The sequence below is a fragment of the Dipodomys merriami genome, unplaced genomic scaffold (assembly GCF_024711535.1).
Source record: "Dipodomys merriami isolate MVZ:Mamm:240054 unplaced genomic scaffold, mDipMer1.0.p SCAF_86, whole genome shotgun sequence".
NCBI classification, from domain to species: domain Eukaryota; kingdom Metazoa; phylum Chordata; class Mammalia; order Rodentia; family Heteromyidae; genus Dipodomys; species Dipodomys merriami.
In genome coordinates this window covers 378,875-450,963 of record NW_027206468.1, presented here as the reverse complement: position 1 = coordinate 450,963, position 72,089 = coordinate 378,875, and the positions used below count along the sequence as shown (strand labels likewise).

The 72,089-nt window shown below is 36.0% G+C and overlaps 1 long non-coding RNA gene across 1 annotated transcript; it reads right to left on the bottom strand.

The window, feature by feature from the left end:
• Window positions 1-16,696: 16,696 nt before the first annotated feature.
• On the bottom strand, window positions 16,697-68,152 carry LOC138820315 (uncharacterized). Its single transcript, XR_011369830.1, has 3 exons — window positions 68,078-68,152; window positions 54,120-54,170; window positions 16,697-16,868 (listed from the first exon to the last, which is right to left on the bottom strand). It is a non-coding gene; the product is annotated as an uncharacterized lncRNA (long non-coding RNA).
• Window positions 68,153-72,089: the final 3,937 nt, after the last annotated feature.

Genomic DNA, 72,089 nt, shown 5'->3' with positions numbered 1-72,089 from the left:
TTGCAGAGCTTCTGCATGGCAAAGGACATAGCTAGCAAGATCAATAGAAAGCCCACAGATTAGGAAAAGATCTTCACTAGCCATACAGTGGACAAGGGTCTCATATCTAAAATATACTTAGAGCTCAAAAAATTAAATCCCCCAACAACAAATCCTCAAAGAATCAACTGCCCAATAAATAAGTCGGCTAAAGAGTTGAAGAGAAACTTCTCTGAAAAAGAAAGAATGATGGCCAACATACACATGAAGAAATGCTCAACCTTCCTAGCCATAAAATAAATGCAAATCAAAACAACATTGAATTACTACCTCACCTCAGCTAGAATGTCTATAATCAAGAACTCTAACAACAACAGATGCTGGAGGAGATGTGGACAGAAGGGAACCTTACTTCATTGTTGGTGGGAGTGTAAACTTGTTCAACCAATTTGGAAAGCAGTATGGAGGTTCCTCAAAAGACTTCACATAGAGCTCCCCTATGTCCCAGCAATCCCACTTTTGGGCATTTACCCAAATGTTTACAAACAAGACCACACTAAATCTAATAGCACAACTATGTTTATTCCCGCATAATTTACCATAGCTAAGATATGGAACCAACCCAGATGCCCCTCAGTAGATGAATGGATCAAGAAAATGTGATATATATACACAATGGAATTCTATGCCTCCATCAGAAAGAATGACATTGCCCCATTTGTTAGGAAATGGAAAGGCTTCGAAAAAAATATATCAAGTGAAGTAAGCCAGGCCCAAAGAAACATAGGTCCCACAGTTTCCCTTATTTGCCATATCTAGTATATGTCTGAGTCAAGCAGAAAAGTTCAGATCAGGTTATGTTAGGGAAATGAACCCTAAAATATGTATTCAAATTTTTTTTTTCATGTGACTGTTTCTAACATATATATAAGATTATTTCTTTGTTGCTTTGCATGTCCCTCCCCCACAGTACAACCCCTGCTTTCACTATATTTGATGTCTGTATAATTTGTGGAGGAGATGGGGAAAAACAAGTCGTTTAAGGATACAGGTGGACCCCATGCAACTATGAGAAGTACAAGTCGTCATGTCAAAAACTAACTTTACAACTTTGGGGGGTGTGGGTTTGGGTGGGGGGCGAGGTGAGGCTGGGAAGGGATGTGAAGGGTAAACAAAGGAGCAGGCTGCAATTCTTGATAAGAAATGTACTCATTATCTTGCCCATGTACTTGTAACCCCTCTGTACATTATGTTCACAAAAAATAAAAATTTAAATTAAAAAAAAAAAAAAGTCGTTTAAGGATACAGGTGGACCGGATCTAACTATGAGAAGTACAAGTTGTCATGTCAAAAACGGACTTTACAACTTTGGTCCGGGAGGGGGGGGAGGAATTGCTGGGGTGGGGGTGGGAGGCTGGGAAGGGATGTGAAGGGTAAACAAAGGAGGAGGCTGCAATGATTGATAAGAAATATATTCTTTGTCTTGCCCATGTAATTTTAACCCCTCTGTCCAGTATGTTCACAAAAAATAAAATTAAAATTAGAAAAAGAGAAAATGTTGATGGAGTGTTTATATGCAGAAAACCTGGGAAGGATAAATTTTTCCAATTAGCATAGTCAGTATTCTATGATCCCCCAGAGAGAAAACTGGGTAAGCATCCATTTACAACCGTCTGAATAATTCTGATTCTGCCCATATTAGTTATCTATCCATACCTGTGCCCGAGTGAGAGGATTTTAAATGACTTTAGTGCTTTAAAATTTAAATTTAAATTTGGAATGAAATTAGTTCCAGTGCATTACCTTAAGATATTTAAAAACAAGTAAAGGTCTATAAGATTTTTTTATTTGAAGTGAAGGGATATTGGAATTTGGTTCTCTATAGTTTAAGCAATTTGCAAAAAGAATTGGCAAAGTAAAATTTACATTTGCAGCAGACTTGACACTTATCAAATTTTGTATATTGAAAAGAGCATAAGCCTCAACAATATGTCAATGCTATTCTGTTATTTATCTCTAAAGGTTTATGCTTCTGGTCTCTTAATATTAAAACCAATTTTTTTTCATCTTTAACTAGTTGTGCAAAGGGGTTTCACTCCATCATGTCAGTGTGGAATAGAGTGTATGTACATTTCATTGTACAACACATCTGGATCATTGTAAATCTTTCCACTTTTCTTCCTTCCCTTTCCCCAACCCCACCTATCCCTTCAAGTTTCCTACTTATATTCTCACATATGTACGTTGAGTGATATGACTGTATTAGTCCAACATTTCCCCCTCCATTCTTCTGTCCTACTCCCTTTAAGCCCAGCTCCTTATTTAAGACTTATTTCAACTTCATGGTATTTTGTAAAATATCTCTTACTTTGGCATTTGGCTTTGGGCTTGCCACATCCTCACTTCCATATTTGACCTACATAAATGAGGCTATTTCTCCACATTTTCAATCTGTGAATGCCTGAGATAGGTCTCCTTTATTATTCACCTTCTGTCCTAAATTTAGAATTGGACCTTCAGGGCCATCAAATAGAGCTTTCTCACTTTCTACACACTGAATTTGGAAGGAAAATAATTTCCATGCTCTCAATATTATGCTATCCATAATGAATGTCCATCACTTATCACTTCAACAGTCTAAATTTAAAGTTATGTTTTCTGCATTATATTCACACATTTTAAGAGAATATTCAGGACAATTTACCTAGTATTGGAAGTTTAGGGACGATTTTCAATTTCTGATGGTAGAAACAGGGGTCAGTTTTAATTATGCAGAATCCACTATGTAGTGAGTGCTGTAGTCTTCTAAATTTTCAATAAATTTCGAGTTACTTTTTATTAATAATTGAAAAAGTTTTATTTCAATATTTGAAATGCTGTCCCAATTATTTTAAAACTTTCACATTAAGTTAGAATGAAATCCCACCCCCCCATTTTCCCTACTAATTCAGGTTAAGTCTCCTTTGGCTTTATTGTTTGAGGGGATGAGGGTAAACAGATGAGGGTAAACAGAAAGATGATCATTGCTCAGATATCTACTTCCTCTTCTGTTTCTGCTATTCTTTTTTTAATTTTTATTTATTTTTATTGTGAAAATACTATACAGAGGGGTTACAATTACATGGGCAAGATAATGAGTACATTTCTTATCAAGCATTGTAGCCTCCTTCTTTGTTTCCCCTTCAGATCCCTTCCCAGCCTCCCTGTTTCTGCTATCCTTGTAGAAAGGAAGACTGGAGCAGGGAACAAGAGAAATACTTGGGCAAGGGAGCATTCCTGGCATATCAATTATTGTTTCTCAGAATCACTTAAACTGCTTACTCTTTCCTTGTCTCTAACAGTAACCTAACTGTGGCTTCCTTCCTGCAGGAATAAGCACACTAACAGGTTTTACACGTAAATTTGTATTTTATATCTCAGCTTACTACTACCCAAAATAGAAAGCTTTGGTTACATAAATGCAAGGGCACTATTGTTCAACAATACCTTGGTGAGGAATAGACAATTATACTCAGCTCCCCCCTCCTCTTCCATCCTTCCTTCCCCTTCCCTCCTATCACTTACCCTCGCTTCCCTTCTTCTTTCTTTATGTCTCTCTCCTCCATATTCATTTCTATCTTCTCTCTTTTTCTCTTCTAGTAGCAAGTGATTTGGTTTATCTGGCAATACATACGTAATTGAACAAATATGTTTTCTCCTCTTTTTGTGAATATTTATTATTAAGAAGTGAGTTCTAGCAGAGCACCAGTGGCTTACAGCTCCATACTAGGTGGGTTCAAGTTTGACAATTGTAATTCAAAGCTATTCCAAGTAGATAACCTAAGAGATTCTTTTATCCACTTGTGGTAAAAGGAAGAAGTGAAAGTGGGTTTCAGGAGGTATAGAGTAACATTGAGAATTGCAGCCCAGATTGTTAGGTTTTTAAAGAGTGGTCTAGTAAGAACCACACAAACATGAGGTATTCAGGAAACGGATAAGTTTATTCATCATTCCCGCTGGCACCAGGCCATGTTGGCCTTCCATGTGGCTGGGAAAGTCCTGGGAAAGACCTGGAAAAGACCTGAGAAAGAGAGCAGCTAGGCCTTATCTAGGGTATGTGTGGGGAAAGGTGTGGCCACATCACTTTCAGATATAACCTCATCAGATGCAGTTGTGATATCTTCCAGGAGTGCCAGTTGCCTAGGTAACGCAGGTACTCGGAGGAGACTTTGCTTGGAGGAGGGTGGAATCTGCTCGCTATCCTGAAGCAGACCTTATATTCCAGCCTTTTAATAATCATGAAATAGGGTGTTGATCCTCTCTGGCTAATTCCTGCTGACAAGGTGTGTCGAAATTAGGGGTAAAAGTCTGGAATTTGGTCCCATCCCAGAGAAGGCAGTGAGCTGCAGCTGTCCCTTGGTGAGTGTGAGTCCTTTGATAAAGTCTGGCGGAGGCAAGTCTCTTGGATGAAGTCTAGAGAAAGTCTCATGAGGCATTGAGGGCCTGGAAAAAATTATTAGAGAGCAAATAAATGGCAAGTGGAAGGATTTGGGGCTGAAAAATGTTGGTAGAAATGTCCCTATCTGGTGATTAGGTAGAGGAGAATTCAGGTAACAAAGACAAGAATGTGAATTCCCATCCAGCTAAAAGGTAGACAGGTATGAACATTAGATGGTAGGCTTCTTACTTATATTCCGCGTGGCTCTGGTTAATTTTGAAAGGGCAGGCACAAAATGGCTGATATGACATCATCTCTTCTTACTCCTCTCCATGGTCCCTTGTTCCCCAGAATGGCTGAGTCTAGGTGCTCGTTTCTGAGATGACTTGTCTCAGTGAGTATTCATGGAGATTTGAACTCAAGGCCTGGGCACTGTGCCTGTGCACTTCTACTCAAGGCTAGTGCTCTACCATTTTGAGTTATAGTACCACTTCCAGTGTTTGGCTGGTTAGAGTTAAGAATCTTAAGCCATACTTCCAGCCTGGCTCTTTGCAGGTTAGTTGGGAGATGGAGTCTTAGGGATTTTTTTAGCCCCTGTTGGCTTTGAATTGCAATCTTTGTCACGAAAACTCTATTATTTCCAATTAAATAACATGGAGATCAAATAGAATAAGTAGAGTTTACCTGGTCCTTACCAAGAATTGACCAAGTAATATCCTGAAATGAAATGACAAAACTCGTTAGATGTGAGAATCTTAGCACAGATATGCCCAATATTTTCGAATCACGTAGTCAGTACTAGAATACATAACACAACACCAAAAGGCAAAACTCAAAATCTAAATTTTTTTACATTAATATTTAGACATCTTTGCTAACAAATCACATCAGATAGTTGGGCCTCAGTTACCAGGGTCTGAGAAAAGAGCAAGTTGTTAGCAAGATACAATAGAATTGATGGATGGAGGAGTAGTATACTTGGTGGAAAGGTATGGGTCAGATAGGACCAAACCCTGAACCTACCATGTGGCCAAGATGGCAAACTCACGATGGTGAATTTCTGAAAGTATGCAAAGAAAGCCTGAACAAATAGATGAAGCCTAGATTGGCTAGTCTTTGATAGGGAAGCTAGAGGAGGTCCCTGGGACCCAACTCTCATTACACTCTTCAGGGCACAATCCAAAACGTTGTAGAAAAGAAAGGGAGAGATACACGAAGTTGGACATGATTAGCAGAGAGCAAAGAGATCCTGAAAATGAACAGACTTCTGACCGTTTAACATTGCAGAGGCAAAAATTGTCTAAATCTGAGAAGAGACTAAAAAATTAGGTGCTCTGGCTATCCAGGGAGTACAGGAGGCATTTCAGAGGGGTTTCAAGGCACTGGAGTTACACACAGCTCCCCATTAAGGGTGTAGGAGAGAAAAATAATCAGTGAGTGAAGGTGGGCTTATTGGAGGGAAGTGGTCCCACAACTTAACACTGAGCCCTCTAGGAGGGAGTGGCCAACCAACCAGAATCAAGTGTGCTCAGCTCCAGACTTGACTGGGTTTCAGTTAAAGGCCTAGCAGGTTCTTCAGCGGAACCACATTTGGAGAGAGACTGAGGGACCGAGAAACCTTAGAGAGTAATTCACTCACCAAAATGTACAAGCATGGGGGTAGATGCAGAGTCCAGCAAGGAATTGATTCACTTTGTCCACAGCAGACAGACTGGTTCCCAAAAGGCCTTCAGAACTGTAGTATTCCTCAGAGCAAAAAAGGGAAAAACAAACAAAAGAAAGAAAAAAAAAAAAGGAGAGGAATCCCACCTCCTATCCTGACTTTAAGCCTTTCCCGGGTTCAAATGGCACCATTTATGTTAGGTTTTAAAAAGAGGTTGCTGAGTAAGAACCACAGCACACATGTGGTATTAAGGTAAGCAGTAGGTTTATTCATCAATCCGGCTGGCACCAGGCCATGTTGGTCCACCACGCGGCTGGGAAAGGCCTGGGAAAAACTTGGGAAAGACCTGGGAAAGAGAACGTCTGGGCATGGGCTAGGCCTTGTCTAGGGGATGGGTGAAGATAGGTGTGGCCACATCAAATTCAGATGTGACCTCAGCAGATGCAGATGTGACATCTTCCAGGTGTGCCAGTTGCCTAGGTAACACAGTTATTGGGCGGAGACTTTACTGCAAGGAGGATAGAGTCTGCTCTCCATCCAGAAGCAGACCTTACACAGGTAGAGCGCAAGGCCAGGAGTTCAAACCCGAGTACCAGCACAATATAAAAAAATGAGTCCTTTAATTTTGAAAAGAGATTTTTCTTCAAAAATTCATACCCAGGAAAATTTTCAAGGTCAAAGATTGTTTGAAAGGCTCTTTCACATCTTAAAATGATTTCTCTGTTTGATTCACATTATGGAAAATAGGAATCACACTTCACATTAAAAAGTGTGCACATTGTTGAACATTTTTAATGTTCAACAAAATGTAAAAATTGTTTGTATTTTTAATGTAAAGGAAGCATGGGAAAGGAATTCACCTCATTGGGTGAATTAGGTTTGACTCACTGACAGACTTTTGCAAGTAAATGAGGGTCTGTTTACATGTAAAGAAGTCTACACAGATGGATTTCTAGGAGGGAGAACAAGCTAGCTGCTGTCCAGGTTTGAATCAAAGTAATTTTATTCCTATGAAATGACAAAGAGTAGCTCATCTCATAGAATTCTATGCGAGCAGCAATTTCAAAAGGTTTAAAAGACTCATGTCTATGTTGTGAACAACCAAGTTTTCACAAACAAAAGTGTTTCCTGAGCCAAAAAAATATGTTAGAGCAAAAGAAACTATGTTAAATATAGTTAATGGCTGAGGGATATTTGTAAAAGAGTTCTGTAATAACAAATAAACTATAAATTTTCATCAAGTCCCTAACAAGAATCTCCAAGATAGGCCTTGCTAAATCTGTCATAGAGGACTGGGTTTATGCAATTGTCAGTTTTGTTTAGGGTCCAACATCTACAGTCGCTTTCTTTGCAAATCACTCACACCACATGCAGTGTCTGGAAAAACGTGCTGTCTTGCTAGGCACCTAAGGGATTTTTGTCCCACTGTGAATATTTATCGTTTTACTTCTTGTAATTATACCTGTCAATGTGAAGTCCTTTCGTGGAAAGAATAATAGCTTCTGGAAGTGGTACCGTGGCTCAAGTGGTAGAGCACTAGCCTTGAGCTGTGGAGCTGAGGTACAGTGCCCAGGCCCAGAGTTCAAGCCCCATGACCGACACACACACACACACACACACACACACACACACACACACACACACACACACACATACACACACACACACACACACACACACACACACACACACACACACACACACACACACATACATATTTACCACTTTGACTCATGTTAGGTTCCTGACATTGGATATCGCACAATGATCTAATAATCAAACTTTCCTCCACAGATATAAAATACATTCATACTTCCACACAAACAAAAACACCAGATCATTCAAAATAATTACAATAATGAGCCATCTACTCCGTGATTTCATTCATTCATGACGATGCATTTTTCATATCATAATTAAAAATCTTTTTGAGTCTCTCTGATTAGTAGACAAAAGTATGTTATCATATAATAGAAACTGTAGGTAAAATTACATTTCCCAAGTTAATCTTTAATATATCATATCAAAGACTTCTCTTTCTTTCTTGCAGAGTCTGTTTCTGGCATTTTGCCCTAATGTCTAATATTAAATTACAAAGGATATGCCATATTCCTTAATTCATTTTTCCTAAAGGTTATGCTATAGAGTTGAATCTGATTTGTTTACTAATTCTAAATTAACTTTTCTCAGCAACTTGTATTATTGTTTATATTGCTCCTAAACCATTTGAAATGTCAAAAAGAACTGGATATTCACCTTAACAATGATTGTGAATGGCAGCAATGTTTGTGGGGAGATGAAGGACTTGAATTATCTGGAGTGCCTAAAAGATGGCAATGCTATCTAAAGGGCTGATCGTTTAGTTATCTTTTAAAGTGTGGTCTTCTTATTTCATCTAAAAAGATAAAAGTATGCTTTTCATCACATTCTGGCCTGTAAAACAGTGGAATCATTTCCTTCGTAAATCATATGCCCTGCTACTACTGTAGTGAAACCCACAAACAACTGCTCAGCTTTGTTAGCTGCTCTAGATTTTGAAATTTTCTTCCAGTAGCCCTCCCTAGTGATTCAAGCCCAGACTCATGAGATAGTCACATAATCCACAATTACAAAGCACCACAATATAAAAGACCACGTGCAAAATGAGGTTCATTTTTTTCTTTGTTTTTTCCTTTTTTTTAATTTACTGTCTTTTAAGGAGCGTGGGGCTGTTTATTTCTCATTATTGTTGGTATGACTTAAATAAATTTACCAGATTTTTGAAATAAAATACATATAAAAAGGCATATTTAGTCACAAAATAAAAGTAAACATTTGAGTGATTCTTTTCATTCTACTCCTGTTCACAGTTATTTTAAAATAACTTTGAGATGAGACAAGCATATATGTAAATTGCCACGCATCAAGCATACAGGACTCTGTAATCTTTGGGTTTTGATTTCTATATCAACTTCACCTAGAAAAGAAAATTATCACTTGCTTCATGTCTTAAATAATCTATTTAAAACAAGTTTTATTAATTTTATCAATACATCTCATAATCTATGGAATTGAGGCATTGCATAAGTATTTGATTTCTTATTTCCACTACATTAATATTACACTTATTGTAGTTTTTTGCAAAGAAATAATGACATTCTTGAGGATAAAACATTCCTGTTTTTCATTTTGGTTGCCTAAATGCAAGTATTAGAATTTTTGAGAATATAACTTTAAATCAAAACCTTCAAATTTCATAGGACTTCAATTGTGTTACTTACATCTTTAATGTTAGAATAAAAAGCATTATTAAATAGAAAGCAAAATTATGTTATCACTCCTCAATCTCTGAATTAATTTTATGATAAAAATAATTATATTTATATAATATATATACTGAAACAAAGTATGTGATATGGAAACAAAAAACTCCTTTTTTGTTTTGTGTTCATTGTTGTTGTTTATAGTTTGTGATGATTCTATAGTCTTTACCTCATGCCTGGTATATTCATTGTATGTCTTCAGGAAAGTATGGGTGGGCACAGAGCTTTAGTGAAAAATTGCAGCAGTGGAGTTCATTGAACATTGATAAAAGTGAACTATTTAACAAACGGGTAGGGACAGGAGGGTAGGACTGGGAACTAGTGAGGGAACTGAAGACATTTTATGAAAGGAAATGTACTCATTACCTGACTCATGTAATTGTAATCCCTCTATAAATCACCTTAATAATAACAGACTAAATTTATTTAAAGGCAAACAAAATATTGTTTCTTAGAATCCTAATAGTTTGCTTTGTTCAGTGGTTTGGGCTGGTTGAGTCTATCTCTGAAAATAGATACATTGACATTCATTGGGAGAAGTTGTGAGCTCATTGGGAGAAGTTGTCAGCTACTAGAAGATAAGTCAATTATGATTGTCTGTATGGTTTTTGAGACTCTGATTCATTTATTTCTTTATTCTAATTTGTGTTATTTCTGTCTACTGGTTTTTGGTTTGGCTTGTTCCTGTTTTTCAAGTACCTAATGCTGATTCAAGATTGTTCTAATTTGTTGATATACACACTCAAAGATATAAATTTTCCTTGAGTATTGCCTTTGCTGTTGTATCCCAGAGGAGGTAGCATTTTGTCTGTTTCACTTCCACTGAATTCTATAAACGTTGGAACTTCCCTCCATATCTCATCAGTAACTCACTGATGATTTAGCAATGTGTTATTCAGTCTCTGTGTTTCAGAATTTTCTGTGATGCCTTTTGATGTCGAGATCTCATTTGGTCCCATCATGGGCTGACAGATTACAAGGAGTAATTTCATTTATTTTGAATTTTCACAGATTTTCCTTGTGATCTGAGATATGATCTATTTTGGAGAACGTTCTGTGGGCTGCTGAGAGGAATATATATTGTGACACTGCTAGATGAAATATTCTGTAGATATCTATTAGGTATGGTTTGTCAATACAGTTATTTAGCACTGAAGTTATTTTGCTAAGTTTTTACCTGGCTGGCCTGTCCAGAGGTAAGAATGATTTGTTCAAGCAACCAACAATGTGTTTGGATGTATACATGTTTTTAGGGTAAGTAGTATTTGTCTGATAAATTTGGGAGCTCTAGGATTCAGGGCATTGATAGTTAGAATTGTTATATCCTCCTAATGGATAGTTTTCTTTACCAATATGTAATGTCTTTCTTTGTCTCGTTTTACCTTCATACCACTTTTAATTTAAAGCCTATTTTATACCTTCATACCACTTTTAATTTAAAGCCTATTTTATCTAATATTAGTATAGCTACTCTGGCCTGTTTATGAGGTCTATTTTTAATTTTTAAAGATGATGTACCGAAGGGTTACAATTACATTCGTCAGATAATGAGCACATTTCTTTTTGAAGTGTCATCTCTTCCTTAATGTTCTCCCAGTTTTTCCCTTCCAACCTCCTTCCCCTATAAGTTGTATAGTTCATTTTTAATGTAGTGTCTATTGAGTAGCACTGCTGCATTTGTTCACCCTTTGTCCCACCATTTCTGCTCCCCCTTGCCCTTTGAAAACTTACATATAAGACCAAAGGTGCAGAAAAAAAAACCCAGCATCAGAAGAAAGAAGGAAAAAGCAAACCAATAAAAAATCTTTCATTATCATTTATTGGAGATCATTTTGATGAACATTATTTTATATGATAATATTCATATAACTATTGAGCTTTTGTGATCCTCTCCAAAGGGCATCCTGCTTTGATCTCAGTGTATACATGTTTAAAATCCCATATAATTTATCATGTCCAAGTGTAATGTTTTCTCTTTTACCATCCAAGTGTGTTTACTTGTAGAATTAGGGGCACATTCTAATAAAACAAATGAGGGAAATCAGGCAACCTATATTTCTTTGAGTGTGTCTTTCTTCACTTAATATGTTTGTTCAAAGTCTTTCCATTTCCTTATTAATGGTGTAATAGTATTCTATCTGGATCAATAGAATTGCATCCAACTGAAGTGTTTCTTCATATCAAAGGAAAAGTTAGCAGGATATATAGAAAGAGAACAGAATGGAAGAAGAATTTTACTAGCTAATCATCAGACAAGGATTTTCATAACTAACCCATATTTAGAAATGAAAAAGTTAAACCCAACAACAATAAACCCTCAAATAAAGAAGAACGCAATTAATATATGGTTAAATACTTAAAGATAACTTCTAAGAAGAAGTAAGAATAACAAATAGACACATCTCTCTCCATAAAAGAAATGCAAATCCAAATAACACTGAGACTCATCTCAACCGTGTTACAATTTCATTATGAAAAAATGAACCATCACAGATACTGATATGGCGGTGGCCCAAAGGAAACTCTATTTTTCATTGTTGGTGAGACTGTAATCTTGTTCAATCACTTTGGAAAAAACTATGGAAGTTGCTTACAAAACTGAATAGAGAGCTACCTATTATCCAGCAATCCCACTTACGGGATGCAAGGAGGTACAAATGAATTATCTGAAATGTCATAGTCCATGGAGAGTGAAAATACTATAATTCTCTTAAAAGACTGTCAAAGCCCAGCAAAATAAATAGCAGTAAATGCGTACTGCAAGAGACGACAGTGGGGGGCAATGTGAGAGGGGTAGGAAATTGAAGGGGAAAAGGATAGAATACAGACAACAATCCATTGTATAATTCCTAGAATTGAAATATACAAAAGAAGGGGTAGTGTGAAATGGGAGTGGAGATGTTGATGTGGTAACACAATTACAGGTGAATTGTACATATAAACTGCTTTGTTAAATGGCAAGTAATTCCATAACAAAATATTTAGATACTTAAGGATTGGGCTTGATTGGGAGGGGTGGATGAGAATGTTGAAAGGGGTGATATTGATCAAGATGCACTGTATCCCATATACTGTTTCAGTGAATGACAACTCCTTTGTACAACTACTTAAAGATAAAAACTTTTTGAACTTAATTATGATAGTTGAATATAGTTGAACTTCAATTCAATTCCAATTTAAAAATATTTCTAACCTGGAGACTTGGAGAATAAAATTCAAATAATAAAATAGTATAAATATTTTTATCAAAATTTGTGATATTTAACTCCAAACTACTTTGCTTTTTGTTAGCCATTGGGCTTTTATGAGAGAATACTTCAAAGTAAGTGGCATAAAATCAAAAGCACTATATTACCCATACTCTAGAAGCTTGAACATTGATTATAAAAATGGTTGTTCCAAGCAATTCTTTTTCTCATGGGGGTCCACTTTCTGGTTCATTATAATTATTTGCTGGACATTCATAAGGCAGAGTAATCATATTGGGCTTCCTTAATCAGGATCATTATTGCAGGGTCATCTCTAAATGGTTGATTCTAATGTCACCCGACAGGGGAATCAAATTTCAACATGTGTATCTGAAAGGAGTTACATCGTCCAATACACTTTGCAACATTTGCTTTAACTTAGGGTAGTATATCATTTGGATATTATTTTATGGAAGATAATAACTTAAGGACAAGCTTATATCATTTGATTTATGTGGATGATTCTTCTTAAAATGGGAATAATTATAGTGATGGCAAAGTGAAGTATGATAGTTTAATGACTTTTGAATCACATCATAGGTAACCATGTAAACATTGTACAGCCTTTCTAAGGCCCTTCTGATGTATTTGAAGAATCTCTGATGAGTTAATTGCTTTCAGAAATATTCGTTTAAGCCAACAAATACAAATATGGTTTCATTTTAATTACTTTCTGCTATTAGGACTTTCACAGACACCAAAATCAGAGGATATTAATTTCTCTGATAAAATACATAATAAATTTTTTGTAATTAATATAACATGAAGACTGTAACGTTAATAGCACTAAAATACTAATATGCACATTATATAATACATTGACATTCATTGGTTACATCATTTTTAGATTATTTATAATTTTTAGAATATTTATAAGTGTAAATTGTTTGCAATGTATAGACAATGAGAGAAAGATTTGCATGCATATTACTACAGATGCAAACAGATTCACCTGGTTATTCATGATCCTCAATTCGTTAGTTTCATTCATGCATGGAGAACATGCAAAGAAGTGAAAATTGCAAACTTGAATTTACTAAAGGGTTAATTATATCGAGTTTCTGTTGGACTAATAGATTTTAGAAATTAGTTTTGTCTCTTCCTTTCACCCTCCTTTCCTTCCTTTGTTCATTCATTTCTTCCTTCCTTCCTTTTTTCATCCTTCCTTCTTTATTTCTTTCCTTTCTCCCTCCTTCCTTCCATCCCTACTCTCTCTTTTTCTTTCTTTCCTTCCTTCTTTTCTTCTTTTCTTCCTTCCTTCCTTTCTTTCTTTCTTTCTTTCTTTCTTTCTTTCTTTCTTTCTTTCTTTCTTTCTTTCTTTCTTTCTTTCTTTCTTTCCTTCTTTCTTTCTATCTTCCTTTCTTTCTTTTACTGAGAATATTTCTAATGGCTATAGAAAATATACCAACTGTTGTACTCCAAGGTATTATGATTAATTATAAATATAACTAGTTTAATATTAATTTAAATATCCTGTTATATTTTGACAAATTATACTAAAAACAATTTCACAAGCGTTGCAAGATATGTAACAAATATTACTTTTCATGATATTGTTTATTTCTTCAAACTAAAATAAGAATTTAGACATAATATTGTGTATGTGTGTGTTGTTCTTGTGATTTTAACTCAAGACCTAAAACTTAGTTTCATTTTTCCCTCAAAGATATTTCTCTATCATTTTAGCCAGAATTCCGTTTTTGGCTTTGTGTGTGTGTGTGTGTGTGTGTGTGTGTGTGTGTGTGTGTGTGTGTGTGTGTGTATGTGTGTTTTATGATTTGTGTGTGATATGTGTGTGGGTTGTGATGTGTTTGGGCTTTGAACCGCAGCTTCCTGAGTAGCGAGGATTACAAGCTTGAGACATCTACGCTTAGCACAGATTTAATATGTGTAAGAATAAATTAAATTTCATATTATTTGAATTTTAGAGGCTCCATTTAACAAATTAACGTTTAGATTATTATTATTTATTAAACTTGAACTTGCAATGTGAAAACTAGTTTTCATTTTTATGAAAAAATATACACTCAAAGGTTTAGATGACAGAATTTTTGGACAAATTGAAATATTCTATTATTCAAAAGAGATAAAGAATAATTAATCAAATTTCTCATGTAAACTAAAAGCATCAGGCTCTGTCAGGCTGAATGAAGCAATTTTACATTACATTAAATATTATATACTTTGAACATTTAATTTTCTCTTCCTTTAAACATAAGCTATATTTGACAGAAAAAAGTAGATTCATAAATTTTGGGGTATATAAAAATCTCAGTTATTTGTCATGTATTTCTAAGGTTTGAATAACAAGTCATTTCAGAGAAACACTGAATTTCATGTATTATATGTCAATAGTGATTTTAGAAATGAATCAATCTCAATATGAGATAACTAAAGCACGATATTCCATCAGTTATCCAATTATTCCAACAGACTTTAATAGAACTTATTTTTGAATAGCTACTCTCTATAGAATAACTAAAAAATAAATGATCATGATAGTATTTATTTTTCCTTCAACTAGAAAGAAAGAACCTCACTATAGATGACACATACCTGAATGGAAATGCCATAAAATTATGAAAAATTCAAGTCATTATGAGTTAGATGAAATAGTCATTTTTGAAAGTCAAAAATGAAATCTCTTGAAGCTTCCTTATCTGTCAAATAAAAAGTATTTGTACTTCTAAATATTTCATTCATTTCTCCAGCAATGGTATAACCAAACCACCTTTATGCCAAATAGCTTCTCTGATTAAGTCATGTAAATATTTAGGAACAGAAGTTATCACAATTGTATAGATGTATCTATCCACCACGCAATAAATTAAATCTGAAATCAAAAAGGATTGGGATTAATAATTAGCTTTCACTATGTTGCAATAAAGAGATGAACCCTTTCAAGTGGGCATAGTCATAAAGATTTGGTCACTGAGAACTTGTGATCAAAGAGGATGTTAAGATCAAAGTCCTTTCTTCCTCTTCCTTCTTTTAATTCTCTTTCTCCTTCTCCTTTTCCTTCTCCCTCTCCCTCTTCCCCTGCTCCTCTTTCTCCCTTCCCCCACTCCTATTCCACCTCTTCTTTACTTCCTTGCTTCCATGAATACAAATAATCCATCACTTATTCCTGACATGGGGTACTGTGCCACCAGCAATCCAAAGCAATGAGGATAAGAAACATACAATGAAATGTATACAATCAGAAGTCAAGATTTATCTTTCCTCCTTTTAAGTTAATTTTATAATGCATTTTGTTATATTAATAGGATACTGAAACACATGTTCTCATTTATGGTAAGCGATAAGATTTACTGGAGAAAAATCAGACCAACATCGCCATAATGAAATGATTGATTAAATTAATATTATATTAGGACAAATCTACTTTAAAATATTAGATATAATTGAATAAGAGGCAAAACATCACCTCTATGATTTCTCATGAAAAGACAGCAAAATACGATCTGTTAACAAAAATGGGTCCCATGGAACAATGGGAAACAAAATCTACACCTACAGATTGTGATATAGCTAGAAATTAGTTTTCACCATCCTAAGTCTTTGACATTTTAGGTTTGTTTACACAGCTACTGTCATCTCTTAGGAAATGACTTTATTAATACTCAAATGTTCGCAGCTTATAACCCAGCAACAAATAATTCTTCTAAATGTAAAAAGGCAGGGAGGTCTAGTTCAAAGCCTTGGCTTGGTGCCAGCTTAGTAAGGTATAGCTGCACCAGGGAAGATGGGTAAATCAGGGGTGGTTATAAAAAAAAAAGCACTGGTCTGAAGCCTCAAAATAAGGACCCCATTCTGTGTGGACCAAACAGTCTCTAACATGAGGTTCTTTTTAAATTAACAAGCACGATTTTAGATTTTTGCAGAGTGAGATGATGCATAGTTACAGACGAAGTCTGATATGTCAGGTAATGCAGTCTGCTCTTTCACATGTTACCCAATAGCCATGTTTCAACACATATGACTACAATGAGATTGTCCAAATTATACTGTGACTTTTACCTCTCATGAATCAAAATTCTAATAATGTCTGTCTTCCAGATGTTTTCACAACATTTCTCATGATCTTTTCTACTATGTTGTCTTCATTATTGATGCTCATACTACTTTTTTGTTGTTGTCTTTTGTGTATATGCCATTTTTAGTTCTTGAACACAATGTTTAATGGTCTCCCTTGTATTTTTTGCTCATGGCTGATGACACGCTATTCCTTGAGCCACATCTTCACCTTCTGCCTCCTGCTGGATAATTGGAGAAAACTTTTCACATTTTTGTCTGTTTGGACTGATATTGAGCTAAAATATTCAGGTGTTAGCTTCCTGAGTTTCTATGATTCTACACAAGAACAACTAACACCAAGCTTTGCTATACTATTATTTTAATTATGTCTTAGAAGAAAGTGAAGTCTATTTGTATTAAGTGTGCAATTTTCAAATACAAGTTTGAATCTACTTGATATAATGTAACTGTTATCAATTTTAACAGTTAAATCAATGAATGCTACATATTCCCAAAGAAATATAATTGAAAAAATGCATAATTATTTTCTTTAAACAAGTAAAGGAACTATGAATTTCTTTCACTTTACAATTCATGTTTTATATAACTTTAATTAGCAAACTTCCATGACTAAAAGTAAATATATTAATTTTATACTACAAGAAGCAAAGTGATTATACTTAAGAATACATATTTCATCACAGTCAGAAGATAAGTTTTTGAGCATTCTCCCCATAAAGAAAAGTTACATGCAGAAATTAATGGATATGATGTGGCTTGATCATTAAACAACATATAAATGAATGGGAATATCACTCCATATTTCATAAATGTGTAAAAAATAATTCTGTGGCTAGGCTCCAATGGCTCATCCTTGTAACGCTATTTACTAAGGAGGCTGAGAGGTGAGAATCATGGTTCAAAGTTAGCCTAGGCAGGAAAGACCATAAGACTCTTATCTCCAATGACCCACCAGAAAACTGGCTATGGCTCAAGTGGTAGATCACTAGTCTTGAGCTGAAGACCTTACCGACATCGTCCAGGTCAGGATTTCAATCTCCATGACTGACAAAAATTAAAAATAAAGTTACAAATAAACTAATATTTTGGTATAAATGTTAAAATATGTATTATAAAAAATCTTTAAATTCTCACTAGATATACTAGTTTATATAAACGTAGAGAAGTGAACTCTGGTTTTAAATGTCATTGAATCAATTGTGTAAATCACACATTTCTCACTCAATTCATATTTGTATGTTTATATACTTATATGCCATAAGTATATTTAACTGATATGTGATAGGCAGTGTGTTTTTAGGAATCTCCCTTGGCTTTCTAACATTAAACCTTCTACCGTAAAATAAATAGTCTCTCCAACCTTGTAAGAGGTTTCATCTCAATGAAGCAGAAAAATATAAACCATAATCATTTTTTGGAAGACCTGTAACATTTTACATGCATTTCACTTAGTTTAAGAACCAAAACATTCAAGTCATCTTAACTGTACAAGTAATAACACAATGTCTTCTGAGCTTTTCAGTCTCTTAAGAGATGAAAACCTTTAATTATATATCTATTTTTTTCTGCCTAACATCCTATTCCTTAGGAAGATCTTTTGTGTAACCTTGTGTTCCTGATTAGAAGACAGGAACAAAGGCAATAATGAAAATAGCTAAGGAAAATATTTGAAACAATTATAAAACAATCGCCTACACTCCTGTATTCACTGGTTTCAATGAGAATATACGTTAAAGTATCACGTTTTTGTTATCATTTAAAGAGGAATAAATGAACTTCAATTAACAGTGAAGAAGGAAAAAGAAAACTGAAGACAGCTAGACTTTGAACAATCCAACATAAGTAAAATGGATTTATCTTTTTTTTCTATGTAGTTGCCAAAATAATAGAGAGCAGCACCCAAAGGCAAGAAAACAACTAAGCCAAAGCAGTAAACGTTTGTCTATAAAATATGGTGAGGGTCTGACTCTTTCAAAGTCAGGCTTGCAAAGAGGAAAAGTGTATTTGCTTTAATGTGAACGATAAAAAATATAAAAATCCTTTATTGAAAATTTACATATCTAGACTAGGACTTCTTGTGTTGGAGAAGAGGAAAGATATGAAAAAGTTCAAGATTGTTTGACTATTCCCCAAGATCATTCTACCTTATCAGCTATAGCAATGCAAGTAGCCTTGGTTACTCTTAGTATCATGCTTGTTTACATTTAGAAGCATTATTTGTTGCTGGGTTATAAGCTGCAAACCCTTGAGTATTAATGTAGTCATTTCCTAAGAGATGAAAGTAGCTAAAATGTCAAAGACTTAGTATAGGGCAAACTATTTTCTAGCTATATCACAATCTGTAGGTGTAGTTTTTTTTTTTTTTTTTTTACCATTGTTCCATGGGACCCATTTTTGTTAACTTCTTTTTCAACATCTGGTGATCCTATAACATCCTATACCATCCTGGGATTGCTTATCTTTACTGGATTCTCTAATTTCTGTTGGAAAGTTAAGAAGGAGAAAAGATTGAGTTACTGTTTCGGTTTTACCTTAATTTTATTACCTTAGAAACTGTAAATCAAAATAACATAAATTATCTTTATAATAACAGGAGACAGATTTCATTTCTATATTCTTAACCTAACCTTCTACATAACTTTGGTACTTAGTGATCCCCAAATATGAAAATGAAGATAGGGAGCTTCTTGTTTAAATATTATTTAGGAATTCAAGACTTCATTAATTCCAAGCCCTTAGTAGTATGTACATCATACATGTGTAAAAAGCTGGTGGCAACTTTTTCTTATTCTCAGAAACTAGGATTCGTGGTATCCTTGTAGTTGCATCAAGAAAAGGCTTGGTTGATATAGCTTACTACACCAAATCTGCTGTAAAATATTTTTACAAGATAAATGTATTGAATAATCCGTATTTACCATTTACATTTCTAAAGGACAGAAATCTAAAATAAGTCTCACTAGATTAAAATAGAGCCTCCTACAGAGCTAAAATATTTTTCAGGTGAATCTAGTGGAAAAGGCATTTACTTCCTGTTCTGATTTCCAGAAACTTCAGTATGTTTGTTCTTGTCTTTTCCTTAATCTTCTAATGTAGCATCTTTACATCTTTCTGATGATTCTTACCTAATGATGTCCCGTTCGAACTACAGCTGGGACTTTTGAGTATTTTTGCCCATCTGATAATTATTCAAATTAGTGTTCCTTGGGTAATGAAAGGTGATTATTTTACAAACATATATAAAATATAAATCTACATTTGATTGATTAGATATTTCGGGACTATAGGTATTTTGGGAAGGTATTTTACTGCCTACCACAATGAGTGTGTAAGCATTCTTTCTACCTGTTACCCTTTCATTAATTTTGAACAACATATTTCTTCAATAAAATATAACTAGAAAAAATTTGGTTCCTGAAAGCATTTAATCCTGATTAAAAATTGTCATTTACTAGAAATCTTAAATATCAGACAGCAGCTGCAGAAGCAGTTCTGGCACTTTCACTTTTTGTATATTCTGCTTACAATCTTCTCTTTTCAAGAGCATTTGATTATTATTTTGGAATTATGGTTAATAGTTATTTGACTGCTATTTTTAAAGAATGCACCACCAATATTAGTTCTCATCTTTTAACTTGTTTATGTATAATATATTTCTGAAAGAAACACAGCTATTTGAATTACATGAACTGCTTATTGAAGTGTGGAGAGGAAAAGAAGAAAAAAGACGTCCCTGTGTTTCATGTTGAAAATTTACCTAAAAGCTATTTTCTTAACATCATATATTTTTCATTTTGTTTGGATTCTGATAAAATTTAGCCTCTCAACTCACACAATGTTAATGCAGTCTTATTTCATGCCTACTAAAAGCAAACATCAAATTACTACATATTTTAAATTTTTTAATTGTCAAAATTATTATTTATTAAAAAAGAATATTTTTTAAAAATTAGCCAAGGAATATTGTTTATTAGATGTTTAGAGTAGTGTTCAGTCTCTATTGTTGAAGCCAGAAAGGGAAAAACCATGCTTTTCTTCTTCCTTGAGCCACTCTGATTTATTTCATCTATTTCTGAAAGAATAAAATTCTGGCTTTGAAGCCTTTTGCTTGATATCCACAATGTGTTATTCTTTCTTTATTAATAGGAGAATTTGGAGAAAGGCTGAGAATTCTCACTAGAAAAAGGAGAAGAGGAAAAGAGAAGCGAGAAATCTAGGTATTTCTTTCTCATCTCAATCAGAAGTTCTTGATAATGATTGTGGATGTTAGATACAGTACTCTAGAGTGATTAAACACATTTATAGAAAGAGTTAACCCCACGTGATCACATAGAGAATGATTATTTATTTAAAAAATGTAATAGCATCAAACAGGAAGTGTTATCTATTTGTTTAGTGCTTGTTTAGTATTTGTTAAATTCTGATGTGCTGTATTCATACAAGAATGGTAAGAAACTAACATATTAATATCACATACTAATATTCGCTTAATTCTTGCTGTGTTTGAGTTTTGCTTCAATTTTACATGCCATATTCTTCCAGTATATAAGTTGAAAAAAGTTTCCCTCTAGAAATATGCTATTTTTATCGGTAAGGGTAAAGAAGTTAGCTCTTAGACACAGACAATGGGATAGAAATCTTCCTCTAGAAATAGCCTTTGACCACTTCTGGTTCATTTTTGTAAGCCGAAGTAAGTCACATGACCCATCTTGACATTGCAGAGTAGAGGTAAATCTCACCTACAGTAAGCTGATACAGGACAGACTAATATGCCAAGATATGCAATACTTGAGATAAAGAGGAAAAAGAAGAGAACTATAATACAATCAGTCATACTTGCCATCACATATCTCTGCAGGAAGGAAACTATTATGTACTTTTGTTTCTAAAACTACTGAGATCTTCAAATCATGTCTTTTATGCTTCCATGTTACTGGAATTAGAGAACATCTTAATACTCTGAGAGCATAAAATCTCAAAGAAAGCTGCACTAATTATTTCAATGATACATTTTGTTCTGCTAGGACATGAAACGATTTTATAGACAATACTTTATACTGGTAACTTCTTTTTCCAGAACTGTATTTTGTTAATATATGTGACTATCCACCAGAATAAATGTCTTCATTTTCTGCATTTTGTGCAGACAGTATATTAAAGTAGATGTGGAGTTCGTCAGTAGCACTTTGTAAAAGTGCAAAAAATGTGGACTAAGAGCCAATATACATATTTTTCCAACTTCACCTTCTACATTCTCCTTCTTCCTTCCCAGGAAATACACCCAATCAATAAAAAGGTTTAGATTTTTGGCTCTTGAACTTAAAAGTGTAAGTATAATGTTGTGTATGTCAGGGATGAATTTTTGTTTTTTTATATAATAATGTAACATGCAACATCCCTATGAGTCCTGCAGGTCTTAACACTGTACTTCTTTAGGGTGATAGGAATGTTAGCCTTACTGGACTTAGTATTGTTTTCCACTTCCTTTTCTACCACCTAGCCTAAATTATAATACATAGTAATGGAATGAAAAAGTAATGCCATATTAAGAAAGTCATTTAGGGCTCTGGGAATGTGGCTTCATGGTACAGTGATTGCTTAGAATGCAAGAAATCCTGGGTTCAATTCCTCAGTACCACATAAACAGAAAAGGAAGTGGTGCTGTGCCTCAAGTGGTAGAGTGCAAGCCTTAAGCAAAAAAGAAAAGAAAAGAAAAGAAACATCTCAGGAAGTGTTCCCTGGACCTGAGTTCAAGCCCCAGGACTGGCAAAAAATCTTTAGCTAGTAAATGCCAAATAAAGAACCTATATTTGAATATATAATTGCTCTTTCCAATAATGACTTAATCATAGTTCTTAATTCATGTACTTTACCTATATTAGAAGGCTGTGTTGAGAAAAAAAAAAACATTTTGTTAGTAAGTCACGGCAATTAATGTCCGGAATGTGCTTAGATATCAAGTGAAGATTAATCCTGGAAATTCAAAGATTCCAAGATTTTGAGTGGTCACTGCTAATCACAATGAGAAGGGTCGTCTAAGTGAGAATTGGAAATCTTTTTGGTCAGAATGGCACCAAAAAGGCACCAGCTAATTAATAGTTGTGATAGAAGTGAAGGAATAAATCCAGATGGATGAAATAAATGAGAATTGTTAGTTTTTTTTAAAAAAAGAGATAGCCGAGCAAGAACAGCACCATGCACGTGGTATTCAGACAAGTAGTAGGTGAATTCTTCGTTCCAGCTGGCACCAGGCCATCTTGGTCCTCCACGTGGTGGGGAAAGGCCTGGGAAAGATTGCTGGGAGATCTGGGAAAGAGAAACAGCTGGGAAAGAGAGAGCTGGGAAAGAGAAAAGAGCTAGAAAAGAGAGAAAAGAGCTAGAAAAGAGAGTATCTGGGAAAGAGGTGGGAAAGGGAGAGCTAGGAAAAAGAGAAGAGAGCTGGGAAAGAGAAGAGAAGGAAAGAGCTGAGAAAGATCTAGAAAAGAGCAGAGAGAGGGCATCTGGGCCTGGGGTAGGCCTTATTTAGGGTATGGTTGCAGAAAGGTGTGGCCACATCAAATTCAGATTGACCTCAGCAGATGCAGATGTGACCTCTTCCAGGTTTCCTAGATGCCTAGTTAACACAGGTACTGGGTGGAGACTTTGCTGAGAGGAGGGTAGAGTCTGCTAGCCATCCAGGAGCAGACCTCACAATAATAATAACTAAATTATACCAGAAATTCTTCTAGGGAACCATATTTGATTATTGAAGAACTAGCTATGAACCAAGCTTACTCCTCATTACCTTTAGCATTCTATATCACTTAGGCTAGTTCTTAATCTCTGTGTGATAAATTGAATGCCATTCTTTGTTATTCTTTCCTATCTGATTTCCATTGCTTTCTAAAAATCTCAGTCTTTCTATATTTCTCTACTAACAGTTATTTATACTAAGTCCACCGCCACAGACATCAGAAGATGCTAAAGTAAGAGTCCAATAGCTCATGAGTCTTTAATGTAACAACATGGAAAAGGAGGACATATTTATTGCTACCTCAAATTTTCTGAAAAGCTGAAATGTCATCATTTGATTCAAATTTCCATTATTTGTCTACAGTGTCATTAAGTGCACATAAATACAAATATGAGCCGGGTGCTCGTGGCTCACAACTGTCATCTTGGCTACTCAAGAGGTTGAGACCAGAGGATTGTGGTTCAAAGCTAGCATGGTCAGGAAGGTACATGGGACGCTTATCTTCAATTAGCCATCAGAAATCAGGAAGTGGTGCTGTATCTAAACTGGTAGAGCACTCAATTTGAGCTCAAGAGCTGAGGAACAATGCCCAGGATCAGAGTTCAAGCCCCACAACCAACAAAATAGTCAAATATACTTTAAGCTTTCCCAAAAGGAACTACGAAGTGAATAGAAATCTTCCCAAGCAGAAAATTTTTTCCAATATGATTCAGTACACCTACTTTTGCTGAATTATTTAAGTTATGGCTTCTTTGCTGGATGTATTCTCTTCTTTTAAAAATGGTCAAATATTACCTTTATAATAATCTTAATCTAATATTTCTTGGTTCCAAAGAGAAGTCCATACAGTTGATGTCACTTAGCTTTCTTACTATCTCAGTTCAAAGCCAACCCAGGCAGGAGAATCTGTCAAATTCTTATCTCTAATTAAACACCAAAAAATCCGGAAGTGGACTTTTGGCTCAAGCAGTAGTGTACTAGCTTTGGGGGCAGGTGGGCAGGAAAGACAATTGTTCAGGGACAGGGTCCAGGCTCTGAGTTCAAGCCCCAGAAGCAGCACAAAGTAAAGAAACAAAAAAAGCAAACAAAGAACCCCACATATTTCTTTGGAACCATCCTTAAAGCACTGGTTTGAAAAGATGCTCCTTTTGCTGATCATACTCACTGTATCCTGCTTTATGGAATCCTTATGGATATGGCGAACTCAGGACCAGAAGAAAGGAATGATATCTGACTTTTACAACAAGAGAATCATCTCAGGACTTAAACATCCATGCATAAGTCATTTTAAAACCTCCGTGTCTTTGTTTCTTGGCAGTAGAACATTGTACAGCAATGTTATTTCCATTTTTTCTATGCTGGCCTTCAAATGGCATATTGTTTCCTTTTGTAATACTCTCAACTAGAAGTCTACAGAAAGTTTTATGAATAAAGAGCAAACTCGAAAAAGTCAGGGACAGAGTTTCCTTCAAGCCTTGGATTATTTTCTTGTACAGTAAAAGGACAACACAAATTAACTTGAAATTTGTCATTTCTCTATGTTCAATTTCTCTCCTGGATTCAGTTTCTACTTCCTGTAAAAGTTCCTTCCAATTACTTCAGTAACAATCTACGGTGCTTCTCCAGGCAAAGTGAATGTTTTCTGGCTTCATTGAAATAGCACAAAGACATCTTTGGGCATGAGGTAACACGTGTTTCAGAGACAACTTAGTAACAAGAAAATATGGAATTTACATGGCTTATAAAACATTATCCATGTACATATGGCCATGTAATAATATGTTAAGTGAAATGAGCCCCAAAATAGGGACACAACTTGTGTTTTTTTTCTTTTTTAATATTGTTTTTAATGTATCTAACATATATTATGTGGCTTTTTTTGTTTCTCTTCTATTTTCTTCCTCCATGATATAACCCATTTCCACTGTTTGATGTTGGTGACCTTGCACATACGTTTTTCTAATGTAGGGAGGGGAAGGGAAATAAAATAGTGAAACAAGGATACAGTATGACCTGTTGTAACAATGAGACGAACAAAACACTACGTTGAAAACGAACTTTACAACTTGGGGATAGGAGGGGAAAGTTGGGGTGGTGGGGAGAAAAGGCATGGCAGGGGGCTGGGAAGGTGGCCCAGTGGTAGAGTGCTTGCCTTGCATGCATGAGGCCCTGGGTTCGATTCCTCAGCACCACATAAGCAAAAAGCCAGAAGTGGCACTGTGGCTCAAGTGGTAGAGCGCTAGCCTTGACCTTAAGAGCTGAGGGACAGCGCCCAGGCCCAGAGTTCAGGCCCCACAACCGGACCCCCCCCCAAAAAAAAAAAAGAAAAAAAAAGAAAAGGCATGGCAGGGGAAAGACAAAAGTGGAGGTAACAATGCTCGTTAGATAATGTAGTCATTAACTTACTTATGTAACTCTAACCCTTCTGTCCACCATTTTCACAATAAAAAACATGAAAAAGTAAAACATTATCCTGGAGTACATTAAGTTCAAATTTCCTAAGTGCTCTGTAAATTAAGACCTATTTTAAGTGGGAAGAAGGTTCTCAGAAACATTTTTTGTCAGTGTGTTGTGCATTATTATCCAAGTGTACATAAGTTAACAGAAGGAGAAAAAATAGGAATAGGAGAAAGAGAAGTTCTGTATTTAAGTATAATGGTTCAATACTCTATAGAAGACTCTGAAAATAAGACAACTTTCAAATAATAAAGCCAACGCCAGTATGTAGATCTATGGGAGTGACATAGACAAAGCATTACTACTAAGTGGAACACGAAGGATGAGACCAGTCTCCTTCTTCTACTAGCTCTAAATCATGATAGCTAATCATTCAAATTTGTGAAAAATAGAATGAAAGAATAATTTTGGTTCTAAGCAATTCAGATATAAGACCATGGACTTAACTGGAAAAAAGGCCATGTCAAGAGCAGGAATTATACTAGCAATGAACTAGTGGCTAAGATTACATTTCTTTTTCTTTTTCTTTTCTTTCTTTCTTTCTTTCTTGTTTTTTGATGGTAGTGGGGCCTGAATTCCGGGCCTGGGCACTGTCCCTCTATTCTTCAGCTCAAAACTTTTTCTCTACCTTTGAACCCCACACCACTTCCAGTTTTCTGGTGGTTAATTAGAGATAAATGCCTCAGAAACTTTCCTACTCATGCTGGATTTGAACTGCAATCCTCAGATCTCAGCCTCCTAATTACCTAGGATTACAGTTATGAACCACTTGAACCCTGCTTAGGATCACATTTCTATCAGTGTATACTCAGCATATGTAATGTGTAGGTTCATCTATCTTTATATGAACTCGATTTAAAAATATGGGAAACAGCTTAGATTTTACACTCACAAAAATGGTTGCAGTTCAAAAGTTGATACCCCTGGAGAAATAAAATTTAAGAATGTAAAGGAGTCTGGGAAGTTCAGTTTGCAACAAGCTTGGGCAAAACACTATAATTAACCAGCCAAAAGATGCATTAGAATAATGTCTCAAGTGATGGAATGCTAGTTATGAGCAAGATTGCTGAAGAAGAGCTTGAGGTTTCTTTTTTTTTTGGGGGGGGGGTTCCCGTAGTGGGTCCTGAACTCTGGGCCTGGGCGCTGTCCCTCAGCTCTTCAGCTCAAGGCTAGCGCTCTACCACTTGAGCCACAGCGCCACTTCCAGCTTTTTTTTTTTGCTTATGTGGTGCTGAGGAATTGAACCCAGGGCCTCATGCATGCAAGGCAAGCACTCTATCACTGAGCCACCTTCCCAGCCAGAGGTTGAGGTTTTTGCATACATATATACATACAAATGCGCACATACACACAGATGCACTTATATGTTCAAACACACGTATGGAACAACTCTCAGATTCTGTAGAAAAGTTAGAAAATATGTCCTGAATAAAAAGAAAATCAAGTGATAATTTTTAATATTTGAAAGTCCTCAAGTGAAATTTCCCCAAAAAGCTTGAGAATATTACATAGGTGGGAACGGAGATAGTAAGAAAGTTAAGTCATCATTAATAAAGGGATTGGATCCAGAGTGGAATGAATCAGAGACCCCTTCAGTGCACCTGAAAATATTCATATCCTGTGCCAAATGTTAGAACATCTTTGAAAATAGTACATAAACAGCCTCAGCCATCATTCTAGTGGAAAATATTATTGGAGAAGTTCAGAATTGCTAGTCTGTATCTAGATTAAATAAATCAAAAAACTATGGTAGGACAATGTGATATAAGCCAGGAATTCTAGCACTCAGACTAAGACAGGTGATTAGAGAGTGGAATGACATAGTGATACTTTCAGTGGAATAGGTAGTATAATTTTGTCTCAATAAAACAAACCAAGAAAGGAATAAAAAATAAGCCAGAAAGGAATAGACAGTTGGAAGTATGGGCTAATTTTGTCAATATGTTTTGAGAAGTCAAGTTTCCTATTGAAATGCAACTCATATATAATCCTCAGTTGTGTTTAAATGTCGTCTTCATTACAGAACATTACTAGATGCAAAAGACCTCATGATTCCCTACCAAGAATTTGAAAAAGCAACCATCATTCTGTTAGATTCCAAAGAAATGATGAAGGATTTCAAAAGCTTAAGTCTAGAGAAATAGGAAAGTTCATTTAAAGTAGGACTTTGTAGACCTGGCTAAATAATAATTTAGATTTAAAATAAATATTTTTGTTTGTAATTTAATATTCTATAGGTTACTATAAAATTGTTTTTAAGTAGAAGATTTAATTTACAAATTCACAAATGATTCTGGCATTCTATTTGCCTAAAATATTCTTTCATGTAAGCTATAATTAGAACTTAGTTAACAGTTAATTTCAACAGTTCATAAGTAACATGATAATGTGAATAATCTAGATAAAGTTGACAACAAATTGATGCTATTAATTTATAAATTTACCAAAAGAGCAACTTTTTGAGACTTTGGTGTAACATGGTATGAAGAGAGTAATTGTGTGACATCTTAACTTCTAGGCCTGGGCACTGTCCCTGAGCCTGTTTTTGCTCATGGTTACTGCTCTACCACTTGAACCTCAGTGCCACTTGTGTCAGGCTTTTCGTGAGCAGTTTATTGGAGGTAAGAATCTAAGGAACCGTCCTCCCAGAGTCTTCAGATCTTAATATTCAGACATTCAGATCTCCTGAATATCTATGATAGATAAAAAATATAACTGTAAATAATATTTGCAAGTGTTCTGATCTCAAGGATAACACTGGGTGGAAAATGATGCAGCAAGTTTAGTGTAGTGTTCTTTCAAGAATACGAAGGGCATCACATTAGCAGAAATGTAGTATTTTTTTACAATAGTTATATGCTTGTCATGTTGTGAATTTAAGGAATTTTAAGGTGCACATTACAAGTTGGAAATTTTGGGGCTAGGATGACTTTATGGCATAAAAACTTGGGATTGATGGTTATAGAAATGATGGCTTACTTTGATGGACAAATTTTTACTCTTGAGGAATTAATATAGATACTTCATAGTTTTACCTTCTACCAGACTGTGGCTATTTTTTCTGTTGAATTTAAATATGTAAGGCTCCATTGAAAACTGCACTTATTGCAGAATTAAATAAAATGCAAACAGGTACTGTTTTGAATGTCTCTAGTGTGGCATGTTCAGAATTTGAAAATGAGTAGTTAGTAGTCATAGGAATGTTGAAAAACATATATACTCTGTCCTCTTAACAATTATTCCGTTTTAAAAGTTAGGAGTTTCAACAGAATTGAACTTTTTTTGTTTTAGTATGAGACAATACTAAAACAATCTTTTTTTCAAAATACTGAAAATATTGTATAGTTTGATAATATTCAAGTTGATGACCCTCTGATAAAGGGGTAATTAATTCAAATTAGCAGCCAAAAATGTTCATTTCTTTAAAAGGTAATACACATAGAATAATATTTACTATACCAATAGAGTAATATTATATTTTATACAGCTAATTTTTAATTTAATTATATCGTCAAGGTGATATATAGAAGGGGTTGCAGTAATTATAAGGTAGTGAATACATAACATGTGTAACTTTTTACCCCCTCCCTCATTTTTCTCACAGTTTTCCTTCAGCCCAATACCCCTCATAGTTGTAATGTAAATTTCCAACATGTTCTTTTGTGAGTATTGCTATTGCATTGGTTTGCCCTTTGTTCTTAGTCTTGCCATTTCGTTGTTCCTCTTCCCTTGCCAAATTAAGATAAATGTATATACAATACACAGGATATTGAAATCAAATATAACAGGGATAAACCAAAGGAAAAACACAAAAGAAAAAAGAAATCACATAGTACATTAAAAACAACCACAAACAGAAAATTCTGTTCCCATATCCAGGATTCCATTTTTCTCATCATCATCTTATATGGTCATACATATATAGTTATTGAGCAATTCTGCTCAACTGCTATTACTATCCTAGACATTTCCTACTTATTAAAAATGAGCAAACCACGGAATCTGTTTCTTTGTGTCTTGGTTATTTTACTTCGTGGGATTTTTCCAAGACTTTCCAGCTCCGTATGAATTTGAAGTATAGAATTCCACCGAGCATACATAAATCCATTTTGTAAATTCTTTCATCTACTGAGTGGCATATTGGTTCAAAACATGACTGCATGTAAGTATCACTTAGGGTCATTCAAAAATGAGAGATGCCACTTCCCCAGACATTCTAAAAGCATGATTTCTAAGTAAGATAAGATTTTATGGTGGTACGATTTTTGAGAAATCTGGATGAGTCTTATGTATATCTTGCACTGAATTAGGCAGGAAGCTATCCAATATCATAGAGGATAAAATGGTAGTGTCAAAAATATTTCCCTTGAGAAAGATATAGGAGGCTGCCAGAAGTATAAAGTAGTTCAGATAATTTTGAAGAATTTAGAAATGCAGGCTTAAGTATGTCTCTTTAAATAATAATTATGTAAGTAGAAGGACAAAAGAAGGGGACAGGAAGAAAATAACTGACAGCAGATCATTGTCCCAAGATAGAGTAAAAAAGACATAGTCTATAACTATCAAAGAGAGACCAGTAGAATACATGCCATTTAATTTAGGTACATGCAAAATAATTACTTGGCTTTTTCCTACTTTAATGCTCCAAAACAATTGAAAACTTATAAGAAAAGTTATGTGATTGCCATTGCTTCAACCTGAATACTAACTGTGATGAGCCCTTTTTTTTCTCACTTTGCAGGTGGAAAATATCCCTAGTTGATGATGATGTGGCTGAGTAGAGTCAGAGTTATGGGCTTGTTCTTGTACATTTATCCCAGAAGAGGTTAAAGCAGTTGCCCCCCCCCAAGATATCCTAGTACATTGTCTGAATCTGTACTTTGAACACACCCTCACACCTGAGCACATTATTTGAAAATATACTTCAGCATGTGGCACATTCTACCTTGTGCCCTTGTCTTCTTTGCACATTCCTTTTGAGTTCATCGTTGTTCTATTACCATTTCATCTGTAAAAACTGCTAAGAAAATTGTTCAACTAACACTTCTTCTTTGACATGCCCAGTCTATGTATGAAGGTATATTGTCCATATTAAGCAGTAGGGTAGTGCTCACTCTCTGAAGAGAAAAGTTCCATAATATGACCCTGTGTCCACATTAGAGTGTGTAGAATTTAAAGCATTTTAAGACAAACTGTGATATTAGAATTGAAAGGCTCCGTATGGACATTATCTGGGAGCTCATTAGTTTTCCCAAGAGAAACATAAATATCCGAAAATCTGGATTAATATTTTTAATGTTACCACTGTGCATGCATCCATATTAAAGATTTGCACAAATAAATAAACAAAAAAAAACTAAACCATAACAGGTAGATTGACTATGTGTATATACCAAATTATGGAATAGATTTTGGATGTATTGCAAATTCCTAACCAGAATGAATTAACTTCCTCTCTCCCCACCACTACACACAAATATTTAAGAGTGTGAACAGAATTATTTCAAGTAACATACTGTAAATATTACTGCAATATCATGTGTATATCTAAAATTCCCTTGAAAGTAATAGATTCTACATTCTATTGAAATATTAGTTATTTTATTCTACGAAACATTTGGAACAATAGACTGTATATCTTTGAAATGAAAAAGGTCAAAAAATAGTAGCATAAAAGTTTTAGAGGAAGTCTGTCTTCAGCAATATATATATATATATATTATATGAAGAAAGACATACAGTTTAGAGATTATTTGTCATCAGAAATATATACATATATATGAATTTATGTGTAGAACGATGTACATTATAGTGAAACAAAAATCTTAAAACATAATTAAAATTAAAAAAATACATCAACCAAGTGCCAGTGACTCACGCCTGTAATTTGAGCTATTCTGCTTAATGAGATCTTAGAATTGTGTTCGAAACTAGCCCAGACAGGAAAATACTTTTTAGGGGGCTGGGAAGGTGACTTAGTGGTAGAGCGCTTGCCTTGCATGCATGAGGCCCTGGGTTCGATTCCTCAGCACCACATAAGCAAACAGAAAAAAGCTGGAAGTGGCACTGTGTCTCAAGTGGTCGAGATCTAGCCTTGAGCTGAAGAGCTGAGGGACAGTGCCCAGGCCAGAGTTCAGGCCCCATGACTGGACCCTCCTCCCCCTGCAAAAAAGTATTTGTTAGATTCTTATCTCCATTTAACCACTAAAAACAGGAGTTACCTCTGTGCCTCAAGTTGTAAAATGCTGGCTTTGAGCATAAAAAGTCTTAGGGATAATGCCCAGGCCTTGCAAACAACAACAATATATATCACATTAATTTCAAAAAAGCACCTTTTAACTGCTGTGAACATTTCTTAGAAACAAGAATACAAGCCCCTGGAAAATGTTAAGTAAAAACTATAGAATATTAAGTTTATGTTAAAGACATGACTATTTAATTTAAGATATTTAGGTAATGATTAGGAATTAAGAATAATGATAATATATTGGGACTGGTCTTTTATTTTATTTTACTATAGTAATAAAATGATATTTGTAATGATTGTATAAAAATAATCTTGTTTGGTATTTGAGCTATAATAAATAATAAACATTTTTAATTGATTTCCATAGGAAAAAATCATTTTCTTAATGGTATCAATTCTTTTGATTTTTTTTTCTTTTCTTTTTTTCCTTTTTTTTTTCCTTTGACTTGCTTTTTTTTAAATTTTATTTTTTATTGTGAACATACTGTACAGAGGAGTTACAATTACATGGGCAAGATAATGAGTACATTTCTTATCAAGCATTGCAGCTTCCTCCTTTTTTTACCCCTCACATCCCTTCCCAGGGGATCAATTCTTTTGTAATGTCAAAACAATTAAAAAAATTATTCCAAGGCTGGTTTGCTCTAAGACTATATTTGTTTTCTTGTTCTAGTTTTTATATGTTGGTAGAAATTAACATTCCAAAAATTCAATGGATATTGATATTCAGGAACATCTTCATAGGTACTAATATTGGAGTCACTTAAGTGGAATTGTTTTATTTAATTTGTTATTTTCACAAATAAATTAAAATGATTATGTATTTTGTTTCTTTTCACTGCTATTGGCTCTTACATTAAGAATAGTTTTTTTTTTCCTAACAAAGTAGAGAATACAATTGGATTGAGGAAGTAACATATGACTTTCATAGAATGCAGATGCATAGATTTGGGTCATCTGTCATTTGCTAAAAGTTTCTTCCAGAAAAGGTTATCAATTACTTATAAGTGATGCATTATTCCTAGATATTACAGTTATCGCATACACTTTTTGATTGAGTTATCTCTGTATAAACTCAAAAAAAACACCGGATCAAAAAAACTCAAAGTACACAGAAATCACATCTTTGTTTTAAACGCTGTAGTTTAACAAGGAATTTTTAGCCAACACTGAAAACATCTTTTTAGGTATTCTGCAATTTGTGTGAAGTGTTTTTAACAATAGTTTTATTTTTTTGCTGACATGAAATTCACATCAATAAATAATCTCCTTTTATTGTATACATTTTAGTGCTTTGGAAGTAAATTGTACAATAATAGGTTTTCCAAGCCTAATTTTCACAAACTTGCATTTCTTCAAATAGAAATGCTGTAAATTTTAGAACCGACATTAAAATTGATATAAAATTCACTTACAGGAATTTTCCAGCATACATCCTCTATAGTGTGTCTTTTCACATTTGTTTTTGGGGATTATTTCCAGGGTCTCATACATATTATTCAAGTGCACTGTCAATAAACTACATTCCCTGTCCAAACAAGTTTTTTACTTCTCTTTAATACATACATAGAAGTGTAATGGCTGGATAATATACAATTCTCTTTGACCTTTTGAAGACTTGCAATTTGCTTGCTAAAATGATCACAGTATTATACAAATCATTCTCCTATGTAGAGTTTATCATTTTCTCCACAAATGCATTACTATATTTTGTGTCATCTTTTTATATTAGGGTCATACTAGTGAGTTTTCTTTGTCTTTTTTCTTAGAAACTAAAGAAGAACTTATTTCATATGATCCTCCTATTGACTATTAATTTATATATGTTCTTCAAAGAAATATCCTATTCAAGTAAAATTTATATAGAATTAGAAGATATAAAAATACTTAAGATTCAGAAATATTGTAGCATTAACAAATATGTTCCCTGTATCTGTTGGATATGTTTTCACTTCGGTTATAGTATCCTTTGGATTATGAAAAGCTATCACTTGATATTATCCAGTTTATTCTTGTTTTTCTTTAGCCACTAATGATTTCCATGTCAAATTTTTAGAAATCCTTAGTGATGCAATGTCATGAAAATTTACATTTATGATTTATAGGTTTTCACATCTCACATTTAGTTTGATAATCATTTTTATTTTAATTTTTTGTATAAGGATGGAGGTAGGACGGGTTCCTGAGGCTCATATCTGTAACCCTAGTTACTGAGGAGTCTGAGATCTGAAGATCACAGTTTAAAGCCATCCCGGGCATAAACGTCCATGAGAATCTTATATCCAATAAACTTCTAGAAAACCAGATCTGGTTCTGTGACTCAAGCGGTAGGGCACTCACATTGAGCGGAAGAGCACACAGACAGCGCCTAAGCCCAGAGTTCAAGCCCCATGAATGACAAAAATACAAAACAAAACAAAAAAGGTTTGAGGTAGTAGTCTAAGATCATTCTTTAAATCTCGAGAGAAAATAGTGTCAATACACCCATTTAAGATTTTATTTTTATTTCATAAAGTGATAGGATAGTTTTCAATATCTATTGATCATAAAACTAAGAATTTATTTTTGCAAATCTCTTACATTCTTCTATGTATCTGCTCTTATAGTAGAACTATTTTATCTTTACTACTAAACGTGGTAATAAGTTTCAAAACTAGTTTGAAGGCTGAAGCTACACCCATTTTACAAGAATGTTCTGACTGACCTGTATTCCTTGAATTTACATACAAGTTTGTTGAGCAGGTGGACCAATATTCTACACAGATATCTAGATGTTTGTTAGTCACTCATATTTTGTACCTTGGAAAAACACAAGACCCCAGATATTATACATAGAGAAATGTCTTTAGAGAATACTGGAAACAACTAAAATTAATTTAGGAATGAGTTAAGATTTAGATAATGCTGTAGCATAATAAATCTGAATGATAACAACTTGAGCTTTACAACAGAGGAGAGTGAGAGGGGAAAGAATGATGGACCACATAGGAGCTATATGTCATTGCTATTGTGTTTCAAAACACAGAAAGACTTCAGAGAAGAGAAGGAGAAAAGTAAAGTGTCCTGAGTCAAGTTTCTTTTTAATCCATCTAATAGTTTGGACCAAAAGTCAGTGAAAAATGGGAAAAAATAGAAAATAAAGCATTGTATAATCCTGTTACAATGTAAGGAAATTTAGTAGGAATATGATAATTAATTCCCAAAGAAATAAAAGAAAGAATAGCTAAACTATAAAGGGAGAAAGAATGAAGAGAGAAAAAAAGCAAAGTAAAACCTTTATCATAACAAACACAAGAGTTTGGAATATTCTAAATAACAATAAATATTCTAAATAACAATAAAAATTGCTAGCGTGGATAGAATATGGATCACATTTTATCATATATAATTTTGAAAAAACATACTAGGAATGAAAGTTTCAAAGTCATGATTTAAAACAATATTTGGACTATAGGCAGTATAGCCCAGTGGTAAAACATTGGCCTAGCATGTGTGAAGCAATGGTGTGATCTCTCAAACATTACAAAGTACACACAAAGCACACACACACAAAAACCACATGAACACACACATACACACCACATACACACATTTGGAATATTGATATTATCATATTAAATGGAGGAAATTATCACAAATAGGAAAAGTATGTTATATATGAAATCTTAATATTGCTCGTACAATTTAAAAGTTTAGTAGAAATAAAATAATCACAATATACTTGGATTTTATAGATTAAGTAAATTGAAAATTATTAGAAGACATGAGAATCTTTGCAAATAAGTTTCAATAATAAACATTTTTAAATATGTGTCCTTTTATTTTGACAAAAGATTGATGTTACTGGTGTTTTAACTCAAGATTTAGTATATGATAGCGAGGTGCCCTATATAACACTAGCGATGGCTGTATCTCTAATCATTTCATTCTGAATAGTTTTATAATAAGGTCACAGAGTTTCTCAGTATCTCTCGAATTACAAACCCTATTTACACTTTCCACCATAGCGAGGAAATGGATGCCACAAATCACAATGCGGAGATCAAACTTTTTTTTTAATTCAAGTAAAAATATTTCCAAAGAGTGACCAAGTAATGAAGCCTTTCTTAATAAAGTATGTGCTTCTTGAAAATACAGTACGTATTTGTTACCTGGACAAATATGTTTATAACTATAAGAAAATAAATTTATTTAAAATCAATAGCCATATAAGAATTAAGAAAATAATTTAAAATAGTCACATGTTAAATATTATAAAAGCAAAATACATGTGTCTGAATAGTTTACATGTGTAAAAACATTGCAAAAATAAATTAACTAATCGTACAACTCTGAAAAAATGAATTAACCTAAAGAAACAAATCATTTAAGCCCAAAATTTGAAATTTAGAAAATAAAATGAAGTGTACTCTTTAGTTTACTTAAGTGTAAACCCTCTGTATATCGATTTTATAATAAAAGTGCATTAACAAAGAAAGCAAAAGTACCCATGGAACAATAGCAACTGCAAAAGCATCAGTAGTTCTTCTTTTGAGTGTACAAAAAATTGATGGAAGAGATAACAATGTTCCCTCCCTATGAAATGTACTCATTACTTTATTTATGTAACTGTAACCTCTGTGTACACTACCATTGAAATAAAATTAAATTGAAATTAAAAATAAACCAAATGATATACCAATTAAGAATTCTTAGAATCCATTGGTTAAAAACTTTGTAAAAAACTGCCATAAATACCCAAGGAATATACTTTGATGATACTATTTAAATACTTCAACTTCAGCAGAAAAGCAAAAAGTTTAAAAACAGTTACAAAGTAAAGTAACAAATCAGAATATATTACTATTAATGATAATCATAAGATGAATTTATAGTGGTAGTCAAATATGTAAGAAATGATGCAATTTGCCAATAATTTGCACTTAATAAGTGAGAAAGAATTTTTAAATTATCATAAGATTAATGAAGAAACTGTTCTGTCACGTCATATGATAATCAGATGAAGCTGATATTAGAGCAAAGAAGAGATTTTACTAAGTTTTTCAATGTTCATGTATATACTTACTTTGGTTGTGGGAAATTGTGGATATTTCAACTTGGGGGTATATTTTTCTTGCTAGGCCGGCGTCATATCAGTGGTTAATTTTAGGATAGGGGTTTCCTTTCCACAAGAACATGCACCTGATCTGTCCTTTTAGCTTTCTCATCATCAGTGGCATCTGAGATAAACACCAACTTTTCCAACCTGCTACCTTGACTGGCCTGGATCCACAGGCCTTCCAATCGTAGTAACTAGGTAGTGAAGGATAGTGGAAATGATCCAATGCAGGCAGCTATAGATTGAGAAGTAATTCCACTAAACTTTTGGCCTGGGTTCTGTTCTCAAGCCTCCTAAGTAGTTAAGAGTTCAGATAGGAGCGCCTGGTGCCAAGCAGTAACAGTACTTTTAAAGCAATTTAGGCATATATATGACTTAGGCTTGTGATTACCTCAGGAAATGAATAAAAGAGCAGTGAAGCATAGAGGACAGGCAGAATTTTAACTAGGGACTCAGAGGCTGAATAAGCTTAACTAGCTACTCGGGAGTCTGAAATCTCATGACCACTTCAAAGCCAGTCCAATCATGAAAATACAAGTGATTATCTAAAAAACAAAAAACAAAAAAAACACAGAAGTGGCTGAAGTGGTAGACCACTATCCTTGGGCACAGAAGCTGAGGAATAGTTCTCAGGCACTATCAAGCCTCAAGAATGATGAATGCATGCATGAGCACATGCACATGTGTGTTTCCATACTCGTATGCGCATAAACACACACACACACACGAATGAGTATTTTATTGTGAAGTTCTTTATTTTTTTACCTTGCTGTACTTTATTTCCCTGTATTAGGTCACAAATTAACAAAATCAGCTAAGGACCTATTTACATAAAATTCATCATGTTTCTCTAAAATCTACACTCTTTTTGGATGCCTGCTTTTATTTGACCCAAAAGTAAATTATTCAGGAAGTCAATTCATCACTTTCAAGTCTGTAGTATTAGATGATAGCTTAGGTTCTTCCTAGCAATATGATTTTGTGAAATCCTGCATCAAGCAATATATTTCTTTCACTAGAAGGGAAGCCTCTGTCACACAATTAATAATAGGTTTTTATACTCCTGGCATGCATCTGTAGTTATATTATCTTCATATATTTCATGATCTGTGTATGACAAAGACTACCGTGAAAGTAAAAACACCCTTCTCAGCGCTTAACATTTGTATACCATTCATAGATATGAAGGTGTTTAAATGTTACTGAAATTGCTTTGGACTATCTTGAGAAAGAAGAATTCGTTTCTCAGCACTTTAGGTAAGAATATCAGGGAAAGAAACAAATGGAAAAGTGAGGAACAACTCAACACATTCATTCAAATGAAACAAAACAAGACAAGAAAACACAAATTAATTCAGTACTCAAGAACCTGCAGGAAATGCAAAGTTTTTTTTAAAAAATCAGCTATGACAAGCTTATGAAAATCCTGACTACATGGGAGTGCACTGATGTGAGAACAGTGGCTAACGCCGAGACTAGACAGAAAAAAAATTATAAATAATACCATGCACTTGTTATTCTAAATTCCAGGAAGAATAACATAAAGTGGACTGAGGCCAAGATCTTACACATGTAGGAAGCCAGTTTCTATCTGAAAAATTGTCAGGATAATTTAGGGCTGGGCACATGACAAAATGGAAAGAACACCCATTTAGGGGACAAAAGACACTGAATTCAAACTGTAATATTAAGGGTATTAAAGAAAAAAGGTATGATTTTAAATAATTGGAATAATTGTAACACTTGAGTATTTTAGTGGAGAAAAATCCATTAGAGAGATAGAATGAACCCACGTTCCGATGCTACTTTAGTGATAGTGCTTAGTGGTACTTCAGACAAAACAGATTTACCTTGCGAATGAGCATGGATGTGCATTTGGGTGATGGAAATACTCTACTTACACAGGTGTAAATTAAATAGATTTTTTTGGGTAGATTGTAGTTATTGAACTAAGAACCTGGGTGATGTCCCTGAGCTTTTTCTCTCAAGGCTACCACTCTATTACTTTGAGCCACAGTTCCAATTCTTATTTTCTGTTGGTTGTTTGGAGATAAGAGGCTTATGGACTTTCCTGCCCAGGATGGCTTTAAACGATGTTCATCAGATCTCAGGCTCCCGAGTAACCAGGATTCCAGGCATGAACCATCGATGTTTTTAATAATTTAGTAAATTGTATAGTTATAGAAGTTATAAATTATCATTGTAACCTGTGTAATATATGTATGTATGTATATATCAATACATATGGATAGAAATAGTTTAACATATTTTTGTATCTACAGTACATATATGAAATCATCCTTCATTATAAAATAAAATGGAAACAAAAGTTAGTAAGTAGCAAAACAAAGGGAATTGTTACAAGTTTCTTTTTGTTGAATGAAATATGTATCAGTTTTGAAAAAAAACATCTCTATTTTAACAAAATGGATAATTGCTATTAATTCCAATCCATCTATTTGCCCATATTGTGCATCCTCACACATGAGTGTCAAAATCAAACCAAAATTTTTATCTGTAACTCACCTGTTATAATTTAGGGGATAGATGAAGTAATCAAATAAAGATTAAAATAATAGTAAGTGAGGCTATGAGTTAGAGCTGAAAAAGATTTTAAATATGATAATAGCTAATTAAAATATATATTTCTTACTTTTACTCTGTTGTTATGTCTCTTATTCCCACATTAGGAAAGTACATAGAAAGTTCTCACTAAATTTATGTAAGTATTAAAAATTTATTGAAAGAATATGGGCATAGTGTGGTTTTAGCTTATTGAGACATGTATGGTAGAGTGTATTTTTGAGGACTTGCAATATCTTGTGATAGAGATGAAAGGAAGGATGTGCTTATTGTAGAAAACTGGCTAGAGGATTGCTCCCAGAAAGATAGTGATGAATTCTTCCAAAAGGTTACAGTAAAATCACTTTCACAACCTTGTTCATTACTGCACTATTCACCACAGCCAAGTTATGGAAACAGCCAAGATGCCTTTTGGCAGAGGATGGTTGGAGAAATTGTGTCATATATACACAATTGGATTGTACCTATCCATTATGAGCACTGTTACATTATTTGCAAAGAAAGGGATAGATCTAAAAATATGTTAAGTAAAAGAAGTCAGAGCCAGACACACAAAGGACCCATGTTCTGTCGCCTATTTGGAAGCCAGAATTTTATGCAAGTTAAACAAGAATATTAACCAAAGTTTTCATTTTTCAGAGCAGTATTTAAAAGGTGTAATTTCTTATAAAATTGAACTTTTAATCCAACAAAATGAATACCAGGAAACTATCACTTGGAAGATGTGAGGGGAAGTCAAAGGGAAGAAATAAAGAGAGTTATGGAGTAAGAGTGAAGACATTATATTCAATGCAAATAAAATGAAACTAGAAAAAATTAAAGGGGTGAGGTTTGGAAGGGTAGGGAAAAGTTATATAAAGATCCATTATACTTAAAAACTCATTTATTGAATGGAAATTCCCGTGTACACCTAGTTAAGATAATAAAAATATGATTAAAAACAATGGAGACATTTGATCTTCAACTGTGTTCTCTTAAACCATGAGTCAATAAAATAGTTTCCTCCTCAGAAATTTCCTTTGCTGGTATTTTCCTCAGAGTGACAGAAAACTGATCCATGCAATGAATATCAATACATCACATTGCACATATAAAATCATGGTAAAAATATTAGAATTCATCACATGATAAAATAACAGGTAGAATGTGCCAAATGCTAATTGATTATTGTTCCAAGTACTTTACCTATGGTATATAATTTAATCCTCACAATAATTGCATAAAGTGGAACTCCTTACATTTTTAATTCTCAGATGATGATATTGAAGTCTTCAGAGTTGAAATTACTAGTACAACATTGCACACATGGTAAGTGTGAGCCTGAGGATCATCTCCCACTGTATCAATTAACCTCATTCTATTTTATGACTAAAATACCAGCACTTAGTCTACAAATTCTAGGAAAATTTCCCAGAATTATTGTTTTCACTTTCACAATATTTCACTTTATCTTTGTTAGAAAACAGGGAACTATAATATGAAAACTCAAAGTTCATAATCAATGCATACCTCCCTGGTGAAAGGAGCTGTTAAAGAATAATATTCTTGATTTCTAGCTCAAAATAGTAGAAATCATATTTTATGCCTTCACTCAACACTGCACTGCCTGGGGACCCTATCTCTGTTTAACACTGTCTTATTGAAATAATGACCTCCCAATTCCTGATGGAAACAGACTGCAGGTCTTATGGACCAATCATTTCCATATTGTAGCTCAACGAAGTTGTTTACCATTCGAAGTATTTTGATTACTTTTTATACCCAACATTTTGAGAGAAAGGAACTACTTTAAAATGCTATTAAAGCAAGACTGCTATAAAAATCACCTTTGACCCCCAGATAAATATTTTACCTTTCCTATACTCAAAAATGCACTCTGACCTATCATTAATGTTAGGAATGAGAGGATAAAAAATCATAGACACCAAGATCTAAGTATGAATTAAAGACTCTCCAACTTGTGAATACTATTGGTTTAAAAAGACATGAAGGGCTGGGAAGTTGGCTTAGTGGTAGAGTGTTTGCCTTGCATGCATGAAGCCCTGGGTTCGATTCCTTAGCACCAAACAAGCATAAAGAAAAAAGCTGGAAGTGACGCTGTGGCTCAAGTGGTAGAGTGCTAGACTTGAGCTGAAATGCTGAGGGACAGCGCCCAGAGTTCAAGCTCCACCACTGAACCCCTACCCCCAAAAATGAAGACATCAATACTACCATTTTTTTTCAAAATTTCTTATGATACTGAAGATTCAATTATAAACTATTAACACTTGAAAATAACTCATTTTCATGGGAGTAGAACACAAAACACAAAATTAATCCTAATCATATTAAAAGACATTTATTTTTACTACAAATTCACTCTTATAACTACAAAAATTCTAAAAATAACTGAAGCACAGTGATACAAAAATAATTTAACTGCATCATCTACATTCAAAGGACTGTGCTAATAGAAAACAAAATTATACTAATAATTAAGTTACCCAATTCACTTACATTCTTTTATTCTATTTCTTTTAGTTTCAAAAAAACTGGCTTTTCATAAAATGATCCATAAAAAATCCTATATACCCACTTACATTTTCAGATCTTAACAATATTTATTTCAGAAATGTCTTTAGCTGTATAATCAATGAACTAAAATATTACTAAAATATTTAAATGGTTTTCTGAAATTGCAAGACACGGTCTGGAATGTTATTTATATTGCAAAAGATATTCGAAAAGCCTTATTTGTTAAAGTTGTGATAGTTACTCCCACAAAAGAACTATTAATGAAGAAACCTTTGTATGTACAAAACAACTTCAAATGCATCCACAATCTAGAGATGACACATGTTTTTGTTTCTTTAAATATATATCTAACAAGCATAGCAACAATACTGATTTTCTGTCAATATGATGCGATATTCAAACCTTAAAAATACGGGGTTTATTATCTTAGTGTGAATAGATACGATCTTACAAAGAATGTTATTTTCAACAGAAATCCGGAAAGAGTTTATCCAACTTGTGTTTCACAGAAATAACCAGAGAGTAATACCTATTTGGTCAAGTTGGTCAAAATCACTCCATGAATATTTCTTAAAAATATAACCAATTTAAGAAGTCAAGTACATATTTTGTACTGACAGTCTTCTTACAGCAATAACTTACTACCTAATTATATGTGTATCTTTTTACCTAACATATATTAAGAACTGAAAATGATCTCTTTTATATAACTTATGTTGTAAATGCTTTGATTATGATGATGTTATTAACAAATAAAATGTACAGAAGGGTGGTTCCACTGAAATGACAGGACAGAACACTGATAAATAAAAAGAAACTTTGCAATACAGTTCTTTTTAGCCTCACCCTGTTCATGTTGGCAAGCAACATTACAACAGCACACACACACACACACACACACACACACACACACACACACAAACACATATGTGTGCACACGTATACACACATATACATGCATGCCAAATTCAGGGTTTATTGTACAAAAAAGCTCAAATAAAATATTAGTGATTATGACAAATGATAATTTGCCTTATTACAAAATAATACATAATTCAGTCATCATTGTAGTTACATTTTTTCTGCCCCTCCACATGTGACCACTTCATTTATTTTAGGTAATTCTTTAACTAATTCATTCCTTCATTAGTTAAATACTAATACTAGAGCTTGAACTCAGGCCCTAGCTCTGTCCCAAAATTTATGATTTTTTTTTTTAGTTTTCTCAAGGCTAGCATTTTATTGCTTGTACCACAGCTCCATTTCTAGCTTTTGCTGGTTACTTTCAAACCAGAATCTAATAGATTTTTTTCTTCATCTGGTTTCAAACCACAATCATCAGATTTCATCTTTCTGCTTATCTAGGAATAAAGACATGAGCCACCAGTGTGGCTCTTACTTTTTCCTATACTTATCTATTGCACATACTTAGATAGCAATTTAATATTGACAGTATAGAAGCAAGATGTATAGTGATTACATTGTTCTGTCAGAAATTCAAGTTAGTAATGTAAATTTCTTCTTAAGACCATACACAAAAAATACTTAAGAAGAAATCTGATGATGATGATGATGATGATGATGATGATGTGTGTGTGTGTGTGTGTGTGTGTGTGTGTGTGTGTGTGTGTGTGTGATGTGTGTGTACTGTTGCAATATGTTTCACATATAAGCACTGTGCAGGGGTGTCCAGACATTCACAGTAATTGCGTGAATATCTGCCTTGAGCTACCAACTCGTGGACATTGTCTAAGTGTCCACTAGGCTTCCCGATGAAGAGGGGTATACACATCCTCATCCCTAGTATTCATAGGAGTGGCCTTTTTGGAAAGTAGTCTCCGCACTGTAATAAGTGGCAAGAAAAGCACTCTACCACTAGCCACTTTCCTAGCCCAAGGATTAAGATTCTTGTTTGTAATTTGTTCAAAGCTATGTCTCTTTATGTAGGCTACTAAAAATGTATTTACTAATTTCAAGTAAATATATAAATTCTATTTCCATCTCTTTTAACAAATGAAAAATAAAATTGTTTGCTTTGTAAATGGATCAGAAGCATGGATTTTTTGGCTAGCTAGGTCATTGCACATCTGTATCTCTCTTCCTCTCTCTCTTTCATGAGTCTCATAGACAATATGGTTGCTCCATAATTATCCTAATTTATTTTGCTTTTATATTTTTGGTTGCATCATTTCACTTTCTGCTCTGCCATTTCCCAAATCAGCACCACATAAACAGAACCACAGAAGTGGTTCTGTGGCTCAAGTGGTAGAGCGCTTGCCTTGATTTGAAGAGCTCAAGGACGGTGCAAAAGCCCAGAGTTCAGGCCCCACAACTAATTTTTTTTAAACGAATCTAAATCCTTGATAATTCTAGGAACCGATCTGACTGAAATCAGTTGACTCACACTTTTCCTGCAAAATGAAAGAAAAGGTCCAGGCTAGGAAAGCAGCTAGAGAAGGCAGGCAGATTGTATCTGTGACAAAACTTTGTGGAAAATGGTATAGAGGATTACTTACTGGAGATCCATTTGCACTGGAAGCATGATGTTGAACTAATGCTTGCTGATTCTGAACTATTGCTTTGATCATTATATTCTCCAAGAAGGAAAAATGAAATTTAATTGATATCAAAGGACGACTAATACATTTTGACTTCTCATTAAGCATCTTCAATCATCAAAATCACCTGAAGACAATAGATAGGCCTACTTTTTTTTTTTTTTGGTCCTTTCCTGGGGCCTGAACTCTGGCCTGGGCGCTGTCCCTCAGCTCTTCAGCTCAAGGCTAGTGCTCTAGCACTTGAGCCACAGCGCCACTTCCGGCTTTTTTCTTTTTGCTTATGTGGTGCTGAGGAATTGTGTCTACACAGGATGGCAAACAATCCTAGCTTCCTGCCTGATGGATACAGATGCGGCCCAGTGAGGACAGCCCTGTATCCTTCAAGGAATCGGCCACCAGTTGAGGAAAAAGAAATCCCCACTGCCCACTTAGGGGCAGGTTAAAAAGTTGACTGGAGAAGGACAAAAGGTGTTACAATGCAATGGTAAACCTGTCCCAGCTGAGAACTTGTTCCTGGCCATGTGTGCCCTGCTTACTATAAACTCTGTCCATGCTAATGCTAATTTAAGTTATTAGGCCTTTATTCCTAATCCTCGTTATTGGAACCTGTTATTTGGGGAGACATGGATATAACCGTCTATACTGTTCCTGCTGTTTTATCTCCTCCTTGGAATAATTTCACATTTTGCAATAAGGATGATGGTAGCTTTTTAAATTATACTTACTATACTCATTCCTTGCCTGTTTGACTGGGGCCTCCTCCATGTTTAGTAATGAATTGGCAACATTGGGTTTTACCTGGGAAACGCACTTCCAATTCTAAAACACAACTGCAGCGAATAACTACTTGGCCATTAATAGTAGCTGGGAAAGTGTCACTGATGGCACGTTATCCTTACCTATGTGCCCTGATTTACTTATATTGATTTAAAATATCAGCCTTTTGTGTGGCAAGAGTGTAGAGGAATATTTGGAAAAATGTTCAATAATTTTATTAATTGAGGACCTTTTGGGCAGTTTATTAACACATGTTCAGAATGGAATATTACCAGATGTGATTTATCAAATGTTACTAGGATGCCGGAAGCCATTAATGGATCGCATACTGGAGCTCGATTGATGGCCTGGAGAGTTGGAGGCATTGCTGATGCTCTATGGGCTTTCATGGCTGCACCCACTGCTGTTCAGACTCATCTTTGGAAGGTCGCAGCGGCGCTGAAACCCGTGATGCTATCAAATGGATCGTTTTCAAGGACAGTGAACTCTGCATCGACTTATAATTTTACTTTGTACAAATCTTATGATGCAACTGCTTGTGTACCTCTGCCTTATGCATTTTTAGTGGGAAATTTTACATTTTATGCTACTATTTCTTGTTTTAATTGTCACCTGTGTTCTTGCATAATTCCTCTCTTAATTTTAGTGACAGTGATAGTATTATGATATTACCAGAAAGAACTCATATTTGGCTACCTGCTAAATTAGGAAGAGAGTGGTCCCAAAATCCTTTGGAGAGTGTTGTTATTGAATTTTTTACCAAACTACTAAAACGTACAAAGCGTATGATTGGAGCCATTGGAGCTTAATTGCTTAATTGCTTAATCTTAAGCTTAATTGCTATTACCACTGTTGCTGCGGTGTCTGGAATTGCCCTACACACTTCCTTACAAATTAGCACTTTGTGGAAGAATGGCACCGGGATTCACATGAATTGTGGGTCTCACAGGTAGAAATTGATGCTCTATTACAAACACATTAATATTCTTAAACAGACAGTGGAATGGTTAGGAAACAAGTTATTGGTTGTGGAAAAACAGTTATTGTTAAAATGTAATTGGAATTTTACTACCTTTTGCATTACTAATATAAAATATAATAAATCCATACATGATTAGAATGTAATACAGCAGTATTTATCTGGAAATTCTACTGCTGCTCAATTGATTGCTCAGTTACAATTTAATGTACATGAGATTTTTGGTAAACAATTTACAAATGATGATGCTTCTAATATTGCTAATGCATTCATTAAACAATTGGAAGGGTTAGATCCGAAAGAAATACTACAAAGCATTTCACATACTGCTAGTGGTATGGAAATTATGATTGTTATTATTTTGTCTGCACTTGTACTGTTATATTTGATTTTTATTAAACCAATGCAATCATCTATGATAACTCTGTGGAAAGCTTTACTTTTAAAACAAAAGAAAAAAGAAGGAAATTGTGAAGACTCAGGGTCTATGTTGAGGGGGCCGAATGATGCAGGCTTCGCCTCAGGATTATCTGAAGAATGTATTTGAGTATTAGCAAAGCTCTTGGCATGCCGGGCTAGAGAGGGAAAATGTTCTCTCTCCCTATCTAAAAACACATGTCACAGACTCCTGAGAGCTGAGGAAGTAGCTCTTCTTCTTGCTTAAGCATAGATGAACAGCTGGTCAAGCATTTTCCTGATTGGTTTGAGCTTGCTCTAAAATAGTTTATATAATTATACACCAAGACATTGTCTCATAGGTCAAGTAAAAATGTATCTGTTGAAATTTTTGTGTCAATGTCTTCTGACCAAATCTTGGCAAGATCAAGCTTGCTTGTCATTAAATACCACTAACAATAAAGCACAGCATGCAGTGACAATTGCTGTTTGCACTCTGCATCACCAGTGTCCTGGTGATTTCATTACCCTTACCCAGGGACCCCAATGCACTAGAGGTTGACAAAAGCCCACCCAGGCAGGAATGTTCTCTAGATTCTTATCTCCAATAAACTTCTTCTTTTTTTTTTAATTGTATTTTATTTTATTTGGGAACATACTGTACAGAGGGGCTACAATTACATGGGCAGGATAATGCATACTTTTCTTACCAAGCATTGCAGCCTCCTCCTTTGTTTACCCTTCATTTCCCTTCCCCGCCTCCCCCCTCCCCCCACCCCATTTTACCCCCCTCCCCCCACCCAATGATACCCCCCTCCCCCCCCCACACCGACATTGTAAAGCTGGTTTTGACATGACATTTTGTACTTCTCATTGTTGCAACAGGTCCACCTGAATCCTTAAACGACTTGTTTGTCCCCATCTCCTCCACATGTTATACTGACATCAAATATAATGAAAGCGGGGGTTACACTGTGGGGGATGGACATACAAAGCAACAAAGAAATAATCTTGTAAATGCGTTAGAAACACATGCATGAAAGAAACGAAAACATTAAAATACATATTTAAGGGTTCATTTTCCTAACATCACATTATCTGACCATTTCCGCTTGACTCATACCTATACTAGATATTGCAAATAAGGGAAACCATGGGACCTATGCTTCTTTGGGCCTGGCTTACTTCACTTAATATAATTTTTTCCAAGCCTTTCCATTTCCTAACAAATGGGGAAATGTCATTCTTTCTGATGGAGGCATAGAATTCCATTGTGTATATATACCACATTTTCTTGATCCATTCATCTACTGAGGGGCATCTGGGGTGGTTCCATATCTTAGCTATGGTAAATAATGCTGCAATAAACATAGTTGTGCTGGTAGCTTTAGTGTGGTCTTGTTTGTAAACATTTGGGTAAATGCCCAAAAGTGGGATTGCTGGATCATAGGGGAGATCTATGTGAAGTCTTTTGAGGAACCTCCATACTGCTTTCCAAAGTGGTTGAACAAGTTTACATTCCCACCAACAATGAAGTAAGGTTCCTTTCTGTCCACATCCCCTCCAGCATCTGTTGTTGTTAGAGTTCTTGATTTTTGCTGTTCTAACTGGAGTGAGGTGATATCTCAATGTTGTTTTGATTTGCATTTCTTTTATGGCTAGGGATGTTGAACATTTCTTCATGTGTCTATTGGCCATCCTTCTTTCTTCTTCAGAGAAGCTTCTCTTTAAGTCTTTCGCCCACTTATTTATTGGGCAGTTGTTTCTTTGAGGATTTGTTTTTGGGTGGTTTAATTTTTTGAGTTCCAAGTATATTTTAGATATGAGACCCTTGTCCGTTGTATGGCTAGTAAAGATCTTCTCCCAATCGGTGGGCTTTCTATTGATCTTGCCAGCTATGTCATTTGCCCTGCAGAAGCTCTGCAATCTTATGCAATCCCATTTGTCCAACCTTTCTTTGATTTGTTGTGCTTCCGGGTCTCTATTCAGAAAATTTCTTCCTGAGCCAAGGAGACCTAGGGTTTCTCCTATTCCATCCTGTAATGTTTTCAGAGTGTCTGCTTTGAGTTCAAGGTCTTTGATCCATTTGGAGTTGATTCTGGTGCAGGGTGATATATAAGGATCTAGCTTTAGTTTTCTACATGTAGTTAACCAATTTTGCCAGCACCATTTACTGAAGAGGCTGTCTTTCTTCCATTCTATTGTTTTAGCTTCCTTATCAAAGATTAGATGGCTATAGGTCTGTAGGTTCATTTCTGGGTTTTCAATTCTATTCCATTGGTCCTGAGGTCTGTTCTTATGCCAATACCAAGCTGTTTTGATTACTATGGCTTTATAGTAGAGTTTGAAATTTGGTATTGATATTCCTCCAGCAGTGTTCTTTCCGTTGAGGAGCATTTTTGCTATTCGGGGTCTTTTATTGTTCCATATGAATTTTTGGATTGCCTCCTCTATTTCCTTGAAGAATGAGGGTGGAATTTTGATAGGTATCGCGTTGAATTTGTAGATAGCCTTGGGAAGTATTGCCATTTTCACGATGTTAATCTTGCCAATCCAGGAGCATGGGAGGTTTTGCCATTTTTTAAGTTCTGTGTTGATTTCCTTTTTCAAGATTTTAAAGTTTTCATCATAGAGGTCCTTCACTTCTTTGGTTAAGTTAATTCCTAGGTATTTTATTTTTTGTGGAGCTATCACAAATGGAGTTGCTTTCCTAATTTCAGCCACACTTTTCTCATTGTTGGCATATAGAAAAGCCATTGATTTTTGGGGATTAATTTTATAACCTGCTACTTTGCCAAAGTTTTGAATCAGCTTGAGTAATTTGGGAGTGGAGTCTATGGGATTCTTTAAATACAAGATCATGTCATCTGCAAAGAGGGAGAGTTTTATTTCTTCTTTCCCTATTTGGATCCCCTTTATGTCTGCATCTTGTCTTATTGCTGTAGCTAGGCATTCTAATACTAGATTGAAGAGAAGTGGAGAGAGTCGGCATCCTTGTCTTGTTCCTGAGTTAAGAGGAAATGGCTTTAGTTTTTCACCATTGAGTATAATGCTGGCTGTAGGTTTGTCATATACAGCCTTTATTGTATTGAGGAATGTTCCATGGATTCCTAATTTTTCCAGAACCTTCATCATAAAGGGGTGTTGGATCTTGTCGAATGCTTTTTCTGCATCTATTGAGATAACCATGTGGTTCTTATTCTTGCTCCTGTTGATGTGATGAATAATATTAATTGATTTGCGTATATTGAACCAGCTTTGCATCCCTGAAATGAATCCTGTTTGATCATGGTGTATGATTTTTTGGATGAATTGTTGAAGTCAATTGGCCAAAATTTTGTTGAGAAGTTTTGCATCAATGTTCATCAAAGAAATGGGTCTGTCGTTCTCTTTCTTTGAAGAGTCCCTGCCTGGTTTTGGGATGAGGGTTATGATGGCTTCATAGAATGTGTTCGGTAGTGAGCTTTCTCTTTCAATTTCATTGAAGAGTTGGAGGAGTATTGGTGTGAGCTCTGCTTTGAAGGCCTTGTAAAATTCCGCTGTAAAACCATCTGGTCCTGGACTTTTCTTAGCTGGGAGGTCTCTTATTGCTGTTTCTATTTCAATGCTTGATATGGGCCTGTTAAGCTGGTTTAACTCATCTTGGTTTAGTTTTGGCATGTCAATATTTGCTAGGAAAAGGTCCATTTCTGTCAAGTTCTCAAACTTATTAGCATAAAGTTTTGAGAAGTATTCCCTTATAATGTTCTGAATCTTGGTTGTTTCCGTGGTGATGTTTCCATTCTCATCTCTGAGTTTATTAATTTGGGTGTGTTCTCTCCTTTTTCTGATAAGGTTTGCTAAGGGTCTGTCAATTTTGTTAAGTTTTTTGAAGAACCAACTCTTTGTTTTGTTGATTCTTTCTATAGTTTTTTGGGATTCTAATTCATTTAATTCTGATTTAATTTTGATTATTTCTTTCCGTCTACTGGATTGGGGTTTATCTTGCTGCTCTTTTTCAAGGAGGTTTAGATGTGTCATTAAATTGTTAGTTTCCGATCTCTCCAATTTGTTGATGTAGGAGCTCAGAGCTATAAACTTGCCTCTGAGTACTGCCTTTGCTGTGTCCCAGAGGAGCTGGTAATTTGTGTGTTCATTTTTGTTGAATAGCATGAACATTTGAATTTCCTTTCTAATCTCTTCCATGACCCACTCATGATTCAGCAGTGTGTTGTTCAGCCTCCATGTGATACTGGACTTTCTTTGGTGGCTTTTGGTGTTGAGATCTAATTTTATTCCCTTGTGGTCAGAGAGAATGCAAGGTATAACTTCAATGTTTCTGAATTTAGACAAGTTTGCTTTGTGGCCTAAAATGTGGTCTATTTTAGAAAACGTTCCATGTGCTGCTGAGAAGAACGTGTATTCTGTTGCTGCTGGGTGAAATGTTCGGTAAATGTCTGTTAAGTCTAGTTGATCTATGCAGCTGTTTAGATCTGCGGTTTCTCTGTTGAGTTTTTGCCGGGTTGATCTGTCTAGTGGGGAGAGTGGTGTGTTAAAATCCCCAACAATTAATGTCTTTGGATCTATATGGGATTTGAGGGAAAGTAGTGTTTCTTTGATAAATTTGGGTGCTCCATTGTTTGGCAAATAGATATTTAGAATTGTAATATCCTCCTGAAGGAGAGATCCTTTAATTAGTATGTAGCGACCTTCTTTATCTCTTCTCACGAATTTTAGTTTGAAGTCTATTTTATCTGATATTAGGATTGCAACTCCTGCCTGTTTATGAGGGCCGTTTGCTTGGTTGATGGTTGCCTTAAGATAGGGTTCTAGCACAAAACTGGTGCAATCTTTATCTCAAATGGGCCGAGTAAGCCGGAAAAACACAAGAAAAATGGCAAATTCGGGTATTTCAATTCCCAACCTTGATAATCAGGGATTAGAACAGATAAAGAATAATCCAGAGGAGAGTTCCCAAATAGCTCTACAAACACTAATAGCAAACATGATAAATGAGAAGTTTGACAATGTACAAAGGACTCTGTATGAGCGTGATAGGGAGAGAGAGGAGGCATCCCAGAAGTTTATACAGGAATATCATAAGCGTGAGGAAGCTTCTCAAAAACTGATACAGGATTTGCGTGAACAACTTGAGAATACCCAAAGAGAAAGGGAGGAATGGCGTGAGCAGGCAGAGAACACTCAAAGAGAACTGCAGCAATCCCACAGAAGGGAGGAAACTAATCAAAGAGTAATTCACGAATTAAGAGACCAGGTAGAGAATACACAAAGATCCCTAAAGGCATTCATGGAATCCATTAACAAAGAGCTGAAGGAAGTCAGGGAGACCACAAAGGGAATGCTGAATGGAACCCAACAGAAGGAATGGGAGTCCAAAGAAACCATAACCAATCAACTAAGTGATTTGAGAACAAACACTGAACACCAAATTAAGGAAGTAAAGAAATTCATACAAGACCTAAAACAGAGCTTCAACAAAGAACTTGAAGCCATCAAAGCTGACCAATTAGAAGGAAAAGAGATAAAAAACAAAGTAGAGAGTCTTGACAGCAGGTTAGACCATGCAGAAGATCGAATCTAAGGGATTGAAGACAGCCTAGATATTATAGAGAAAGAACATACAACCATCCAAGACAAGTGCAAGAAATATGATAGGTCTATCCAACACCTGGAAGACACCATCAGAAGGCCCAATCTAAGGATAATGGGTGTAGATGAGCACCTAGAAACAGAAGTTAATGGTCTAGGAAATTTGTTTAACAGGATCCTAGCAGAGAACTTCCCAAACATACAAAAAGATAGGCCTATTCAGATACAAGAAGCTTTTAGAACCCCAAATAGACCAGACCAGAAAAGGACATCCCACTGTCACATTATAATCCACACAGGATAAACCCAGACCAAGGAAAAGATCCTTAAAGCTGTCAAGGAGGAAAGGTTAATCACCTATAAAGGGAAACCAATCAGAATTACCTCAGATTTCTCAGCAGAGACAATCAAAGCAAGAAGAGCCTGGAATGACGTATGCCATGCCCTAAAAACAAACAACTATCAACCAAGAATACTGTACCCAGCTAAACTCTCCTTCATAACTGAAGGCCAAATAAAAACCTTCCATAGCAAAGAAAAATTGAAACAATACATCTCCACCAAACCAGCCCTGCAAAAGATTCTTAAAGATGTCCTACACATAGAAAACCAACAAGAACACAACAAAGGCCAAGAAACTGCACCCAAACTGAGAATCCAAGAACCTTAGGAAGAACCCAGTTTTCACAGCCCCCAAGAAGGTGGATAACATGGCAGGCACCCCCAAATATCTCTCAGTCCTATCTCTTAACGTTAACGGACTGAACTCTCCAATTAAGCGACATAGACTATCTAGTTGGATTAAAAAACAAGACCCTTCTATCTGCTGCCTGCAGGAGTCACATCTTGCCCGTAAAATCTGCAATAAACTTCTTAACAAAAGCCAGCCACAAGTGAGCTGAGGTTGGAAGTGGTAGGACACGGGCCTTGAGCATAAACAGGCTCAGAGACAGTGTCCCGGTCCCTGAGTTCAAGCCTAGGACAAACCAATAAAACAAAAACGAAAATAAAAGAAATCCCAAATTTAGCATTTTTCTCACTGTATACAGATATACGTAATTAAGGAAATTGCTTCCTGTTTTACATACAGGTAGAAGAAAGAAGATGTCACACAATTAGTCTCTTCATACCATGTTATACCAAAGCCTCAGAAAATCGCCCTTTTTCTAAATTTATAAATTAATATCATCCATTTGTTGCCAACTCTGTCGACATTATTCACATTATCATTTTATACATGAAGTGTTGGGATATCTATTAACAGTTCTAATTATAACTCTCATGAAAGAAACTTCTAGGCAAATAGAATTCCAGAAACATTTGTAAATTTGTCAATTAAACCCTCTATTTAAAAAGAATTTTGTAGTATCCTATAGAATATGAAATTACAAACAAAACCAAAACATTTATTTTAAATCTAAACTCTAATTTAGCAAGATCTACATATTGCTACATTAGATTAACTTTGCTATTTTTTCAGCCTTAAGCTTTTGAAATCCTTCATCCTATCCTTGGAATATATCAGAATGATGATTACTTACTTTTTCAAATTTTGGATGGGAATCATGAGCCATTTTGCATCTAAGAATGTTCTGTAATGAAGAGAACATTTAAAACACAACTGAGGATTACATATGAGTTGCATTTCAATAGGAAACTTGACTTCTCAAAACATAATGACAAAATTAGCCCATGCTTCCAACTTTTTATTCCTTTCTTGTTTGGTTTGTTTTATTAAGACAAAATTATACTACCTGGTCCAGGGAAGGTATCACTGTGTAATTCCACTATCTAATCTCCTTTCTTAGTCTGAGTGCTAGAATTCTAGCCTTGTATCACATTGCCCCTCCATAGTTTCTTGGTTTATTTAATCTAGATACAGACTAGCAATTCTGAATTTCTCCAATAATATTATCCACTATACTGCTCAGAGTGTTCATGTACTCTTTTCAAAGATGTTCTAACATTTGACACAGGATATGAACATTTTCAGATGCACCTGCAGGAGTCTCTGATTCATTCCTCCATGGACCGGTTCCCATTAATAATCATTACTTGACTCTCTTACTATCTCTGGTCCTTATCTATGTAAGTAATATTCTTAAAATTTTTTGAAGAAGGTTCTCTTGAGGACTTTCTAACATTAAAAATTATCACTTGGTTCTAGTCTTACTCAGGACATATTTTCTATTGTTTTCCAACTTTTCCACATATTCTGAGAGTTGCTTCATATGTGTATTTGTGTGTGCATATAAGTGTCTCTGTATATATGTGTATGATTGTATGTATGTATGCAAAAGCGTCAAGATCTTATTCAGCAATCTTGCTCATGACTGGTATTCCAATACTTGAGCCATGTTTCCAATCCAGCTTTTGGTTGGTTAATTATAGCTTCTCAAAGACTGTTCTGCCCAGGCTGGATGCAAACTGAACTTCCCAAACACCTTTATATTCTTAGGTTTTATTCCTCCAGTAGTATCAACTTTTAAATTACAAACATTTTTGTGAGTGAAAAAGCTAAGTTGTAGCCTATATTTTTAACTTACGAATTTATATAAAGATAGATGAACATGCACATTATATATGCTGTGTGTTCACTGTTAGAAGTGTGATCCTAAGCTGGGTGGTGATGAGATCTTCGGATAGGGTTCAAAGCCAGGCCGGGCAGGAAAGTCCTGGAGATTCTTTTTCCAATTAACTACAAGAAAACTGAAAGTGGCACTGTGGCTCAAGTATAGAGCATTAGCCTTGAGCTGAATAGCAGAGGGACAGCTCCCAGGCCCAGTGTTCAAGTGCCAAGACCACCACCAACAAAAAATACATAAGTAAAAGAAAGAAAATAAATGTGATCTTCTCCACCAGTTAATGGCTAGTATAATCCCTGCTCTCTCAGGATGGACTTTCTTTTCCAATTAAGTCCATGCTCTTATATCTGAGTTGCATTGGAAAGAGAATTATGCTTCCATTCTACTGTCTACAAAGTTGCGTGATTAGCAAGCGTGATTAAGAAAGGGAGTGGCCTCATACTTCCTGTTCCACGTGGGAGTAATGCTTTCTCTATATCACTCTCAAATCTACATACTGGACATAGCTTTATTGTTTCAACGTCGCCTTATTTGTAGAATCTTCTATAGTGTATTGAACCCTTATACTTAAACACAAAACTTCTCTTTCTCCTATTATTGCTATTGTTTCCTTACTGTTAACTCATGAACAGTTGGGAAATAATGCGCAGCACATACACTCACAAAAAAATGATCTGAGAACCTTCTTCCCATTTAAAATTCACCTTACTTTATAGAGAACTTACAAAGTTTGAACTCAATATTCTCATGGAAAATGTATTTAAGAGCAATATAAATTTCATATTTTCTCTTTACTAAGTTGTCTCTGAAACACGTGTAACCTCAGATCAGGGGGTCTTTGTGTTATTTCCATGAAGCAAGAAAGCATTCATTATATCTCAGGCAGCACCGTAGATTGTTCCTGGAAGTAACTGCTACTGGATGTGGAAACTGATCCCAGGAGAGGAATGGAACATAGAGGATTGACAAAGTTCAAGTTAACTTGTGCTTTCCTTTTTACTGTACAAGAAAATCAGAAGGCTTGAAAGAAACTCTGTCCCCGACTTTTTCGTGTGTGTTTTTACTCATATATAGCTTTTCTGTAAACTTCTAATTGAGAGTATTACAAAAAGAAATAATGTGCCATTTGACGGCCAGCATAGAACAAAAAGAAATAACATTGTTTTAAACATGTTCTACTGCAGGGACTGGGAAATTGCCTCAGTGGTAGAGCGCTTGCCTTTCATGCATGAGGCCCAGGTTCGGTTCGTCAGCACTATATAAGCAAAAATTAAGCCAGAAGTGGTGCTGTGGCTCAAGTTGTAGAGCAGTAGCCTTGAGTTGAAGAGCTGAGGGACAGCGCTCAGGCCCAGAGTTCAGGCCCACGACTGGACCCCCCAAAACAGTTCTACTGCCAAGAAACAATGACACGGAGGTTTTAAAGTGTCTTACCGCTGGTATTTCCTCCCCTGAGATGATTCTCTTGTTTCAGGAGTCAGTTATCAATTCCTTTAGTTTGGTCCTGAATTCTCCAGAGCAATAAGGATTCCAAAAAAGCATCCAGTGAGTATGATCAGCAAAAAGGCACCTCTTCTCAGACCAGTACTCCTTTAAGCAGGGTCCCAATGAAATATCTGGGGTTTTTTTGTTTGCTTTTTTTTTTTTTTTTAGTTTGTGTTGGTTATGGGGCTTGAACTCATAGGCTGGATCCTGTCCCTGAACAGTTTTATTTCCTGATAATCTGCCCCCAAAGCTAGTACTATACTGCTTGAACCAAAAGTCCACTTGTGGCTTTTCTGCTGTGTAATTAGAGATAAGAGTTTGACAGACTCTCCTGCCAGGGTTGGATTCGAACTAAGATAGTAAGAAAGCCAAGTGACATCGACTGTATAGACGTCACTCTTCAAAGAAGAAATATTAGATGTTTATTGTGAAGCTAATATTTTACATTTTTTCTTTTTTTATTGTAGGAATACCTTACAGAGGAGTTACAATTACACGGGCAAGATAACGTGTACATTTCTTATCAAGCATTGTTGCCTCTTCGTTGTTTCTGCTTCCCATTCCTTCCCATACTCCCCCTCTCCAAAGTTGTAAAGTTTGTTTTTTGACATAACGACATGGACATCTCATTGTTGCAATGGGTCCACCTGTATCCCTAAACAATTTGTTTTTAGAGAATATGTCCAGCACAGATTCCATAACATAACTCACCAAAAGTAGGTGCACTGAATAATTTTGGAATTAATTTTTTTGGAATTAATTTTTTTGCTTGGGAAGATTATTGATCTTGTCGTTCCTTCTGGGGAAACTTAAAGTCATATTTCACCTTTTTTGTTGTTTGTGGGGTTTGAATTCTGATCCTGGGCACTGTCCCTCCACGTTTCAGTTCAAGTTGTGCACACTACCACTTTAGCTACAGCACCACTTCCGGGTTTCTGGTGGTTAATTGAAGATTAGTGTCTCATGGACTTTCCTGACAAGGCTAGCTTTGAACCACAATCCCCTGGTCTCAATCTCCTGAGTAGCTAGGATTACAGTTGTAAACCACCAGCACCAATTTCATATTTGCATTTAGGTGGACTGAATGACACTGTGTAAACAAAGAATTGAATTTTAACCAAATGATGACATTGCAGCATTTCAGAAAAATTGAGGTAGCAGTAAATATGTCTCCTTTTCCATTTTGTTACATTAATGACTCAAGAGCTATGGGACCCTTATATTAGCATCCTGTGACATCTTTATAGGTGTATTTACTATCAGGAAATGTTCATAGGGAAATATAGAAAGACTGAGATTTTTAGAAAACAAAGGAGATAAGGTATGAAACAACAGCATAGAAGGAGGTACATTTTGGGAGTTCCGGGAAGATGGCAGAGGAGAAGCTGGAGGCAAAACAAGCTCTCCCATAGAAAGCAGTTTTAGAGTTCCAGTGAAGAGTCCTAAGGCAGAGAATCACACCAAGTGTGCCATCACAGGACAGAGAGTTAGGCCAGAGAGGGAAAATCCAGGCAAGGAGACAGATCTGAGCTCTTGCCAGAAACTGCTGCTGCTGCTGTGGCAGCAGTGGTGGCGGCGGGGGCGGTACCGCCATACCTGAAACAGAGAGAGTCTGGGGACTAAAAGAGCCAGATGCGGCAAGCAAGCAGAAACTACTCAACACCAGGAAGAACCAACAAGGAGCAGACATCTTCATCCTGCATTTCGCAGACTGGAGACGACCCAGGAACCAAGACTCAGCGTGAGTAGAAGCCTGACTTCCTCACTCCTTCTCAGGTAGCAGAGGAGGGAAGGCCACCCCTTCCCCCCCCCCCCAGTACCAGAGATCTCCATCTTGGATACTGACAAAGCTCCGCAGAGTTGCTAGCTCCAACTCAGGCCTTGGAATAAAAATAGGGTCATTTAGCAGGTCACAAGAACTTAATGGCATGACCTGCCAGACTCAGCTCCACCCAGGGAAAAGTCACCCAGTTCGGGCACCAGCCCTGGGAGTGGCTTTCTTCATTGGGTAATCAGAGCCACAGACTGCCCCTCCCTTTAGTAGCCTCGACATCAGTAAACAGAAACCCTGCAAGTGGCTCCAGGCTGGCCTCTGTGAGTTTCTCACAAACTAGCCCCAGGGAAAAGCTACTGTTTGCTGAGAGGCCTCAACTCTACCCAGAACATAGCCTCATCACAGCATTTCCAAACTTGAGGAAAAAGCCATCTCCCTCTTTTGTAATACTCAAAGCACACCCCATCTCATTGAACTAAATTGGGAGGAGGATCGAAAAATCCTGGGTAAAGCAGAAAATTTTTCTGCCTGTCCAAACAAACTGACTTAAGAAACCAACCAAGCCACAGGACCACAAGCAGACCGGAGACTACAACCAGAGGCTGATTACAGACACAAGGGAGGTACAGGATTTTTCCCAACCCTCCCTAAAAAATCAAAGAACTATTTTTGTCCCTCTTCTTATTTTTTATTACAACTTTAAATTTTTTTTATTTTCTAAAACTTTTTTAAATCAATTTTTACCTTTTTTGAAAAAAAAATGTTTTCTAGTAACTTTTTTTCCACCTATAATCTTTATTTTAGGGATACATGCATGTGTGCGTTTTTCTTTCTTTTTTTTTCTTCTTTTAAAAATTTTTTTCTTTTTGTGTTTTGCTTAGCTCGACTGAATTTCTGATCTTTTTTTTCCTTTCTTTCTTATGCTTCTCACCTTTTCCTCTCTTTTGTTCCTCTTTATGGGACTTAATTGTTGTTCTGCACATCCTCAGATAAACCCATAGGTGACTATTAGCCTCTATCCCCCATTGTGTACACACTTAAACCACAAATTTATTACTCAATTCAAAACTTCTGAGAATTAAATTCCTTAATAGCAGTACTACCTCTTTATACCTATATAACACTTTAAGTATTTTTATTTTTAAATTTTTCACATCTCCTTTATATCCCTCCCCTTCTCTCAATATATTCCCGTTCTTTGAATAGTTTGTTCTCAAATCTGCATATTACTAATTTTTAATTTTCTACTTTTTCTGGTCTCTTTTTTCCCTTTCTCTTTCTTCTTGTTTTCTCCCTACTTCCATCCTATCTAACCTATTTCCCGCTTTGAGACTAGGACTTAGTTAACTCTCCCTGTACCTTCCCACATCACTCCATTCCTAACACTAATAATTTCCCTAACACTAATAATTTCTGGTTTACCAAATTCTTCTTAACGGTTCATAGCCCATTAATATATAGTTGTTTGATGTTGAATAGAGATATCTGTTGAACTAGATTGTATCTACAGACTATTGACTATGCAAATTCAGACTTTGGTTGATGCTTGCCTAAAGTTAGTGTTCTTGCACAAAACTGCTGTTACTTTCATCCCAAATGGGCAGAGTAAGCCGGAAAACCACAAGAAAAATGGCAGGTCTGGGTATCTCCACTCCCACTCATGATAATCAGAGGACAGAACAGATAATGTATAATTCAGAGGAGAGTTCCCAAATAGCTCTACAAACACTGCTGGCAAACATGATAAATGAAAAGATTGAAAACATACAAAGAACTCTGTATGAGCGTGATAGGGAGAGAGAGGAGGCAAACAATAGGTCAATGCAGGAAAAGATTGAAAACCTACAAAGGACTCTGTATGAGTGAGAGAGGGAGTGAGAGGAGGCAATCCAAATGTCTATACAGGAATATCATGAGTGTGAGGAAGCTACTCAAAAACTGATACAGGATTTGCGTGAGCAGTTTCTTGAGAATAATCAAAGAGAAAGGTAGGAATGGCGTGAACAGGAGGAAGATAAGCAAGGAGTAATACAGGAATTGAGAAAGCAGGAAGAGAATACAGAAAGATCACTAAAGGCATTCATGGGATCCATTAACAAAGAGCTGAAGGAAGTCAGGGAGACCACAAAGGGAATGCTGAATGGAACCCCACAGAAGGAATGGGAATCCAAGGAAACCATAACCAATTAACTAAGTGATTTGACAATAAACACTGAACACCAAATTAAGGAAGTAAAGAACTCCTTACAAGATCTAAAAGAAAGCTTCAATAAAGAAATTGAAGCCATCAAAGCTGAATAATTAGAAGCAAAAGAAATAAAAAACAAAGTAGAAAGTCTTGACAGTAGTTTAGACCATGCAGAAGATCGAATCTCGGGGATTGAAGATAGCCTAGATATTATAGAGAAAGAACATACAACCATGCAAGACAAATCCAAGAAATATTATAGATCTATCCAATACTTAGAAGACACCATCAGAAGGGCTAATCTAAGGATAATGGGTATAGAGGAGCACCTAGAAACAGAAGTAAATGGTCTAGGAAATTTGTTTAACAGGATCATAGCAGAGAACTTCCCAAACATGTAAAAAGATAGACCTATTTAGATACAAGAAGCTTTTAGAACTCCTAATAGACCAGATCAGAATAGGACATCCCAGTGTCACATTATTATACACACAGGATCAACTCAGACCAAGGAAAAGATCTTTAAAGCTGTCAAGGCGAAAAGATTAATCACCTATAAAGGGAAACCAATTAGAATCACCTCAGATTTCTCAGCAGAGACAATCAAAGCAAGAAGAGCCGGGAATGATGTATGACAAGCCCTAAAAACAAACATCTATCAACCAAGAATACTGTACCCAGCTAAACTCTCCTTCATAACTGAAGACCAAATAAAAACCTTCCATAGCAAAGAAAAATTGAAACAATACATCTCCACCAAACCAGGCCTACAAAAGATTCTTTTTTTTTTTTTTTTTGGGGGTCCGGTCGTGGGGCCTGAACTCTGGGCCTGGGCGCTGTCCCTCAGCTCTTCAGCTCAAGGCTAGCGCTCTACCACTTGAGCCACAGTGCCACTTCTGGCTTTTTTCTTTTTGCTTATGTGGTGCTGAGGAATCGAACCCAGGGCCTCGAGCATGCAAGGCAAGCGCTCTACCACTGAGCCACCTTCCCAGCCCCCAAAAGATTCTTCAAGATATCCTACACATAGAAAACCAACAAAACCACAATAAAGGCCAAGAAACTGCACCCAAACTGAGAATCCAAGAACCATAGGAAGAACACAGTTTTCGCAACCCCCAAGAAGGTAGATAACATGGCAGCAACTCCCAAATACCTCTTAGTCCTATCTCTTAACATTAACGGATTTAACTTTACAATTAAGCGACATAGACTGTCTAGTTGGATTAAAAAACAAGATCCTTCTAACTGCTGCCTTCAGGAGTCACACCTTGCCCATATAAACAAACACATTTTCAAAGTTAAAGGCTGGAGCAAAATCTACCAAGCAAATGGCCCCCATAAACAGGCGGGTGTTGCAATCCTAATATCAGATAAAATAGATTTCAACTTAAAATTAGGGAGAAGAGTTAAAGAAGGTCGATACATAGTAATTAAGGGATTTCTCTTTCAGGAGGTTATTGCAATTCTTAATATCTATTCGCCAAAAAAATGTAGCACTCAAATTTATACAAGCAACAATACTTTCCCTCATATCCCACATAGATCCAAAGACATTAATTGTTGGGGATTTTAGCAAACCACTCTCCCCGCTAGATAGATCAACTCGGCAAAAACTCAACAGAGAAACCGCAGATCTAAACAGCTGCATAGGTCAACTAGATTTAAAAGACATCTACCTAATATTTCACCCAGCAGATTCAGAATACACGTTTTTCTCAGCAGCACATGGAACATTTTCTAAAATAGACTACATTTTTGGCCACAAAGCAAACTTGTCCAAATTCAGAAACATTGAAGTTATACATTGCATTCACTCACACCACAAGGGAATACAATTAGAACTCAACACTAAAAGCCACCAAAGAAATTCCGGTAACATATGGAGGCTGAACAACACTGTTGGACCCCCAGTGGGTCATAGAAGTGATTAGACTTGAAGTTCAAGTATTCATGATATTCAACAAAAATGTACACACAAATTACCAGCTCCTCTGCGACATAGCAAAGGCAGTACTCAGAGCAAGGTATAGGTCTGAGTTACCAAGTCAACGAATTGGAGAGATCTGAAACCAACACTTTAATGAGACATCTGAACCTCCCTGAAAAAGAGCAGCAAGATAAACCCCAATCCAGTAGATGGAAAGAAATAATTAAAATTAAATTAGAATTAAATGAATTAGAATCGAAAAAAACTATAGAAAGTATCAACAAAAAAAGAGTAGGTTCTTTGAAAAAATCAACAATATTGACACACTCTTAGCAAATCTTATCAGAAAAAGAAGAGAACACACCCAAATAAATAAACTCAGAGATGAGAATGGAAACATCACCACGGAAAAAACCCAGATTCAGAACGTTTATAATGGAATACTTGACAAAACTTTATGCTAATAAGTTTGAGAACTTGACAGAAATGGACTGTTTCCTAGCAAATATTGACATGCCAAAACTAAACCAAGATGAGTTAAATCAGCTTAACAGGCCCATATGAGGCATTGAAATAGAAACAATAAGAGACCTCCCAGCTAAGAAAAGTCCAGGACCAGATGGATTTACAGCAGAATTCTACAAGGCCTGCAAAGCAGAGCTCACACCAATACTCCTCCAACTCTAAAATGAAATTGAAAGAGAAAGTTCACTACCGAACACATTCTATGAAGCCATCATATCCCTCAGACCAAAACCAGGCAGGGACTCATCAAAGAAAGAGAACTATAGACCCATTTCTTTGATGAACATTGATGCAAAACTTCTCAACAAAATGTTGGCCAATAGACTTCAACAATTCATCCAAAAAATCATACACCACGATCAAACAGGATTCATTTCAGGGATGCAAGCTGTTTCAACATACGCAAATCAATTAATATTATTCATTACATCAACAGGAGCAAGGATAAGTACTACCTGGTTTTCTCAATAGATGCAGAAAAAGCATTCGACAAGATCCAACACCCCTTTATGATGAAGGTTTTGGAAAAATTAGGAATCCGTGGAACATTCCTCAATATAATATTGGCTGTGTATGACAAACCTACAGCCAGCATTATACTTAATGATCAAAAACTAAAGCTATTTCCTCTTAACTCAGGAACAAGTCAAGGATGTCCACTCTCTCCACTTCTCTTCAATCTAGTATTAGAATGCCTAGCTACAGCAATCAGACAAGATCAAAAACATAAAGGGGATCCAAATAGGGAAAGAAGAAATAAAACTCTCCCTCTTTGCAGATGACATGATCTTGTATTTAAAGAATCCCATGGACTCCATTCCCACATTACTCAAGCTGAATCAAAACTTTGGCAAAGTAGTAGGGTATAAAATTAACCCCAAAAAATCAATGGCTTTTCTGTATGCCAACAATGAGAAAAGTGTGGATGAAATTAGGAAAGTAACTCCATTTGTAATAGCACCTCAAAAAATAAAATACCTAGGAATTAACTTCACCAAAGAAGTGAAGGACCGGTATGATAAAAACTTTAAAATCTTAAAAAATGAAATCAAACAGAACTTAGAAAATGGCAAAATCTCCCATGCTCCTGGATTGGAAAGACTAATATTGTGAAAATGGCAATACTTCTCAAGGCTATGTACAAATTCAATGTGATACCTATCAAAATTCCAACCTCATTCTTAGAAAAATTCATATGGAAGAATAAAATCCCCAAATAGCAAAAACGCTCCTCAATGGAAAGAACCCTTCTGGTGGAATATCAATACCAAATTTCAAACTCTACTATAAAGCCATAGTAATCAAAACAGCTTGGTACTGGCAAAAGAACGGACTTCAGACCAATGGAATAGAATTGAAAATCCAGAAATGAACCTATAGACCTATACCCAATTAATCCTTGATAAGGGAGCTAAAATAATAGAATGGAAGAAAGACAGCCTCTTTAGTAAATGGTGCTGGCAAAATTGGTTAAAAACTTGTAGAAAACTAAAACTAGGTCCTTATATAACACCCTACACAAGAATAAGCTCCAAATGGATCAAACACCTCGGAGTCAAAGCAGACACTCTGAAAACATTACAGGATGGAATAGGAGAAACCCTAGGTCTCCTGGCACAGGCCAAAATTTTCTTAATAGAGACCCGGAAATACAACAAATCAAAGAAAGGTTGGACAAATGGGATTGCATGAAGTTGCAGAGCTTCTGCATGGCAAAGGACCTAGCTAGCAAGATCAATAGAAAGCCCACGGATTGGGAGAAGATCTTCACAACCATACAACGGATAAGGGTCTCATATCTCAAATATACTTGGAACTAAAAAAATTATATCCCCCAACAACATGTCCTCAAAGAAACAGCTGCCCAATAAATAAATGGCCTAAAGACTTAAAGAGATACTTCTCTGAAGAAGAAAGAAGGATGGCCAATACACACATGAGGAAATGCTCAAACTCCCTAGCCATAAAAGAAATGCAAATCAAAACAATATTGAGATACTACCTCACACCATTTAGAATGGCTATAATCAAGAACTCTAACAACAACAGATGTTGGAGGGAATGTCGACAGAAGGGAACCTTACTTCATTGTTGGTGGGAGTGTAAACTTGTTCAACCACTTTGGAAAGCAGTCTGGAGATTCCTGAAGACTTCACATAGAGCTCCCCTATGACCCAGCAATCCCACTTTTGGGCATTTACCCAAATGTTCACAAACAAGACCACACTAAATCTACCAGTACAACTATGTTTTTTGCAGCATTAGTTACCATAGCTAAGATATGGAACCACCCCAGATGCCCCTCAGTAAATGAATGGATCAAGAAAATGTGGTATATATACACAATGGAATTCTATGCCTCCATCAGAAAGAATGACATTTCCCCATTTGTTAGGTAATGGAAAGGCTTGGAAAAAATTATATTAAGTGAAGTAAGCCAAGCCCAAGGAAACAAAGGTCCCATGGTTTCCCTTATTTGCAATATTTAGTATATGTATGAGTAAAGCAGTAAAGGTCAGATAATGTGATCTTAGGAAAATGAACCCTTGATATGTATTTAAATGTTTTTTTCTTTCATGCCTTTGTTTCTAACTCATTTATGAGATTATATTTTTGTTGCTTTGTATGACCCTCCCCCACATTACAATCCCTGCTTTCACTATATTTGATGTCGGTATAATTTGTGGAGGAGATGTGGAAAAACAAGTCGTTTACGGGTACAGGTGGACCTGATGCAACTATGAGAAGTACAAGTTGTCATGTCAAAAACGAATTTTACAACTTTGGTGGGGGTGGGGGTGTTGGTGTTGGGGGATGGGGAGAGGCTGGGAAGGGATGTGAAGGGTAAACAAAGGAGGAGGCTGCAATGATTGATAAATGTACTCATTATCTTGTCCCTGTAATTGTAACCCCTCTGTACAGTATGTTCACAAAAAATTAAAATTAAAATTAAAAGAATAAAAAATTTAAAAAAGAAAAAAGAGGAAAAAATGCACACAAGTAAAAAAAAAAGAGAGAAACATTTATCACTCAGAGATTAAGAACTAGCCTAAGAGATTTAGAATGATAAAGGCAATGAGCAAAAGCCTAGTTGACAACGAGTTCTTCAATAACCAAAAATGGTTCTCTAGACCAGTTTCTGGTATACGTTATTTACTATCATTTTTTCCTTCCATCTGGAGTTATTCCTTATTTTCTGTCACAACTAGTAATTAGCCTCTGCCTTTTTGATGCCAAAACTGATCCAAAAGATTTCAAAATCACACTTAGACTACTTTTCACTTTGTGATTAGCAGTGATTACACAAAATCCTTGAATCCTTGAATTTCCAGAATTAATCTTCAGCTGACATCTAAGCACATTCCTAGCATTAATTGCTGTTACTTAAAGAACAAAACTTTTTTCAACACAGTATCCTAACATAAGTAAAATACATGAATTAGGGGCTATTATCAGGTATCAGTATGGAAATAGCAATAATGTATTTCAAGTATGGGTCCTTTATTTTCCATTTACTAAATTTTGCCAGTCCTGGGGCTTAAAATCAGGGGTAGGGAATTATTCCTGAGCTTTTTTTCTCAAGGCTAGCACTCTACCACTTGAGGCACAGCATTCCTTCTAGTCTTTTTCTTTTTTTCTGTGTTACTGAGGAATTGAACCCAGGTTTTCATGCATGCTAGACAATCACCATACCATGAAGGCACATTCTCAGAGCCCTCAATGACTTTCTTAAGAAGGCATTATATTTTCACTCCATAACTATGTATCATAAGTTTGGCCAGGTGCTAGAAAATGATATAGAAAGCAATACAATTCAATAAGTCCAGTAAGGCTGGATGGACAATGAATTTCATGGTCTAGCCAGGGAACAGTGGGGCTTACCTCAGGGAGCTGTTTCAACAGGCTGAGCGAGACAGCTCCTGACCCACAGCCCACCTCCAGAATGAGAGGGTCACCTTGGATTCCAGCCACATGGGGATGCTGGACCCCCTTCTCCAGCACCAATTCAACCAGTTTTTGTAAAAGAGAGAGAGAAGTCAGAATTAAAATGAAGTTGAGTGCCAGTGGCTCAGAACTCTAATCCTAACTACACTGGAGGCTGAAATATGAGGATCATGGTTCATAGCCAGCCCCCGCATTAACGTCTTTGAGCCTTTTATTTCCAAAGAACCATCAGAAAACCAGAAGTGGTGCTGTGGGCTCAAGTGGTAGAGCACTAGCATTTTGCTGAGGAGCTCAGGAACAGTGCCCATGCCTATGGTTCAAACCCCACAACTGACAAGAAGTGTACTTCCTACCACAAGAAGTGGATTGAATAGCACCCATTGTCCTAGGGAGCATGGTAGTGAAGTCAGGCTGAGCTTCCTGTGAAGTTGAAGTCATAAGGAGGTCACCTGACTTCTCTGTGCCTCGGTTTCCCCAGATGCAAAATTCAACACAGTGAAGGATCCCCTTCCTCATGGGGATAGGGTAATGATGAAAGAGAGCCATGGTTTGTTTCAAAATCCCCAGCTGTTGCATGATTAATAACTGGCCCAACCTGAGCCCTTTGTGGGTATCTTCCTGTCATTTGCTCACAGAATTGCAGAGAACCTTCTCTGAATGCCACTCCCTCCATGCCAAGTCATGCTCCAGAGATTCCCTCTCTATAAATCCCTTGTTTCCTCAAAACTGTCCTGTGAGGAGAATGAGGTCTGATGGTTGTGGCCCTACTTAGAGCTTCACTTGTGGTCAAGAATCGGCTGCTGTGGATTAAAAGTTTGGGATAATCCATCTAAATCGATGACTGAGCATGACGCTACGTGTTTACCATCCCAACTACAGAGGACCAATCCTGGTGGAGCATACCTGTCCCAGATAGGAGGACCTCAATCCAGTCCAACTAGAACATATAATGAGTTTCTGTTTCAGAAATGCCCAAGACAGAAAGGTTGCTCCTCAGATCCAAGAAAGTGGTCATGGTGCCCCCAGAGGGGTGTCTGATCCCAGGTAGTGGTGATTTGGGGGCAGCCACTCACCTGTGCTGCTGGGAAAAGCTGCTGGAGGTTGCTCCAGGTGGGGCAAGCAGCAATGGCAGCGGCATTGCAAACACATGGGCCAAGAGCAGAGAACCAGGGCCAGGGACCAGGTCATGGCTTTATGTGGGCTGGCTGTGCACCATTGCCTGAGGTTTGAAATCCTACAACTTGGAAAGGCGAGGAGGGAGCGAGGTGCGGGCAGGCTTCTCAATTTCCTACTATACTCCAAAGTTGCTTGAGTCTCTTCCTCACCACTCAGCCACCTCTACCTTCCTCAACTGCTGGTAGTGTTGTAAACTAACAGAGGGAATCCGGGGTGCTACTAGGCAGCATGGAATGTGGGCGTGGTCACCGTTCTTGTATCTCATTGGTCAGAAAAAACCATGAAAGAATGGGGGTGTGGCCAGAATTCTGTGATGCAAGCAGCATGGGCGGAGTCAAGAAGATAGGAGCTCCCCCAGCCCTTTTCTCAGGGAAAAATGTCCAATTCATTTGGAGATGAGATGGTGACCTGCTTTAGCTGGATGGCTGCACAGATTGTTCTGTATGTCTGTTTGTTGCCAGACCCGGACCGTGAACTCAGGATCTGGGCACAGTCTGTGCACTGCTTTTGCTCAAGGCTCGCCCTCCACACTGGAGCCCTGGGCTTCTGGCTTTGTTGGCACTGAAGTTGGACAGAGGTCTCAAGGACTTTCCTAACTAGGATGACTTTGACCATGATCCTCCCATCACAGCCTTGTAAGTATCAAGGTGGACTGCTGAGAGCCACTGGTGCCTGTCTAATCATTGGTCTTGCTGATATTCTTGGACAGCCCGGTGAGTAGCCTATCCCCAGGTTGAAGTGGTGGGAGCTGGAGCTCACATTTGGAATCCTGGTCCTGCCACCTCCAAATGGCTGGAGATCCTAAGGAACTCATTCCTATCCATATGAATACCAATGGAATGTGATGTATGTCATGGTTGGGAAGTACTTGAATGATTCTAGGATAAAATTATACACAATTATATTATAGGACATTGATCGATTTTAGTTAATTCTTTATTAAGCAGTTAAACAATCACATTCATAAAATGGAGGCATAATGAAAGGCTTAAGAATTGGGCCTCCCATACTGCAAAGGTACCATTTTTCTGCCAGGACTGGGATTGAAACTCAATGTCTTGGTAACTCTGTTGCACTGTGTGGGAATGGGAAGCTGGCCTACTTAAAGTCAAGAAATTCAGGTCTGTTCCTTATGCCTAAAATAGATCTCCAACACTAGAAAACATCCTATTCATGTACAATTTACATATATGATTTATATTTATATACCTATGTTGACTCCATATTGCATTCAGTGTAGTTATTTTATTTTGTTGTTTTATTCATGTATTGACAATTTATTTTATTGACTATTATGGAACATAAAACATTGATTACATTGATTACACAGGATATAGGTCTGCATATGTATTCCACTTCATACCTGACACCCAGGACTTTCATAGAAAAGGAAAACATGTGTCATCATCATCTTCTTACTCCACGATTCATTTTTGGGAGTGCTGGCATCTGAACTCAAGACCTACAAGCCTATAAGGCCCAATTCATGAATGGGTGAGTGCTAGCATGCCATCCTGGGGCAAATTGAGCTGACAGGCTGTTCCCAGGACCTCAGATCAAGCCCCAGGGGTGACCAAAATAAGAAAAGATTGACATGCAGATGGCAGTACGCTAATAAATATATATCTTTATAGAGTGTTAGATATGACTATACATTATTCAGTTATATAGACTACATTCCTTCCAATTCCTGGGTATTAATTATGCCTCCATGTAATTAATGTAATTAATGTAATATAATTAATTGTTTTCATCCTTAAACTATTAATGAAATCAGTGTCCTGAAATTATTGCGTTCCTTTAATTAATAATATTCCTTCAATGCTTCATAAATATTAAATAAAATACATCAACCTCCTAAAATGATGCTGTTTAATTTTATAGGAGCATCACTCATGATCAATTCATTCAACCATGATATTGACAACATTCCATTGTTAATCCTATGGATGGGAACCATTTCCTTAATAGCTCCTGCCATTGGTTGGTGTCAGGACAGGGATTCGAAATCAGAGCCTATGTTGCCACGTGGGCCTATGGCATCCCTGTTAGTCTGGCAGCCTTCAGCAATGCAAGATGAAGTACCCTTTGCAACAGTGTCATTCAGACCCACGAGGGTCACCATGCAATGAAGAAAACATAAAATGGCCATAATTTTTCTGTGCATTGCTTTCCTTGCAAGGCCTGAGGGTCTAGGATCCTAGGAGGAGCTGTAGATCTAGTGGCTGCAACCCAGCCTAGGGTGATCAAAGCTGAGGCAGAGTTGCCACGACCTGACTTCAAGCGCCATATTGAGAAAAGTAAAATAAAAAAAAATTAGCTCCCTGGCTTGCAATTCACGCTGTTTATTCTTCCAGGCTTTGGATTTGAACTCAGGATCTGAGTAAATCTGCAGCAATGTGGATGAAGGAGAAGATCACTGTATTTGAAGATAGGAAAGTTAGGCCTGTATTCAAGCCCTAGCCCTGGAAACATACTATTTATATACATTGTAAAGATAGGAGTTATACTTACTTATAGATGTTCAGTCCATACATGTTTGGTGTGGTTGTTCTTGTATTTTTTGTTTTATTCATTTATTTACCATTGATTGTACTAAGATGAAACACCTTAAATTTATTACATTGATGACATCCTATCACAGAGCATCTAGATTTATAGAAATGTTCTCCATCATGCCAGGATTCTCAGGATTACCCAGGATATTCAGAGAAAAGGAAAATAAGTTTCACACTTGGCTTCTTACTCCACGATACACTTGTTGGTAGTGCTGGGATCTTAACTCAGGTCCTAGTAGGACCAATTGGCCAATAAGTCAAGGTGAACACACTAACCTGTGAGCAACTAATGAGCTAGGCCATTCCCAGGATCTGATATTGATTGCCAGGGTGGTCCACTATAGTCATGAATTCATAATTTAAACATACGATCTATATTGACATACATGTTTGTACAGCATCTTGTGTTCGGTGAACTTCTTATTTTGTCTCTATTTCATGGAGCTATTCTGTATTTTACTAAATATGGTGACAGGTATAACTTTGCTGACATGGATGACAACCTGTTCCTATGGTTATGGGGTTGCTTATGAATTCCTATTCTTGGATGAGACTCAGGACTTTCACAGGAGAGGAAAACATGTGCAACAACTGGCTTCTGACATCAGGATGAATCTTTTGTGAGCGCTGGGATTTGAATTCAGGTTTGGATAGCTCTGTTGCACTGAGGGGGAAGGGGAAGCTCACCATCTTTGAAGACTAGAATGTCAGGCCTGGTTTAGGGCCTGATTTGAAGCCCTAGCACAGGACAAAATAGCAAGCCCACCTTTTTAAAACATAGGATCTCTCTTAACCTACAGGTGTGGTATGCATCTTGCATTCAGTGTAGTTACACTTTTTATTCATTTTTTATTTATCTTATTCATGGATGTATTGTGCATTTTATTGAATATGGTGACAGATATAACTGTGCTTACATGGATGACAACCTATTCCCATGGCTATTGACTTGCTTATATAGCATTTTCCATCCTCAATGAGACTCAGGACATTCGCAGAACAGGAAAACATGAGCAACCCTAGGCTTTTCACATTAGAATGAATCTTTTGGCAGTGCTGGAATTTGAACTCAAGGCCTAGCAGGCCCAACTGGTAAATGGGTCATGGTGAGCACACCAGCTTGTGAACCACTAAGGAGGTAGGCCATTCCTGGGAACTGTGATGGAGTCCTGGTGGGGGCTAATATAGTCATAAATTCATAATTAAACAAAGGATCTATATTTCCAAACATGAGTGGGAGACATCTTGCGTTTAGTGTAGTCATTCTCTTTATTTTGTGTCTCAGTCATTGATGTATTGTGTATTTTCTTAAGTATAGCTTGACAGATATAACTGTGGTGAACTGGATGAC